This window comes from Amphiura filiformis, chromosome 8 (genome assembly GCF_039555335.1).
Source record: "Amphiura filiformis chromosome 8, Afil_fr2py, whole genome shotgun sequence".
Taxonomy (NCBI): Eukaryota; Metazoa; Echinodermata; class Ophiuroidea; order Amphilepidida; family Amphiuridae; genus Amphiura; species Amphiura filiformis.
In genome coordinates this window covers 35,853,295-35,925,383 of record NC_092635.1, presented here as the reverse complement: position 1 = coordinate 35,925,383, position 72,089 = coordinate 35,853,295, and the positions used below count along the sequence as shown (strand labels likewise).

Sequence of the window (72,089 nt, the reverse complement as noted above, 5' to 3'; positions counted from 1 at the left end):
AAACTGTTGAGATTCCGTAAAGATTCACCTAATAGCTCACATGGGTATATTTAATTGTTGGAATTTTATTGGGAGAGTTCCTTTAATTTGTGTTTAAAATTACAGTTATATCCAGGGATTCGTCATTCATATGGAAAGGTTTGGCTACAAAACGAAACCATCTATGCACATCAAGTAGCCTAATGAATTCTCTCTATACAACCTTTGATTACACTACACGGTTGAGTGCATATTATCATAAGAGCTGTGTGAGCTTCTAGCTGGTGACTAGTGGAAAATATGCATCTGTGATTGGTTATTTTTAAACCTTCATCCAATCAGATTAAAAAAAATATCGAACGAAAGCTAACACTTCCCCCTAAAAACACTTTATTTCAGATAACGCAATTCAATTGGCGAATGTGGTAAATCTGTTGAACATTTTTGACCAAAATATAGGTTTTAAAAGTAAAAACCACAAGTGATCCTTACATACGGTTGTAAATTCAATGAACTATGACTTGGCTAAAGATTGAATCTTGATGGTATTGGAATGATTTAAATGTGCAAGGAATAAAGCTAGCTGGAGGTGCAATAGTATGGAAAATATATGAAAATATTGTATTATTGTCACATTTAAATTGCATTTCACTCCTCGGCAGTCCTAAACTCTTCCCTTAGTAAATCTACTGACTCCAATGCTTACATCACTGCCTGTCTATGCTATTAGATTGAGATGCCAACGTGTCTCCGCGTATATAGGGGAAGTACCGTAGACAAGTTACTTATGTCTTTTATTAAATCTGGTCGCGTCTTTTTCTCTGACTTTGCTTTGATAAATTAATATAGCGGCAATAATAAGGTTTCAATAACATTAAAACGCCTACAATGTTTCTTCCGTACTGTAAAAGATGGTCCATTATCATGACTATACTTCGTTATAATACCTTATAAAAAAAGGGAAAGGAGATGATCCTGTTTAAACAGTGATCGGAGTGCCCATCTCTCTTTCATTGGCAATTGGGCCAGACTCCTCCATATAATGTTGCTATAAGGGGATCGCTACACCTCCTCCACAGCGAGTCTGTTACCTTCCCAGCATTTAAGAATGCCGGTACCCATTTATACACCTAGGTGGAGAGGAGTAATCGAGATAAAGTGCCTTACTCAAGGGCACAACACGATGGCGTCGCCGGGGCTCGAATCCGCAACCTTCCGATTATGAGTCGGAGCTCGTTCCGCTCGGCAACGTGCTCCCTGCTATACTATACCTTATAACTGTCATTCACTTATTTGTAACGATAAGTGATTAATAATCGTGTTTTGACCGATTCATCATAATATGGCTTGATAGATAGATACCAAGAAATGTAAATGTAGACACACATTTTAACAAGTACACCGGCCAGTATTAGGTCTCACGTTTAATTTAGTCCTATAACGCTACTGGTGCCCGATGGGTATTTCTGTCTCTTTCTATCGTACCCTGAATATTTGTTTTGCATAATTATCGTTATCGATTTATATTTAAATAAAAAACGATAGCCCTCGTTTTATATTTAAATAAAAAACCATATCACATGCATATGCGAAAGTAGCTCCATACAATATCCCCATGGTACGATAGAAAGAGTCATCGTAGTACAGATTGCATTATCAGGAATCGTGTTCACTCTGGTACTGGTGTTTCTTGTTCACTCTGGTACCTTGTTCACTCTGGTACTGGTATCCTTCAGGCTGACTCTTCTAAACCGAAGGATATTGTGGCGAGATATTCCCACTATAAACACTGCTTCTGGATTAGAAGCAGAGGGAAAGACACCATGAACAAGGACGAGTGGGCTTACAGACTGGACAAAATTTATGACCATGTCATAAATTCTCGGCAACAAGAAAGTTTGGTGACGTCATCAAAACCAGACAGAAGTGTTGCCGGTTCTAAAAACATCTAGAAACACCAGTACCAGAGTGAACAAGATTCCTGATAGGAATTGAAATATTTCTGAGTAAGTAGTATCATTTTTATTGGATCTGAAAAAGAACCTTTATCAATCTTTTAAAAAGGTAGTTTGAAGTGATGATACATGTATGAATAGTTGCGAAATGAGCTTTCACTATATTATTGAATATTACTATACTTTATCCAAACATGATATTACCAACTTTGACAACTTCTCCATAACACCATAAACACTATAATGAACAACCCACACAACATAAGATACGTGGTCTATTTTTTCTTCATTAAAAGGTGGGTTTTTTCAACCATTATATTTATGGCTCAATGGTAGACGTAGATGATAATATATCTGTCATTGACAAGAGCTAGCTTCTCACAATATCAATCAATTTGCCACCGCTATTATGGTGTGTCAGGGGAGGCATTGAATTGTTTATAATAAAGCAATACATGCTATTTGGCGCTGCATGGAATTGTAAAATCCATAACGAAATAAAATAAAGAATGTAATGAATTGGATACCTGCCACAATAGATTTTAAACTGTTTTAGTCAGTTCACATTACTTTATACATTTATATACTTTATAATACTTTATGCATTATAACATTTAACATTACAATACAACCATTTCTAGGGAAATCTTTCGTTATAGTTGTATTTAGATGTCTGCATTCAAATTCAATATCAAATGTTCTGAATCCTTATGACCAAATGATATATCGGATCTGGTTTCAACATAGTGTGAGTAAAACGTAGGTAATAGTGAATCCAACGGACGAGGACATAAAAAACATCAAATATCAATAAATGATAGAAGAGAATACCGTTAATATGCAAACAACTGAAAAGAGAGCAAAGTACACCAACTTGATGTACGAAACAAGTAAAACTAGAGCTACTGTGGCTCAAGAGCCACGAATATCAGGCGTTGACTTCTGACCTCATTTGACCTTTAACATCATCTTGACGTTTTCATGTACCACCTTGGTCTGGGGCGGACATTTTAAAAATGAATTTAGAAGAGCAGCAACGACATCACTTGCATTACATTCCAGATGATAAATCTACATCATATGCAAAATTTGAGGAAATTCGCACGAGTCCGTTTTATTTTAGGGCCATTTGTCTATAACGGGTCTTTACATGTAGCCCTATGGAGGAGTGACCGTTGAGGGCGCTATAACCCCCATTTTAGGAACAAAAATGTGATTAAAAAAAAACGGACTTGTGCGAATTTTCTAAAATTTTCAGAGTATGTAGTATGAACATGTAGAAATATAATCAAGTAATTGCCCTACCTGCTCTTCTCCGAAAAAATAAAAAGTCCTATACCTCAATGATAATGAAACCTAGGTCCCTGACGTCAAGGATGATTTTCACAAATTTTAAGCACAATTGGGCGCATTTCAACATCTGACCTCATTTGACCTTTGACCTCGGGTGACTTCAGGTTGACTTTTCATGTTCTCCTCATATCAAGGATGATTTGTACCAAGTTAAAGCCCATTTTAACATTTGACCTTTGACCTCGGGTGACCTGAGGTTGACCTTTTCATGTTCCTCATATCAAAAATGTTTTGCACCAAATTTAAGCCCAATCCACGGGTAACCTCATGTTGACTCTTTCATTCTTGATGATATGAGATCAAGGATGATTTAAGCCCAATCGGGCCCATTTTAACAGTTTAAAATGTCATCGACCTCAGGTTGACCCTCAAGTTGTGGTACAACTTATATTAATCTTGGGCCAGTGGTTCTTCTGACTAAGCTTGATGGTCATAGCATGTAATTTAATTCGACTCCTATCCGTGAACAACAGATAGGAGTCTGTTATATCTTTTATATCAAGCTAGGGTCCGCGGTTCTTGGTCACGTTTGGTCGAAATTTGGTCAAGTGCCTGGCTCTAGTATCATTGTAAAGATTTCAACATTAATGACCCCTACAGGGCCTTTAACCCATATAACTGTGTACAACTTAGAAGGAACTTGAGTCAGTGCTTCTTGTGGCCAAGTTTGGTCGAGATCGGCGCAAGTGTCTGGCACTAGTAGCATTTTAAGAGAGTGTTTGATGAAAGAAATGGAAGAGGCAGAAGAATCAGAATCAGAAGATGCGCCTGCTTAACAATATATCAGTGTGGCATTTCATGCCACCTGATATAATATACATCGGTGTGCGGAAAGGACAACAAACAACAAACGTAGGCATAGGAGTAGGTAATGTTCGATACAAATTATGTAAAATATTGCAATAGAACAAGTGATGAGAATCATTACGGTATGTACATAAGTAAATCAGTTAATTTGACGACGTACAAGTAGATTTCTTTTGCATCCCTTGGCATGCTAATCCATCCCTCATTTGTAGAAGCAGCCTTAAATATTCCAATGTAATAGATTGGTCTTACAATAGTACTTGTTTGTATATGCTTGTATCGGTAATTTACTTGCTAAAACTCCATAATGTTCTAATTTTGTCGATTAATGGAGCCTGGATTAGCTTTCATCAAAAGCACTCTATATGCTTGTAGACGAGGTTTTGCGGTAATCTATTTGTTCGTATTCTGTTTTATTTTTGTTTTATTTTAATAAACGTGACTACAATTTCCTACAAAAACAAAATACCCATGATTTTATCACTTTATTCTTGCAGCGTGACTTCCATATCAGATAAGTGCAAAAGTTGAAAAATAAAATCCAAGATGAAATAATAAAGATAAGAAACAAACTAATGTACAATGACATATCGAATGGAAAAACATTTTGAAATTTATTCATTTTGCATTCCGAAGCAATTAACGCATTTCAAATACAATTGCAATAATTCAAAGTTGAATTTTGAAACACCGAAGCTTTCAAGATATTAGTTGAATTTGAAAGTTATACATTCCAGGAAATAAACCACAAACAACCTCAAGTTACGTGTTCACATATTGTTATCTTTATTGGATGTTGCTCTCTTTCCCTAAGCACATAGGCGATTATTCACCACACCGACATTAAAATTGCAATTATATACAATTTACAGTGCCTAGGGTCCCTTAATTATTTTGTAATCAGTACTGTGGCATCTGAATCAACGGATACAAAAATTATACAAATTACTCAATTTTTTGAAAGTAGAAATTCTTCATCTTGCACTGCACGTTACTATTTTACAAACTTATTATTCAATTAAGAGCAGAAAACACATTTTCCTTATAATAGTAGGTATTTTAATCATCCCATGATGATAAAAGCAATCTGAAAAAATATATACTTGTATTACATTACGTGAACCACGGGGAATGTTCACGAAGTACTGGAAGAAATCTTTCATTTTCCAAGAATATAAACCAAATCTAATTACAAATCTCTATAGAAACCATTTTTCTGACTTACCAAGCAGAGGCAGAGTAATATCATGACTGTTGAGGTCTCAGAACCTTTGTATGACCTTTCTTGTAAAATTGTATATTACTTACACCAACAAAGTTTTTTTCACGCATTTCACAGGGAAGATTAAACGTTAGAGAAAGAGTGTGACGAACATTTATATTATTACAATCACAAATATCCAATTTGTTACAATCGCAAATTTCCAATTTGTTACAATCGCAAATTTCCAATTTGTTACAATCGCAAATTTCAATTTGTTACAATCGCAAATTTCCAATTTGTTATAATCGCAAATTTCCAATTTTTTACAATCGCAAATTTCCAATTTATTACAATCGCAAATTTCCAATTTGTTACTGTTTTTCGTCAGTTCTTCTTTCTTTCTTCTGTCAACATTCCAAAGAGCAGATCTTGTCTGCAATCATAACACAGAAAGCTGATAGCGATTAGCCAATGAAGTAGTGGCGCAACAACAAGCGCTCTACCACATTCGCTAATCGCTATCGCTCAGTGATGAAGTATAAATTCATTACTAATGACTAGAAATACGATATTATTACAAGCAACTTTCAGACGCTTAATCTTTTTCATTTTATTCAGGTTGGCCACGTAACTACCTCTTACATAAACACGACCCCTTTTAACTGTCCGCCTATTCAGAGACAGCGTTGCAGGGATGTGATTGTCGACAGAGGATACATGACTAACTGGAATCGGCATCAAGAATTGTAAGCTGAATATAGCATTTTGGAGAGCTATTACGAGAGTCCGACTATAAGACTCAACCTAAGCAAGTAAGCAAGCAATCAATATATCTAAATAAATTTTCTCGAGAGAAAGCTTACAACGGGTTCAAATATCATATGTTTTGCGTTTTTTATACTATTATTTACATACATCGTTTCCGAAAGAAAATGGAAATTATTGAGCCAAGAAAAGAATATTGAGCAACTTCAGCAGCCTTAAACCCCCATCAAATCTAGTCTGCAGTCTGCGGTTGCAAGTGAAAGCTACGATTTCACGTGGCAGCTTTCAAATTCATGCAACAATTTATTTCTAAGGAAATATGATCTTCTTACATATTCCTCAAGGTAGGTCCAAGATAGACAGCAAAAAACAAGTTAACATTGAAAACACTTTTAAAATCAAGTAATATTGAATTTTTATACTTTCACAGCTGGGAATTTAAAATATTGCAAGTTAATGTAAAATTGTATTGAATATTATATTACCCAATTTTGAGTATCACGTTTTAGTCCCGTAAGAGATGCGATACAGTTGGTGATCACAGTTCATTCCCGAGCAAACAAGTGGTTAGAAATTATGCATTGACTTTAAGTTAATCTATATGAATACAAGACATGGGTCGGTGTCTGGAGAATACAATGTTATTTTCGGCTTTCTTAAATAACAGAAGTAACCTTGTGTAAGGTGTTTCTTATTTTTTATCAAACAGATGCTATATAATCTGCTCTCATAACAATATTATGTTGCCTATAAATCGCAGAAAAATAACAGTTATAACTTCGTGAAATTGATTAAACAGGGGAAAATGTTTGCTGACCAAACACACTTTGTTTTGTTTGCGCAGTGGTAGAAATATTGCTGTTATGAAAGAAGATTCCTAACGTGGAAACGTACATTAACTTCGTTCTTTAACAACCATTTGATTGTTTTGAATTAATCCCAATTAATTTAACGTGTGAGTACAAAGCGCTATCTGGAGCATGGAGCATTTCGTCGTATAAGTGCAAGAATGCCGAATCTACTCTTTCGTCATTAATTGTTTATTGTGTGTGTGGGGGTGTGTGGGTGTGTGTGTGTGTGTGGGGGAGGTGTGTTTGGGGTGGGGTAGGGTGTGTGTATGGGTGGTTATTGAGGTGCACACAATGAGTTTCATATAGAAACAATCACAATAGGATATGCGATTTACATGGTTTTGAAAATATTGATCTTGACTAACCTTTAAATCACTCTATGTTGACGAAACTTTTGTCCAAAACGCCACTTTAATTATATAAAGCTTACAGTATTACAAGTCTATTATTATGCCAATCTGTCTCAGCGTATATGGATAGCACCGTAGACAAGTTGATCATATCTTTTATATTCAACCTGGCCGACATATGACATCAACTCACTTACAATGTTTCTTCTCTACTTGAAGGTGCTGATCCGTTATACTCTCTTAGACCGGTAGAAGGGCGTAGAAAAGCATAGATGTCAATTTCCTTCACTATATTGTAAAATAATAACTACACTGTGTTAGTAGGTGATATGCAGCACTCATTATATTGATGAAATGATGTATAGATTCAGAAATTTAGATAAAAGGTATTTTGACAAGTATCCCATGAAGAGGCAGTTAAGATACCGTCAACTTCAAACGAGCACTTTTGAACTGATAATGTTGCACTGTACAATCCAATGCTGCGAAATTCAGTCGGTTTACTTCCGTGTTTCCGATTGTATGGAAAGTGCCATACGGCTGATCAGTTTTGCCGTCTCTCTCTCTATCATGCCACTCGCCGCCTGCAATTCTTTACTTCTAAATAAATTCCTATGGTATACTGGCAATTACTGTGCTGAAACAGTAATCTTTTATATTATATAAATATAGGAAGTCTGAAGGACCAAACGGTTGCATTTTATGTGTTTGGGGAGTATGAACCCGCAAAGGTATTCCGAGGTCAAAGGTTAGGTTAAATTCAAAGTTTAGCTGCCAATCGGAGAAAGTGATCTCTGACACTTGTGGAGTATGAAACCGCAAAGGTCCTACACTTTAAAGTCGGTGAACGACCGAACTTAGGAGGATACATAAGTGTCTAAAATACGTATAAGTCGGCGTATAAGTCATTCTCACTTACGCAATAATATTTGACTCATAACTAATCCTATAGTAAAAATAAAATGATGTATCATAACAGCCGTTCAACTGAGAGATGTCATGTGAGTGCTTTAAACCAAAGGCAGGATCTGGGTCACTATGTCAGGATCTGTCTCCAGTTCAGGTAAAACCTATGCTTCAGTAGATTCAGATGCGATGGATTACCTGTCCTCGCGTAGATATTAAATAAAAATAAAAACCTTTCAAATTTCTTGATAGTGTACGACGAGTGTGGGATTTCGAGGTATATTGTGGGATCGACTTTAATATCTTACATTAATAATATCTTACATAACCATCCAATATATTTGGCAGCTTAAAAATTTAGGGCAAGTTTATAATATTTCTGCCTTGCGTATTGTACATTGGAAACCACGTATAAACGATGAAGATTAATGTACAGTTTCAAATATTCTAAACACAAATTCCATTATGAAGTTTGTGTGTCACGTATAATCTATGATTAGAATAAAAGTGAAATGCTACGAAATCAAAATGTTACCTCCAGTAATGACTTAGCCGAGTCACGTACATAGTTGAAAAAGTTTATAAACTGAAATCTAGTTGATTAATTCAAACTGTATTTAAATTCGACAGTGTTCGACTACAATTTCTTAAACATTACAATAAATTCAATTTAAATAATCTGGTCGCCTTGATTAAAGACTGTGCACTTATAAGCTGACATTATATTTTGTTAGTCATCTCAAATGACATTTATTAATGAGAGAAAGTAATATGATTAAAGACACAATTTGTATTTATATCATATTATATAATATGTAACTTATTGTGTTAAGGGAAATATGACCCTGAAATACTGAGACATATAAAATTATAAACATATAAAAGGATTGTAACTCTTTCCCAAGGTTTGATATGAGGGTATTCACCCCATGTGTATGTTTTTTGCGGCAGGGGGAAACGCCCAAAATCTATTTTTTGATATATTATTGGCCTTAACTCAAGAACCACAAGACCTATAGAAATATAAGTTAAAATAATATCCTTTAAGATCAATGAATTAATATGAAGAAGTACACTGCAGTGTCATAGTTTTTACGAATCTAAAAATTTTAGCAATCACTTAGTTTTATAGCTTTTTTTATACACAACCAGGGCAGATGACCTTACGTCAAAACTTTATATGCATGTGTGCATGATATCGAAGTATGTTGTCCAGATAGTCTTAGATTGTCCGAACACAAACGACGCAAAAATACACACAAAAAAGTGTTATATCAGAAGGACTACTTGCATTAAAACTCATCTCAACAGGAAGAGAAACGACTTCTATTAACTCACTATCTAAGCACTAAAGCCATATCGCCCTATGCAATCTTTACATCAGCTACGAGTATCGAATAACATTATTCTGTGTTCATGTACTCCACTCGGAAGAAAAACTGTATAAAAGGATATTAGTAAGTTCAAGCAAGGAAACAATACAAAACTCAATATTTTGTTTCTTTAAGGAGTTTCCACTTTAATGGGCCTTTCTTTTCCAGGTTTGTCTTAAAGAGGTTTCTTGGGTACACTGTAAAGAAAATATGTAGTGTCATTTTACTGCGCGATATATCCGGCAGCAAAGTTGCTGAAAATGTTCCGCATAGTACATACGCTGGCCTGAAGCATTTTGCCCTTACAAATTAATAACGTAATAACTTTGCATCGATTATTATCTATCATTTTGCCTTTGGAACCGTTCTGAGGTCCGAAGCATAATGGTTAGATTTTATATAATGCCCGACAAAATACCGATGCAAAGATATTAACCTCATCCATAACCGTTACTTTCATTTCTTCACTTTACAAAAAATATCATAATAATCGCAACTTCATAACAGAATGCATGAGCAGAATATTTTAAACTGAGCTGTGTTAATGGTTGCCAATGTCATTACTCGTGGCAGAAAATGACACGTGCATATATTCTTACGGCCTTAAATAACAAAACAAGCTCTATCATAATGTAAATAAAAACGGGATGGTTTAATTTATTAGAAACAAGTTATGTAAAATGTTAAAGCTGATGATTAGAAACTGTATCTTGGAAGCCCACACCCTTCCAGCATCATAATGACATTTTGAAAAGTTTTTATTTTTATTCATTTACCGTATTTTATACCTACGGAAGAAATTGCAAGGACAAGTTAATCCTTTAAATCTGATCAATTGAAGACTAAGACTTTTACCTGAATTAGAGACAGATCCTGACGTAACTACACAGAACCGTTTAAGCGCTAATATAATTATCATATCGTCACATCGCACTATTTTTAATTTTTACCGATAATTGGTTATGAGCCAAATATTACTGTTCAAGAGAATGCCTTACGCCGCGACACATTTAGAGTAGATCCAAACACATAAAATGCACACGCCAGAGTTTGGTCACAGACTTCATATATAACATATAATGGATTACTGCTTTGCCACAGTATTTTCCAGTATACCGTAGAAATTTATTTAAAAGCAGATCTGCCTCCTAAGAGACGAAAGGTAAAGCGCCCTCACACAAAGATTCATCAGGTTTGTAAATCAAATCAAGTAGTAATTTGTGCTTGGCAAAACCAGTAAGTTTTTACTTACTAATATTTCGTCCATCTCGTCGGAGGACTTCATCAGATGTGAGCATCTGATCCACTTTCCCAGGAAACTGGCTTCCGGTTTTGAGTAGTCTTACTTCCAGTCTTCAAAAGTGGGTCAAATACGTGACTTAGGAAATAAGTGCCTTCCTCTCTATTCATGGTCTTGGTCCCCCTCTTTCTGATCTCCATCGCTTCCATAGACTTTCTGACATGCTCCTTGCCCAGTATCTTGGAGTCCTCCCAATTGACTACATGATTTGCCCTTGCGACATGATCCTATATGGCTGACTTTGTTTGTTTTTGCTCGGATGCCCTACGTTCTGACCGAGTAAACTTTTATAAACGAAAAGGATTTCACCGAACAAAATATGAAGCCCATTGACAGTTAACCACTAGTGCGAATTGTGTTGAATGATCTTTTTTTCAAACTTGGAATGAAGTGAATTGACGCGTGTGTTATGTAATCGCTCATTTCCTCGCAGTCAGTCAACCGAATCCAGTACAATTAGCATATAAGATGCAAAATAAGATGGGCTACACACTGATTTTAAAATTTGTGGATTCTGATGTCTAATTCTCGACTTACGTCCAAATGTATTTGCCCGGTAATTTTTTCTGGGACACCCTGTATAAGGTTGCATCCGACATTCTCATATTACAGAGGTTGTAAGGTATTTCCAAAAATCTGCTCTCATAGCAATAGTTTGCCTATTTATCGCAGACCAATTATCATTTGAGGTAGGATGACAAAAAAACTTTGATTTCGGTAATGTAGCAAAATGTCAACTCAATCACCAAATAGCGCCATGTACAAAATAGGGCTGGTGACCAAACACACTTGTGGGTGGTTTTTTTCGGAATGAGGAAAGTGGTATTCATAAATGGTCTGAACGTTAAAAGAGTTTATCAGTGTCGTTTTTCTGCAGACATTTGATTTGTTTTGAGTAAATTTTAAAACTGTTGAGATATTCAATTAGAATTATTTACATGTGCGTATTTCGTCAGAATAATATTCACAAAATTAAGACGGCGGCAAATTATCCTGTTAAATATCAACATTTATACAAAATAAAAACCCAGCATAGAGGACTAATGGTATCAAATTGATTGTAAAAGTAACAAAGAAACCCTTTAAAAATTCACAATAGGTATCGTTTAGCTAATATGCACAGCTTTGGAAATATTATTATATATCATCGTTAATTCTTCTTCAACTCCCAAGTAGTCAAACACGTTTATCTTGTAAATCCATTGCCTACAATCTTACATCACTACCAGTCTATGTTATTAGATTGAGATGACAACCCGTCTCCGCGTATATGTGAAGTACCTTTAGGTAGACAATAATTATGTCTTTTATTAAACCTGGTCGCGTCATTTTCTCTGGCTTTGCTTTGATAAGTTAATATAGCAGTAATAATAAGGTTTAAATAACATTAAAACGCCTACTATGTTTCTTCAGAACTCAAGTTTGCCCTTTCCATACGCTTTCTTTATAATGGTGTTTTTGATAGTATTAATTATAGTAGATTTTGACCACAATATACCAAGAATCGTTAATGTAGACAATTTTTTCCCCAAAAATACCATTAAGACACAGATGTGAAGACATCAACTTCAAAAAGATACTTTAGAGTAATACTACATTAGGAAATGAATTTGGAGAAAACCTTCTGTTAATAAAATACTATGCTGAGCCACCAGCCTGGGTGGCTCACGCTCCAGTAATTTCAGATGATGGAGCTCAGTAATACATCAAAGAATGTCTTCCAATTCATGAAAACAAATAGATAATCAGCTTATCGGATTAAAAGCTCAGAGGGAAGGTCTTGCTGCTCAGCGAGTGTTTGTAATTACCAGAAGGTTTTCTCTAAATTCATTCTCTAATGATGAATGTTTATACAATGATCAACGGTTTAAATTAAAGATCCGCGATTTTAATTATTTTCTTTTCCATTAAAATGTATGTATGGCGCAGTGAGACATCATGATCATATTTCTGTCATTGACTCGAGCTGACAAAATAGCTTCTCACAATATCAATCAACTTGCCACCGCTATGGTGTATACTGTATATGATGTATCAGACAAGGCATTGAGTTGTTTACGACAAAGCAATACATAGATAAAATGCTAAGGGGTACTGAGTTGTAAGATCTATCTCGAAATATATAAAGGATTATGATGCATTGAATTGGATGCTTACAACTATAGATACAAATTTTAAACGGTTTCAGTTGACATTTTTCTTACTTTGTGCATATAATATATCTCATCGCAATGCAGCAATTTCTAACGAAATGCATTTAAAACAATGTCTGACACAATGGTATTTGAGAAGCATTTGTAATGAATTTCAATGAATTTATAAAGAATTATCGTAATATCGCATCATTTCATACTTTTTTGAAAACATTTTACCCCATAAGTTCCATCGTTCTTCAGGCCCTGAAAGTTTAAACTTGTTGGGTATTCATATAGCATTCTTTATAGCCCGGTGAGGCAAACTAGCTAAATATCCCAATTTTGCAGTTAGTGGTTCTTGTTTTAACACCCCGTAGCCACCCCAACCAGCCCCAAACCTAATACTGCTATTTTACTAATCGAAATACTAGTTTCTATATTTGTTGTCAAATATTAATGTTTAATAGCTGAACACCATAGTTCAGCTATGGTGCAGGAACCGCTCTAGTACAAGAGAGGGCGCTATTTATGCTGTATATTCAATGCGATATAGACTGAATATCGAATGTGATTCAGTGCAATACAGACTGAATATCAGAAAGACCAGGCTGGTTCAAACACAGGAACCTTATTCATCGCGCAGACTGTATTTATTTGCTTGTTTGTTTCATTTGAGTATTGATATGCTTTCTTTACGTTTATGCGGTATATATATCACAATTGACCTCAATACTTGATATCATGATATGCCAAACACAAACACCTTTACTATATCAGTAAACAGTGGCCTCAGGTGTAGACATTACGTCATCGATTTTTGAAATTAAATCACTTGCTTTAGTAGTTTACAAAATAATATTGTCTAAGATATTGCGAAGAATTGGGTTGCCCATTGTACAACACCTTGATACATCATGCTCTAGATATGGCACTGTACAAGGCCACAAATCTAAGCTAAGGCTGCGGACTGTTTGCGTTATTATTCTACAATTAATTTTTCATTTAATATTACGTACTTTTCATTCTGATCATCTGGAATAACATCAAACAATTAGTGTCTTTCTATAATTGTATATGAAGACCTGAGTGCAAGAAGACCGTAAGTCCACTTGGCCCGTCAACATACACTAAAGTTACGTATGGTTTTATAATGTTTAATACGTGTTCCAGGGTGAAAACATCATGAAAGGTTGTGAAAGATTTGTTTTTGCCCCTGAACATGTATAAAACATTACCAAACTATACGAAATTATACGCAACTTTAGTGTATACATATTGAGGGGCCAAGTGGACTTACGGTCTTCTTGTGCTCAAGTCTTCATATATTTAATCAATATAGAATCAACCCGTTCTACAAAATAAAAAATTCAAGCAACGGTTTCTGGGTAGTTTTATAATAAAGAACATGTTTGATACATTTATTTCTGGAGACAACACTAACCTATTTTACATACACTTAACAATTGCTGGTTATTGGTAAGTAAGTCGTCAAAAACTATGTCATGATTTGATAAACCTTCAGACGATTTTGATCGATTGCAGCAGCTTGGCCAAATAAAGTAGAATAAATTAAGTATAAAATTCCCCCTTTCAGCCAATGTTAACAGAGCATGATGACTTGACTTAAGTTTACTATTTTTAGAATCTAATAAAACAAAAAATTCTAATCCTGTTGTACTGGCTGCTTTCTTTTCTTTTTTTCTACTGATTACGCATTTTGGCATAAATTCAGGTTCATAAATTGAAAAAAAAAAAAATTTCACCCAAAATATTGCATAAAGATATGAAGATGAAATATTTATGTTAACGAATATTGAATATACATGTGATTGTATTCTCCACAGCAAATATGAAGTTCATACTTTATTTACTTCAAAGTTATACCTGTTTTAATAATTTACATTTTTGGTAAAAAAGGCAAAAAAAAATCACAAAAACTGCATTTTCAACTCAAATATCCCAGCTCACGTCAATTTTCAGAAATGCCAGCTGCATTAAACAGAAAAATGAGACTCTAATGGTTAATTTCCTTTTTTCTTCAATATATTAGTTGAAATTAAAACATTCCACGTACATGACACCAAAAACTAACACAAGCACCTTCAAATATATTGTTCGCTTATGCTATCATTGTTCCTGTAAAAGACCTGGATATTGCTCTCTTTCCCTAAGCACATTGGTAATGTTTTACCACATCTACATTAAAATCGCAATTATAATTAATTTACAGTGCCTAGAGTCCCTTAATTATTCCGTGGCATCTGAATCAACTGATACAAGTATTATACAAATTACTCAAAATCTTCATATCTTGCACCTACACGATTTATTACAATCTTATTATTAAATTAAGAGCAGCAAACACATTTTTCTTGTATAAAAGTATTATTTTGCTTATTTATTTTGCTTATCTTATGATGATAAAAGCAATATGACAAAAATGTATAATACATCACATTTCCTGCGCACGGGGAATGTTTTACATGAAGCGGTCACAAAACAGTGTACGTGGTGAAAGAAACCTTTCACGTTTTCCCGGAAAATTGTAACTAAATCTAATTACAAATCACTGTGGTAATCACTCTTTTGACTTACTAAGCAGAGGTAAAGTAATGTCGTGACTGTCGTAGATCATCTCTGCAGTCTTTCTGGCAAAATTACATATAACATACACCAACACGTTCCAGTATTTCACAGGGGAGAGAGGGAAGATGTGACAAACTCGATGACAACGAGAATGAGCATTCATTTTTGACTATTCCGTTTTATTAAGGGATCGGATAGCAACGTTTGCATAGTATTTTTGTGGGACACGAGAACACATCAAACACATCAAATTGCAATAAAGTTTGTATTATATCGCGAATTTCAAAAAATCAAAATTACTGATGTCAGATTCTTCGAATTCAGAATGCAATTTGATGTGTCTGATGTGCTCTCATGTCTCTTAAGCTAAAGCATTTAAAGAAATAATTTATATATAAAAAATTGATCATTGCTGAGTAGAATGACATGCGCGAACAAAATGTTGAATCACCGTGTAGCCAATTTGTGTCAAAGATAAAACACATTTTCCACTTTTCACTTTTACTTTAGTAATAAGTAAATAAGATAACTTCTTTAGTCACACAATGAAGGTCACTGTTCAGGGCTTTTGAGGGGGGAAACTAAACAAATTCACTTTCATTATGACATATAAAATCAAACAAGCCGGAATTATAAAAATCTAAAAGTGGTAAACATTGCGATTGTATTTAAGCAAATACGACTACCATACGTGTGCCCACTTCCCGCCCAACCTTATTCAACAGTTACATTAATTACGATTTTCCATAAATTTGCATCCGCCATAATTTGGTCCTTCACAGACTTCTCTCTCTCTCTCCCTCTCCTTCTCTCTCTCCCTCTTTCTCTTACCCCTCTCGATGCAACAACAGTAGCTGTATGTCCAGTCATGAATACCTCCACCAAATAGTTACTTGGTCTATGTAGAAATTATTCTAAGCACTTGGGAAAACTCATTTAATTGTCTACAATTACGAAGGTATTACTAATGTCCAGAATGCCAATGAACAGCAAAGGCTAGTTACAAAATACAGTTCAAAATACTCCACACAGCGATTGCCGAGTTTATCAAAACAAAACGTCATGAATGATGAGAAAGATGATATTATTTCAAGCAACTCTCGGCGCTTAATGTCTTCCCATCATTGCAATTTACTCAAAATATCCAGGCTGGACACTTATATAAACACGACCCCCTTTAAATTGTCCGCTTACTTCGGAGCCCTTTCAACCTCCTTTTAGAGACGATGCTGTTGAGATTTCAATAACTACCTTAGTGCTTGTCCGATTACCAGATTGATTTTCTTGGGAGAACGCTTATGAAAGGTTTCATTGTAAACTATCATCACCAAGCTGGGTTACCCAGCTAGGACCTGATTCGATATCCGATCTTTCTTCTTCTTTCTTTCTGGCAGCAAAATGTTTCTGCCACAAACAACATAGCAGGGTGACGCCATTTGCACATATGCATTTTTATTACCATGTGCCTTTAGGGTGCTCACAGATTTGCGGTCAAATGTCATTAAAGGCTCACAATCTTAGAACTGCATTATCTGGACATCTGTAAGGGGCACGGGGCTCAAACTCAGTGACAACAAACCTCATGACCTGGGAAATATTTTGAAACATTTTGCAGGGGTCAGGTCAAAGGTCATCTGGGTCAAATCTTAGAATTGAATTTTCAGGACATCTGTAAGGGGTATGGGGCTCAAACTTGATGACAACAAACTTCATGACCAGAAGAACATTTTGCAGGGGTCACGTCAAAGGTCATCTGGGGTCAAATCTTACAATTGCATGATCTGGACATCTGTAAGGGGTACATAGCTCAAACTGCATGGTTATTTATCAGTTTTGGGTCAGGTCAAACGTCATAGTTCCAAAACACCAACACCCCCAGCTAGGTTTGTTGTCTATGACCACATCTTGCATCTAGTTAGTCCTGTGTTCTTATAATGCACATTTACAAATTGTGTATCCGTGCTCTGAAAGAAAATGGAAAGTTGTTGAGCCACAAAAGCGACAGAATATTGAACGATTACCCAGCCTTAAACCAAATACATTTTGGGTCAGGCGGAATTTTTTTTTCACGAAGATTTTTTTTCTTCAATCCTAATGTATACCTTTATTTGGAGTTTTGTGGGGAATATTTTTATTTTTACTCATCAGTGAGGCAAATATGTTTTTTCGTCTCATTAGTTGACGAATTTTTTTTCGTTTCACAAAAGGGTGAAGTTGTTTTTTCCCCAAAAACTCCCATGCCATCCCCTGGAAATCTAATGGTTCTCCCTAACGCCCCTTATAAGAGGAGAGTAGGATTTCATTTTCATGTTGCAGCTTAAGTCAAACAAACAAACAAACACACTAAGCTTGATATTCCTCAAGACGTGCAGGATATTAGCCATATTTAAAATGAAGGTTCGTTTTTAAACTAAAATAATTTTTAACCTTATTCTCACTCTTCAGATATTATAGTATTCGAGTATAACATTGGATTGAATATTGCATTACTTATGTTGGCCTTCCATTCTAGTCCCGTAAGAAATGTATGATGCGATCATGGATTCATGATACTATGTAGTTGGTGGATCACGGTTTACTCTCAAGTAAACAAGTCGTTTTAAATCATGCAAGTGACTTAAGGTTAGTCGGTATGAATACAACACATGGGCGGTGTCTGGAGTATACAAGGTTAAATCCGACATTCTCATATTGCAGAGGTTGTAAGGTGTTTTTTATTTTGCATCAAATAGGTACCCAAAAATCTGCTATCATAGCAATAGTTTGCCTGCTTATCACAGAATAATAACATTTATGAGGTAGAGTTGATTAATCAGGGTTGCTGCAGCTGCTGCCCAAACAACTTGTTTTGTTTCCGGAATGAGGTAAATAGATTTTATGAATAGCGATCCTGAACGCTAAAACATGTATATTTGATTTATTTTTAGTAAATTGCAAAACTGTTGAGATTGCGTAAAGATTCGCCTAATAGCTCAAATGGGTAAATTTCATGCATGAGAGCTTACTCCTCTGTAAATCCAACCAGCAATTAAGGGTCCGTGCCCTTATTTGCTTGTGGGAATTTTACGGGGAGAGTACCTTTAATTTGTGCTTAAAATTCCAGTTATATCCAGGGAGCAATAGTTTTGTCAAAACCTCAAGTGTTCCCTTCATCCAATCAGATTTTTTTTTAAACACATTTTTCATTACGTCAACATATAACACAATTCAATGTAGCAAGGCGAATGTGGTAAATCTGATGAAAACGACCTATCCAGGCACAATTTTTGACCAAAATGTAGGTTTTAATATTTTTCAGATTTTATGTCATTAAATGAACGAGCACACTTATATTGTCCATATACTAGCTTCATTTCAATGAGCATGAAAAAGGTTACTAATTTCGCCTGTTTTTTCATACGGATGTAAATTCAATGAAAATTGACTTTGCTAAAGATTGCTTACAAATTGATATGAGGCGAATCTTAAATGTGCAAGGAATAAAGCTAGCTGGACCGGCAGTAGAAGTATGGAAAATATATGAAAATATTGTATTATCGTCACCTTTAAATTGCATTTCACTCCTCTGTAGTCCTAAACTCTTCCTTTAGTAAATCTACTGACTCCAATGCTTACATCACTGCCTGTCTATGCTATTAGATTGAGATGCCAACATGTCTCCGCGTATATAGGGGAAGTACCGTAGACAAGTTAATTATGTCTTTTATTAAACGTATGGTCGCGTCTTTTTCTCTGACTTTGCTTTGATAAATTAATATAGCGGCAATAATAAGGTTTCAATAACATTAAAACGCCTACAATGTTTCTTCCGTACTGTATAAGATGGTCCATTATCATGACTATACTTCGTTATATACCTTATAAAAAAGGGTAAAGGAGACGATCATGTTTAAACAGTGATCGGAGTGCCCATCTCTCTTTCATTGGCGATTGGGCCAGACTCCTCCATGTAATGTTGCTATACTTCACCTCCTCCACAGTGAGTATGTTACCTTCTCAGCATTTAAGAATGCAGGTACCCATTTATTCACCTAGGTGGAGAGGAGTACTCGAGATAAAGTGCCTTACTCAAGGGCACAACACGATGGCGTCACCGGGGCTCGAACCCGCAACCTTCCGATTATGAGTCGGAGCTCATTCCGCTCGGCAACGTGCTCCCTGCTATACTATACCTTATAACTATCCTTCACTTATTTGTAACGATAAGTGATTAATAATCGTGTTTTGACCGATTCATCATAATATGGCTTAATAGATAGATACCAAGAAATGTAAATGTAGACACAAATTTTAACAAGTACACCGGCCAGTATTAGGCCTCACGTTTAATTTAGTCCTATAGCGCTACTGGTGCCCGATGGGTATTTCTGGCTCTTTCTATGGTATCCTGAACATTCGTTTTGCATAATTGTTGTTATCGATTTATATTTAAATAAAAAACGATAGCCCTCGTTTTATATTTAAATAAAAAAACGATATCGCATGCATATGCGAAAGTAGCTCCATACAATATCTCCATGGTGCGATAGAAAGAGTAATCAAGGTACATATAGCACTAGCAGACAAAACTAGACGTAGTGCCTAAGCAGTTGTGATTGATGACACAAATTTCAAAAAGGTAGTTTGAAGTGATGATACATGTATGAACAGTTGCGAAATGAGCTTTCACTATATCATTGAATATTACTTTATCCAAACATGATCTTACCAACTTTGACAACTTCTTCATAACCCCATAAACACTATAATGAACAACTCACACGACATAAGATCCGTGGTCTATATTTTCTTCAATGAAAGGTGGGGTTTTTCAACCATTATATTTATGGCTCAGTGGTAGACGTAGATGATAACATCTCTGTCATTGACAAGAGCTAGCTTCTCACAATATCAATCAATTTGCCACCGCTATTATGATGTATCAGGGGAGGCATTGAATTGTTTATAATAAAGCAATACATGCTATTTGGCGCTGCATGTAGTTGTAAAATCCATATCGAAATAAAACAAAGGATGTAATGAATTGGATACCTGCCACAATAGATTTTAAACTGTTTTAGTCAGTTCACATTACTTTATACATTTATATACTTTATGCATTATAACATTTAACATTGCAATACAACCATTTCTAGGGAAATCTTTCGTTATAGTTGTATTGAGATGTCTGCATTCAAATTCAATATCAAATGTTCTGAATCCTTATGACCAAATGATATATCGGATCTGGTTTCAACATAGTTTGAGTAAAACGTAGGTAATGGTGAATCCAACTGACGAGGACATAAAAAACATCAAATATCAATAAATGTGATGCGATCAAGCAAAATCAGTCGGAACTCGGAAATATTGATTTTGAGATATAGCCAAATAAAGAAAATATTTCCTTTTGTTTCTTCTTGTTTTGGAAACTCTTTAATTGCTCATATCTTTGGAACTGGTTGTTCAATTTCAATGGGGTTTTCTGCAAAATCCAGCTTTGTAAATGTTTTTTACTATCCTGTAAGAAACTAAAAATTTATTATTGCCGAGTTCCGACTGATTTTGCTTGATCGCATCACAAATGATAGAAGAGAATACCTTTAATATGCGAACAACTGAAAAGAGAGCGAAGTACACCAACTTGATGTACGCGACAAGTAAAACTAGAGCTACTGTGGCTCAAGAGCCACGGATATCAGGCGTTGACTTCTGACCTCATTTGACCTTTAACATCATCTTGACGTTTTCATGTTCCCTGACATCAAGGATGATTTTCACCAATTTTAAGCACAATCGGGCGCATTTCAACATCTGACCTCATTTGACCTTTTACCTCGGGTGACTTCAGGTTGACTTTTCATGTTCCCCTCATATCAAGGATGATTTGCACCAAGTTAAAGCCCATTTTAACATTTGACCTTTGACCTCGGTGACCTGAGGTTGACCTTTTCATGTTCTTCGTATCAAAAATGTTTTGCACCAAATTTAAGCCCAATCCACGGGTAACCTCATGTTGACTCTTTCATTCTTGATGATATGAGATCAAGGATGATTTAAGCCCAATCGGGCCCATTTTAACAGTTTAAAATGTCATCGACCTCGGGTTGACCCTCAAGTTGTGGTACAACTTATATTAATCTTGGGCCAGTGGTTCTTCTGACTAAGCTTGGTGGTCATAGCATGTAATTTGACTCCTATCTGTGAACAACTTATATCAAGCTAGGATCCGCTGTTCTTGGCCACGTTTGGTCGAAATTTGGTCAAGTGCCTGGCACTAGTATCATTTTAAAGACTTCAACATAATGACCTTTAATAACCCCTACAGGGCCTTTAACCCATATAACTGTGTACAACTTAGAAGGAGATTGAGTCAATATGCTTCTTGTAGCCAAGTTGGTCGAGATCGGCTCAAGTGTCTGGCACTAGTAGCATTTTAAAAGAGGGTTTGACGAAAGAAATGTTAGAAGCAGAAGAAGCAGAAGGAGTAGAATCAGAAGATGCGCCTGCTTAACAATATATCAGGTGGCATAATATACATCTGTATCTGTGTGCGGAGAGGATAACAAACAACAAACGTAGGCATAGAAGTAGGTAATGTTCGATACAAATCATGTAAAGAAATTACAATGGAACAAGTGATGAGAATAACGGAATGTACATAAGCAAAATCTTTTAATTTCACGACGTACAAGTAAATTTCTTTTGCATCCCTTTACCTGCTAACCCATCCCTCATTTGTAATCATAAGCAAACATAATCTGTTTGTTCGTATTCTGTTTTATTTTAATAAACGTGACTACAATTTCCTACAAAAACAAAATACACATAATTTCATCATTTTGTTCTTGCGGCGTGACTTCCATATCAGATACTTGCAAAAGTTGAAAAATAAATCCAATAAAGATAAGAAACGAACTAATGTACAATGACATATCGAATGGAAAAACATATTGAAATTTATTCATTTTGCATTCCGAAGTGAATAAAGCATTTCAAATACAATTGCAATAATTCCGTGGAGTTGAATTTTGAAACACCGAAGCTTTCAAGATATTAGTTGAATTTGAAATTTATATATTTTAGGAAACCAACATAAAAAACCAACATAAGCAACTTAAAGTTACGTGTTCACATAATTATCTTTATTCCTGGATATTGCTCTCTTTCCCTAAGCACATAGGTGATTATTCACCACACCAACATTAAAATTGCAATTATATATAATTTACAGTGCCTAGGGTCCCTTAATTATTTTGTAATCAGTACCGTGTCATCTAAATCAACGGATACAAAATTATACAAATTACTCAATAATGAAATTCTTCATTTTGCACTTGCACATTACTATTTTACAAACTTATTATTCAATTAAGAACAGAAAACACATTTTCCTTTATAAAGGCAGGTATTTTACATATCCCATGATGATAAAAGCAATCTGAAAAAATACATACTTGTATTATATTACGTGAACCAAGGGGGGATGTTTTACATCGTACGGTCACGAAGTACTGGAAGAAACCGTTCATTTCCAAGAATATAAACCAAATCTAATTACAAATCTCTATGGAAACCATTCTTCTGGCTTACCAGGCAGAGGCAGAGTAATATCATGACTGTTGAGGTCTCAGAACCTTTGTATGACCTTTCTTGTAAAATTGTATATTACTTACACCAACACGTTTTTTTCACGCATTTCACAGGCAAGATTAAACGTTAGAGACATAGTGTGACGAACATTAATATTATTACAATCGCAAATTTCCAATTTGTTATAATCGCGCAAATTTCCAATTTGTTACAATCGCAAATTTCCAATTTGTTACAATCGCAAATTTCCAAATTGCGATTGTACTGTTTTTCGTCAGGTCTTCTGTCAACATTTCAACGAGCAGATCTTGTCTGCAATCATAACACAGAAAGCTGATAGCGATTAGCCAATGAAGTAGTGGCGCAACAACAAGCGCTCTACCACATTCGCTAATCGCTATCGCTCAGTGATGAAGTATAAATTCATTACTAATGACTAGAAATACGATATTATTACAAGCAACTTTCAGACGCTTAATCTTTTTCATTTTATTCAGGTTGGCCACGTAACTGCCTCTTACATAAACACGACCCCTTTTAACTGTCCGCCTATTCAGAGACAGCGTTGCAGGGATGTGATTGTCGACAGAGGATACATGACTAACTGGAATCGGCATCAAGAATTGTAAGCTGAATATAGCATTTTGGAGAGCTATTACGAGAGTCCGACTATAAGACTCAACCTATAAAGCAAGTAAGCAAGCAAACAATAATATAATATATCTAAATAAATTTTCTCGAGAGAAAGCTTACAACGGGTTCAAATATCATATGTTTTGCGTTTTTGTACTATTTTTTACAGATATCGTTTCCGTGCTCTGAAAGAAAATGGAAATTATTGACCCAAGAAAAGAATATTGAGCAAATACAGCAGCCTTACCCCAATATAATCTAGTCTGTAGTCTGCGGTTGCAAATGAAGGCTACGATTTCACGTGGCAGCTTTCAAAGTCATGCAACAATTTATTAACACAATCAATATACAATATAATTGGTCTTTCTAAGGAAATATGATCTTCTTACATATTCCTCAAGGTAGGTCCAAGATAGTCAGCAAAAAACAAGTTAACGTTGAAAACACGTTTAAAATCAAGTAATATTGAATTTTTATACTTTCGCAGCTGGGAATTTAAAACATTGAAAGTTAATGTAAAATTGTATTGAATATTATATTACCCAATTTTGAGTATCACGTTTTAGTCCCGTAAGAGATGCGATGCAGTTCGTGATCACAGTTCATTCCCGAGCAAACAAGTGGTTAGAAATTATGCATTGACTTTAAGTTAATCTATATGAATACAAGACATGGGTCGGTGTCTGGAGAATGCAATGTTATTCTCGGCTTTCTTAGTAACCCTGTGTAAGGTGTTTCTTATTTTTTATCAAACAGATACTATATAATCTGCTATCATAACAATATGTTGCCTATAAATTGCAGAAAAATAACAGTTATAACTTCGTGAAATTGATTAAACAGGGGAAAATGTTTGCTGACCAAACAAGTTTTGTTTTGTTTGCGCAAATGGGGTAAATATTACTGTTATGAGAGGAGATCCTAAACGTGGAGACGTACATTTACTTCGTTCTTTAACAAATATTTTATTTGTTTTGTATTAATCCCAATTAAAATGATTTAACGTGTGAGTATAAAGCGCTATCTGGAGCATGGAGCAAAAGTAGCATTTCATCGTGTAAGTGCAAAAATGCCAAATCTACATTTTCGTCATTAATTGTTTATTGGGTGGGGTGTATGTATGGGTTGTCATGTTGTGTTTATACATAATCTTTGTCAATTATTATTATTATTATTATTATTATTATTATTATTATTATTATTATTATTATTATTATTATTATTATTATTATTATTATTATTATTATTAAACGACACTTATATAGCGCTATATTAAAATTGTCAAAGCGCTTTACAATAAAAAACATTAAAATGCAAATACAAGAATATACATCACACTATATCTTTAAAAGTGCATAATTATTAAGAAAAATACATAGAAACAATCACAATAGGCGATATACAATTTCCGATTTACATGGCTTTGAAAACATCGATCATTACTGACCTTTAAATCACTCTGTGTTTGCTAAACTTTTTGAAAACGCTACTCTAATTATATAAAGCTTACAGTATTACAAGTCTATGGTTATGCCAACCTGTCTCAGCGTATATGGATATAGCACCGTATACAAGTTGATCATATCTTTTATTCAACTTGCCTGCGTCAATGTATATGGTATTACAAGTTAATATACCGGCAATAATTACCTTTTCTTAAAAGCATCAACTCTCTTAGACCGGTTGAAGGGCGTAGCAATCGTGTTTCTATGGTAACGCAAATATAAACCCCTCCCCAAAAAATACCTAACAAACAAACACTGACTTAGGAGGAAATTAAATTCTATAACGTTGGACCGTAGGAATTTTTTGCATCGGGTTGTACCAGCTTGGCCAGATTGCCTATTTTGTGAGGGCGCTCTACATTAATTTACAATTCTTCACCTCAAGAGGCAGATCTACTTGTAAATGAATTTCTACGGTATACTGGCAATTACTCTCCTAAAGCAGTAATCTTTTAGATTATATAAATATAGGAAGTTTGTGAAGGACCAAACGGAGGTCAAAGGTTATGTCAAATGTAATGTTGTTCCGATTGGGCTTTGGATATATTGTTTGCTTGCTTACTTGCTTTAGGTCGACCCTTGTAGTCGAACACTCCTTATGGCTACTTTATTATGGATAGCAATAGTGGTTGCTCTCAAGTTGTGGTTGCTCTCAAGTTGTGGTAGACATGAAATATTTGACAAAATTCGAAAATATTCAAGCAAACAAAATGGTTTTGTGTGTGGGGGTGGGGGAGCGGAGGGGTGCGTTCAATCATTCATTGCAATTGCAAATTCTGATTCTTTAATTTGGCTTAGCCCTGTGACACTTTCTCCTCCGCTAATTTCAAAACTATGGTTATCAATGCGTTCCAACAAAGAAAACAAATAATTTCATTAAAGACGTGTGTGTTGATGTGTTTAAAATTCCTTTTTGCTACTCAAGAGAAAAGTATTTGTGAACATTCGGGGTGCTTGCAAAGTTAATAAACAGAACTACACGATTACGCGTACACGCGCAGCAACATATTTAAAATAGATGTGAAAAATATCGTCAAAGACATGAGCGCCACACCAGAGAAAGAATAAATCAACACCCAAGATATATTTCTTTGCTATACCACCATGAATCGTGGCGTCAGTGTGCTTCTTCCTCTCAGAGGATCACCTCGGATAACTAGTTTCCTCTTGACATAAGCCAGATATTTCGTCGACAACAAATAGTTGTAAAAATAGTTTGTTTTATTATCACAGACAGTGTTTTAGTTACACTTTTCTATACACCTACACATTAAAGGCAGTGAACGACCGAACTTAGGAGGATGCATAAGTGTCTGAAATGCGTATAAGTCGGCATATAAGTCATTCTCACTTACGCAATAATATTTGACTCATAACTAATCCTATAGTAACAATAGAATGATGTATCATAACAGCCGTTCAACTGAGAGATGTCATGTGAGTGCTTTAAACCATAGGCCGGATTTGGGTCACTATGTCAGGAACTGTCTCCAGTTTAGGTAAAACCTATGCTCCAGTTGATTCAGATGCGATGGATTACCTGTCCTCGCGTAGATATTAAATAAAAATAAAACCTTTCAAATTTCTTGATAGTGTACGACGAGTGTTGGCTTTCGAGGTATATTGTGGGATCGACTTTAATATCTTACATTAATAATATCTTACATAACCATCCAATATATTTGGCAGCTTAAAAATTTAGGGCAAGTTTGTCATATTTCTGTGTAATGAACATAAATTATTGGAAACCACGTACAAACGATGAAGATAAAAGTACAGTTTCAAATATTCTAATCACACATTCCATTATGAAGTTTGTGTGTCACGTATAATCTATGATCAGAATAAAAGTGAAATGCTACGAAATCAAAATGTTACCTCCAGTAATGATTTACCCGAGTCACGTACATAGTTGAAAAAGTTTATAAACTGAAATCTAGTTGATTAATTCAAACTGTATTTATATTCGACAGCGTTCAACTACAATTTCTTAAACATTACAAAAAATTCAATTTAAATAATCTGGTCGCCTTGATTAAAGACTGTGCACTTATAAGCTGAAATCATATTTTGTTAGTCATCTCAAATGACAGTTATTGATGAGAGAAAGTAATATGATTAAAAACACACTTTGTATTTATATCATATTACATAGTATGTAACTTATTGTGTTAAGGGAAATATGACCCTGAAATACCGAGACAAATAAAATTAACATATAAAAGGAATGTATGGACTATTTAAGGGCGATCCGAAGGTTTGATATGTGGGGTTTCCACCCCATGTGTATGTTTTATGATATATTATTGGCCTTAACTCAAGAACCGTAAGACTATAAATTAAAATAATATTTCCTTAAAATCAATGAATTAATATGAAGAAGTACACTGCAGTGTCATAGAATTTACGAATTGGACTAAAATCATCTAACAAATTTAGCAATCACTTAGTTTTATCGCTTTTTTACACACAACCAGGCAGATGATCTTACGTCAAAATTTATATGCAAGTGTACATGATATCGAAGTATGTTGTCCAGCTGGTACTAGATTGTCCGAAAAAAAAGTGTTATTAGAAAGGCTACTTGCGTTAAAACTAATCTCAACAGGAAGAGAATCGACTTCTATTAACTCACTATCTAAGCACTTAAGCCATATCGCCATATGTAATCTTTACATCAGCTACGAGTATCGAATAACTTTCTGTGTTCATGTATTCCACTCGGAAGCAACAATTTATAAAATTATATTAGTATGTTCAAGCAAGGAAATACTGCTAAACTCAATGGCATATGAGCACTGTAATACATACAATTCGCAAATTCATAGTCACAATCAACTGTAATTTTGAAAATATCGTGGGTATCTATTGAGCCATACCCGATAAAGACGATGCTTAAATCACGAAATGACCCTTTAAGGGTGGTCTTAACCCTGGAATTGTGGAAACTTTCGGGCTTCATAACTGCTAAATTATTAGTCTAAAGAATATAAAAGTATACATTTTAGACTGGAAATGACTTGCTGAATTCATCTGTGAGGTCCAATTTGGGCCAAAATGCTCATTTTTGGAGAAAATCCAAAAAACGGGTTTTTGGCCCAAATTTTTTCGTGCATCGTAACAAAAAAATTGTTTGGCCAAAAAAAATTTTTTATTAATTTTTAAAAACTAGATAAAAATATCTAGGGACCGTTTTTTATTTTTTGAATTTTGACCAACTTTGAGAAATTTGCACCAAAAATGGTCAAAAATGCAAAATTTTCAAAAAACCATAAAAAGCCTGATTTTCGCCCAAATTTCAAATATTTTTGGTGAAGTTGGTCAAAATTCAAAAAAATAAAAAAACGGTCCCTAGATATTTTTATCTAGTTTTTAAAAATTAATAAAAAATTTTTTTTTGTTAAATAATTTTTTTGTTACGTTTTTTGGGATTTTCTCCAAAATGAGCATTTTGGCCCAAATTGACCTCACAGATGTATTCATCAAGTCATTTCCATTCTAAAAATGTATACTTTTATATTCGTTAGACTAATAATTTAGCAGTTATGAGGCCCGAAAGTTTTCATAATTCCAGGGTTCAGACCAACCTTAAATCAAATATAATTCAGTCTTGATCCAATATTATAATTATAAGAGAAGTATTGGTTTTCCTTTGACAGCTAAAGTAAAGCAAACTTTAATCGACATGACAAAATGTATAGCATGAAATTAGATCTTAATATTCCCGAAGGCGTGCAAGATAGTTACTTAAGAAAGTAATTATTTAACATGCACGTTTTCAGTCTTTATTATATTCATATTCTTGAGATGTTCAAGCATTGGAATTTAATACAACATTGTGTTGAATATTGTAAATACCTAATTTTGCTCTCAAATTATCATCTCAAATTATCTCAAAATATCTCAAAGATATACACGGTGTGATCATTATGCAATGCTGTTGGTGGATCACTCTTTATTCTCAAGTAAACAGGTCTATTTAAATCTTGCAAGCTACTTAAAGTTAGTCGGTATGAATACAATACACGGGCTGTGTCTACAGAAAATAAGGTGGCATCCGGTATTCTCATATTACAGAGGTTGTAAGGCGTTTCTTATTTGGTATGAAATAGGTACTCAAAAAGTCTGCTATAATAGCAATAGTTTGCCTATTTATCGCAGAACAAAATCATTTGAGGTGGGATGACCTCATTTGGGAGCAGCGTGGCACACTGGTCTTTTTCTTTGGTGCGAGAGGTCCCGGGTTCAATTACCCACAGGACAAAAAAAAAACATCTTCGCTCTCCCCGTGCTTCATCTGGTAATGACGGGGCAGATGATCCATGATAAAGACCTCGTTTACAGGCGGTTCCGATCAGGGTAACGCCCAATTGTCGGCTATACTTGCCTGTCCTGTAAAAATGCCCCGACCAGCCATCTACGGCGACCCACTTCGTTCACCAGGTCACTTGTGCCTGACCGAAGTTCCGTCAGCGTTATCTCCTAGATTCCAGCTAGATATGCATAGATATGCTCGACATAAAAAAAATGGTTTCAGTAATGTAGCAAGACAAAATGTCAACTCAAATATCACCATATAGCGTCATACTAAAGTAGGGCTGTTGACCAAGCACACTTGTGGGGTTTTTTTTTCGGAATGAGAAAAGTGGTTTTTATAAATGGCCTAAACGCTAAAAAAAAAGTTTATTAGTGTCTTTTTTCTACAGACATTGTTTTGAGTAAATTTTAAAACCATTGAGATATTTAATAAGAATTATTTACATGTGCGAGAAACAATATCTTTAATCTTTATTGAGCTCTGTCTGTACAACTGTATTTCGCCAGAATAATATTCACAAAGTTTAGACGGCGGCAAATTATCCTGTAAAATATCAACGGTATCAAATTGATTGTAAAAGTAACAAAGAAACCCTTTAAATAATCACAATAGGTAACATTTAGCAAATATGCACAGCTTTGGAAATATTATTATATATCATCGTTAATTCTTCTTCAACTCTCAAGTAATCAAACACGTTTATCTTGTAAATCCATTGCCTACAAAGCTTACATCACTACCAGTCTATGTTATTAGATTGAGATGCCAACCCGTCTCCGCGTATATGTGAAGTACCTTTAGGTAGACAATAATTATGTCTTTTATTAAACCTGGTCGCGTTATTTTCTCTGGCTTTGCTTTGATAAGTTAATTTAGCAGTAATAATTAGGTTTAAATAACATTAAAACGCCTACTATGTTTCTTCAGAACTCAAGTTTGCCCTTTCCATACGCTTTCTTAGTAATGGTGTTTTTGACAGTATTAATTATATTAGATTTTGACCAACATATACCAAGAATCGTTAATGAAGACAATTTTTTTCAAAAATACCATTAAGACACAGATGTGAATAAAGATATCAACTTCAAAAAGATACTATAGAGTGATAATAGGAATGTTTATATAATGATCAACGCTTTAAATTAAAGATATGCGATTTTAATTATTTTCTTTTCCATTAAAATTTATGTATGGCGCAGTAAGACATCATGATCATATTTCTGTCATTGACTAGAACTGACAAAATAGCTTCTCACAATATCAATCAACTTGCCACCGCTATGGTGTATAATGTATATGATGTATCAGACAAGGCATTGAGTTGTTTATGACAAAGCAATACATAGACAAAATGCTAAGGGGTACTGAGTTGTAAGATCCATCTCGAAATATATAAAGGATTATGATGCATTGAATTGGATGCTTGCAACTATAGAGACAAATTTAAACTGTTTCAGTTGACATTTTCTTACTTTGTGCATATAATATTTGCATCGAAATGCAACAATTTCTAACAAAGTGCATTTAAAACAATGTCTCGCACAATGGTATTTGAGAAGCATTTGTAATAAATTTTAATGAATTTATAAAGAATTATCGTAAGATTATTAATTTGTTCAAAATTCTCTTCCGTTTCTAGCTTAGATTTTATTGGAAAAGATTGACTATCCAATGCAAAGAAAATAGCTGTGATATAGTTTTCTGATAATATCGCATTCTTGACCACAAAAAGTGCTTCCTCTTGCTACTTATTAATTTATTACCAAGTACTGCATCAACAATATGGAGGAATCTCAAGATTGTTTTTTCTCCTCTATATTAGCGGAACATATACGTTACTTAACCATTTTACCTTAGATTTACTTTATCCCTTGTCCTACAAAGTGGGGGAGTTACCCACCTTTGCAAAGTATTTTTCATGGCTCCTGTCATCCTGCGAGCACATCAGACTAACAATACAAGGAATGTCCTTTTGATATCAAATGATTTAAATAAAAAAAAATTTTGTTTTGATATTTAACGGTCCTCGAAGTAAACTGTATAAATCTAATGAAATGTACTTAAGTCTTATGTAGCTGGGAGAGGAAAAGTCGTCCATCATACGAATATTTTGATCTTTCCTATTAAAGATAGGCATAAAGTTTCCCAATATTGTCGGTCTTTTCGACACGATCATTTCCGTTTACCTTTAACAACGAATCTTGGAATATTTTGCCCAAAATCGATTTTGCATATACTTTGAAAATAACCAGAATCATAAGGAAAATACGTGCGGAATGTTTAATTGAATTCCATCGGTACCAAATAAATCGGTACCAAATAAAACAGTACTATGATGACGAATAAAAACAGATGGCTCTCAACAGGTTATATTCAAATTTGTTTAAGACAATATCGGCGCGGGAATTTTGAATATCGCGTGTTGAGAGCCGGCTATTTTGTTCGTTTTTATGGTCAATATTAGTTTGTTTAAAATAAAACCATATGTGATTCGTACTTGATAATTATTTTTCTAACATTATGAGACATAATGTTGTGATTGCCGTACACTTCCTTTAATAGCTGAACACCATAGTTCAGCTGTGGTGCAGGAACCGGTCTAGTGCAACAGAGGGCGCTATTTATGATGTATATTCAGTGCAATATAGACTGAATATCGATGCGATTCAGTGCGAAATAGCCTGAATATCAGAGAGACCATGCTGGTTCAAACACAGGAACCTTATTCATCGCGCAGACTGTATTTATTTGCTTGTTTGTTTCATTTGAGTATTGATATGCTTTCTTTACGTTTATGCGGTATATATATCACAATTGACCTCAATACTTGATATCATGATATGCCAAACACAAACACATTTACTATATCAGTAAACAGTGGCCTCAGGTGTAGACATTACGTCATCGATTTTTGAAATTAAATCACTTGCTTTAGTAGTTTACAAAATAATATTGTCTAAGATATTGCGAAGAATTGGGTTGCCTATTGTACATTACCTTGATACATCATGCTCTAGATATGACACGGTAGAAGGCCGCAAATCTAAGCTAAGGCCGCGGACTTTTTGCATTACTATTCTATAATTAATTTTTCATTTGAAATTACCTGCTTTTCATTCTGATCATCTGGAATAACTTCAAACAATTAGTGTCTTTCTATAATTGCATATATTTAACCAATAAAGAATCAACCCGTTCTACAATAATAATAAATTCAAGCACCGGTTAACGGTTTCTGATTATCTGGGTAGTTTTTTTTTTTATAAATAAAGAACATGTTTGATACATTAAAAGGGCATTTCGTGATCCACAGCCTCATCCACCCTCTTTTCTCAAAAAAAAGTTGAGATTTTGTTACCACTGAATACCTCTGGCTACATAATGTTTATGTACCAAAAATTTCTTGCAGATTATTTCGTTTAGCAAAAATATCGCCAAATTTGAATTTCGTTCTGGTATACCTATGGAGCAGTGTAATACACATAATCATGCATAACTCGCAAACACAAAATCGGAATCAACTGAAATTTTGGGAATAAGATTTTTTCATGGATATCTACTGAAAAATGTCATAAAAAGAGGATGCTAGGATCACGAAATCCTCCTTTAAGTAGTTTATTTCTGGATACAAAGCTAACCTATTTTACTGCACTTAACAATTACTGCTTATTGGTACGTAAATCGTCAAAAAACTATGTCATGATTTGATAAACCTTCAGACGATTTCGATCGATTGCACCAGCTTGGCCAAATAAAGTAGAATAAATTAAGTATAAAATTCCACCTTTCAGCCAATGTTAACAGAGCATGATGACTTGACTTAAGTTTACTATTTTCAGAATCTAATAAAACAAATAATTCCTATTTCTGTTGTACTGGCTGCTTTCTTTGCTTTCTTTCTACTAATTACGCATTTTGGCATAAATTCAGGGTCATAATTTTTTAAAAAAATATCAAAATAATTCATTTCACCCAAAATATTGCATAAAGATATGAAGATGAAATATTTTTGTTAACGAATACTGAATATACATGTGATTGTATTCTCCACAGCAAATATGAAGTTCATACTTTATTTACTTCAAAGTTATACCTGTTTTAATAATTTACATTTTTGGTAAAAAAGGCAAAACAAAAATCACAAAAACTGCATTTTTCAACTCAAATATCCCAGCTCACGTCAATTTTCAGAAATGCCAGCTGAATTAAACAGAAAAATGAGACTCTAATGGTTAATTTCCTTTTTTCTTCAATATATTAGTTGAATTAAAAAATTAAAACATTCCAGGTACATGACACCAAAAACTAACTAACACAAGCACCTTCAAATATATTGTTCGCTTATGCTATCATTGTTCCTGTAAAAGACCTGGATATTGCTCTCTTTCCCTAAGCACATTGGTAATGTTTTACCACATCTACATTAAAATCGCAATTATAATTAATTTACAGTGCCTAGAGTCCCTTAATTATTATACAAATTACTCAAAATCTTCATATCTTGCACCTACACGATTTATTACAATCTTATTATTAAATTAAGAGCAGAAAACACATTTTTCTTGTATAAAAGTATTATTTTGCTTATTTATTTTGCTTATCTTATGATGATAAAAGCAATATGACAAAAATGTATAATACATCACATTTCCTGCGCACTGGGAATATTTCACATGAAGCGGTCACAAAACAGTGTACGTGGTGAAAGAAACCTTTCACGTTTTCCCGGAAAATTGTAACCAAATCACACTGGTAATAACTCTTTTGACTTACTAAGCAGAGGTAAAGTAATGTCGTGACTGTCTCAGATCATATCTGCAGTCTTTCTGGCAAAATTATATAAACACAACACAAGAACTAAGTCCCCCTCTCAACATTTTGTCATAACATTGTCAGGTTTTGTTTTGTACCTTTGTAACTTTGAAATAATTATATGACTGTTTACTAAGTTTTGTGTGAAAATGAGATATTTCCATGAATGAGCCTAAATTGAAGGCAAAAACTGCCCTTTTCAAAAGTCACAAAGTAGGCCTATGCTTATCACAAACGTTGATTCATGGCTTGTTACTAACGAAATACTCACCAAGTGAACATTTACTGTAATGTGTATCGATTCTTGATCATTCAGCCATGCAAATCCCCTTGGTGCAGAGTTCAGCATAGTGAGTTGTAAGATGGCCAGTTCCATTCCTTATCCAAATACGCCTTGCAGTTAACAAGCATAGGCTTACTTTGTGACTTTTGGAAAGGGCAGTTTTTGTCTTCAATTTGTTTTCATTCAGCCATGAAGTCATGGACATCTTTTATTTTCACGCAACACTTAGTAAACAATCATATAATTATTTCTAAGTAAGTTTTATTGGTACAAAGTTTTACTTTACGATGTTATGACGAAATTTTCAGAGGGGGACTTATTTCTTGTGATGTGTTTATAACATACACCAACACGTTCCAGTATTTCACAGGGGAGACGGCGAGATTAAGAGTGTAGGAGAGAGGGGGGAGAGAGATGCGACAAACTCGATGACAACGAGAATGAGCATTCATTTTTTACTAATCCGTTTTATTGAGGGATCGGATAGCAACATTTGCATAGCATTTTTTGGGGACATGAGAGCACATCAGACACATCAAATTGCTATAAAATTTTTATTATATTGCGAATTAAAAACAAAACAAAATTACTGATATCAGAAGGACATTCTTCGATTTCAGAATGCAATTTGATGTGTCTGATGTGCTCTCATGTTCCTTAAGCTAAAGCATTTAAAGATATATAGATCAAAATTGATCATTGCTAAGTAGAATGACATGCGCGAACAAAGTGTTCACCGTGTAGCCTATTTGTGTTAAAGATAAAACACATTTTCCACTTTTTACTTTTATAAGAAAACCTCTTTAGCCACACAATGAAGGTCACTGTGTAGGGCTTTTGAGAGGAGAAACTAAACAAATTAATTTTCATTATGTATAAAATCGACCCAGCCGCAATTATAAATATCTGCAAGTGGTAAACATTGAATGGAAAGGTAGACAGTGCGATTGTATTTAAGCAAACACGACTATAATTAAAGACAGAGATAAAAAGAATTTATCGCGTCTGATGTCACTGTCAATTACGATCCTTGATTGGTTTACACAGGTTAATCAGCGCGTAAAAGGAAGACCGATCTATCTGGTGTTGATCGGAGAAAAGGAATAGCAGCACTTAAAGGCGAAAAATTACGTATTTTTACAAGGCAAAAAGCAGCTTTTCTAGGCATTGTGGACATGGTGCCGTCGGTTATGAAAGTTTCCTACTATAAAGACCTAACTTTTGAGATGGTTTGCATGTCGAAAGGTGCAAAATTAACAATAAGGCGCCCGGTTATAAATCCGCGTTCAGCAAGTCATCATCACGACACTTGTAAACTCTCTCTCTCTCTCTCTCTCTCTCTCTCTCTCTCTCTCTCTCTCTCTCTCTCTCTCTCTCTCTCTTTCTCTTATCCCTCTCCATGCAACAACAGTAGCTGTATGTCCAGTCATGAATACCTCCACCAAATAGTTACTTGGTTTATGTAGAAATTATTCTAAAGCACTTGGGAAAACTCATTTATTTGTCTACAATTACGAAGGTATTACTAATGTCCAGAATGCCAATGAACAGCAAAGGCTAGTTACAAAATACAGTTCAAAATACTCCACACAGCGATTGCCGAGTTTATCAAAACAAAACATCATGAATGATGAGAAAGATGATATTATTTCAAGCAACTCTCGGCACTTAATGTCTTCCCATCATTGCAATTTACTCCAAATATCCAGGCTGGACACTTATATAAACATGACCCCCTTTAAATTGTCCGCTTCTTCGGAGCCCTTTCAACCTCCTTTTAGAGACGGTGCTGTTGAGATTTCAATAACTACCTTAATGCTTGTCCGATTACCAGATTGATTTTCTTGGCAGAACGCTTATGAAAGGTTTCATTGTAAACTATCATCACAAGGCTGAGTTACCCAGCTAGGACCTGATTTGATATCCGATCTTTCTTCCTCTTTCTTTTTTTGCTGCCACAAACAACATAGCAGGGTGACGCCATTTGCACATATGCATTTTTATTACCATGTGCCTTTAGGGTGCTCACAGATTTGGGGTCAAATGTCATTAAGGGGTCACAATCTTAGAAATGCATTTTCTGGATATCTGTAAGGGGTATGGGGCTCAATCTCGGTGACAACAAACTTCATGAGCAAGGAAACATTTGGGAATATCTTTCAGGGTCAGGTCAGAAGGTCAAATTTTAGAATTACATTATCTATAAGTGGTACGGGGATCAAATTCGGTGACAACAAACCTCATGACCAGGGGAATATTTTAGAACATTTTGCAAATCTTAGAATTGAATTTTCAAGGCATCTGTAAGAAGTATGGGGCTCAAACTTGACGACAAAAAACCTCATGACCAGAAGAACATTTTCAAACATTTTGCAAGGGTTAGGTCAAAGGTCATCTGGGGTCAAATCTTACAATTGCATGGTCTGGACTGCATGGTTATTTACCAGTGTTGGGGTCAGGTCAAAGGTCATAGCTCTAAAACATCAACACGCCCCAGCTAGGTTTGTGTTCTATGACCACATCTTGCATCTAGTTACTCTTGTGTTCGTGTAATGCACATTTACAAATTGTGTATCTGTGCTCTGAAAGAAAATGGAAAGTTGTTGAGCCACAAAAGCGACAGAATATTGAGCTATTACCCAGGCACCAAATACATTTTTGGTCAGGAGGATTTTTTTTTCACCGCCTTCGGCGACGAGTTTTCCCTTCAATTTTAATATATACCTTTTTTTACAGAGTTGAGTGGGGGAATTTTATTTTTTTACTCATCATTGAGGCAAAAAAAATTTTCGTCTCACTAGTGGACGACATTTTTTCGTCTCACTAAAGGGCGAAGTGTTTTCCCCAAAAACTCTCATGCTATCCCCTACGCCCCTAACGCCCCTTATAAGAGGAAAGTAGGATTTCATGTTACAGCTTAAGTCAAACAAACAAACAAACACGCGGAGTTTAATATTCCTCAAGATGTGCAAGGTATTAGACAAAAGTATTTGAAAGTGAAGGTTCGCTTTTAAACTAAAATAGTTTTTAACCTTATTACAATATTCTCACTCTGAGATATTCTGTATTCGAGTATAACATTGGATAGAATATCGCATTACTTATGTTGCCCCCCTTCTAGTCCCGTTAGAAATGTATGATGCGATCATGGATTCTTGATGCTATGTAGTTGGTGGATCATGGTTCACTCTCAAGTAAACATGTCGTTTTAAATCATGCAAGTGACTTCATGTTAGTCGGTATGAATACAACACATGGGCGACGTCTGGAGTATACAAGGTTAAATCCGACATTCTCATATTACAGAGGTTGTAAGGTGTTTTTTATTTTGTATCAAATAGGTACCCACAAATCTGTTATCATAGCAATAGTTTGCCTGCTTATCACAGAATAATAACATTTATGAGGTAGAGTTGATTAATCAGAGTTGCTGCAGCTGCTGCCCAAACAAACTTGTTTTGTTTCCGGAATGAGGTAAATAGATTTTATGAATAGCGATCCTGAACGCTAAAATATGTATATTAGATTTATTTTTAGTAAATTGCAAAACTGTTGAGATTCCGTAAAGATTCGCCTAATAGATCACATAAATTAACTTCGTGCATGAGAGCTCACTTCTCTGAAAATCCAACCAGCAATTAAGGGTCCGTGCCCTTATTTGCTTGTGGGAATTTTACAGGGAGAGTACCTTTAATTTGTGCTCAAAATTCCAGTTTTAAGCACAAATTGTGCTTAAAATTCCAGTTATATTCAGGGAGCCCATATGTTTCCACATTGATACAAGTGAGCACATAATTTCGTCCAAGAGCTTCCAAGCAAGCAGTGAATTGTCTCCACACAGTCTTTGATTACACTACACGCCGAGTGCATATCATCATAAGAGCTGTGTGAGCATCTAGCTGGTGACTAGTGGGAAATAGGCATCTGATTGGTTTTTGTCGAAAACCTTAAGTGTCCCCTTCATCCAATCAGATTTTTTTACGAAAGCTAACACTTCCCCCTAAAAACACCTTTTTCATTACATCAACAGATAACGCAATTCAATGTTTATAGCAAGGCGAATGTGGTAAATCTGATGAAAGCGACCTACCAAAGCACAATTTTTGACCAAAATGTAGGTTTTAATATTTTTCAGATTTTATGTCATTAAATGAAAGAGCACACTTATATTGTCCATATACTAGCTTCATTTCAATGCAAATCTTGTGCAAAAAGTTACTATTTTCGCCCGTTTTTTCATACGGCTGTAAATTCAATGATCATTGACTTTGCTAAAGAGCTTACAAATTGATATGAGGCGAATCTTGATGGTATTTGAATGATTTGAATGCGCAAGGAATAAAGCTAGCTGGAGGTGCAATAATATGGAAAATATATGAAGATATTGTATTATCTTCACCTTTAAATTGCGTTTCACTCCTCTGCAGTTCTAAACTCTTCCTTTAGTAAATCTACTGACTCCAATGCTTACATCACTGCCTGTCTATGCTATTAGATTGAGATGCCAACATGTCTCCGCGTATATAGGGGAAGTACCGTAGACAAGTTAATTATGTCTTTTATTAAACCTGGTCGCGTCTTTTTCTCTGACTTTGCTTTGATAAATTAATATAGCGGCAATAATAAGGTTTCAATAACATTAAAACGCCTACAATGTTTCTTCCGTACTGTATAAGATCGTCCATTATCATGACTATACTTCGTTATATACCTTATAAAAAAAGGTAAAGGAGACGATCCTGTTTAAACAGTGATCGGAGTGCCCATCTCTCTTTCATTGGCGATTGGGCCAGACTCCTCCATGTAATGTTGCTATAGGGGGATCGCTACACCTCCTTCACAGCGAGTCTGTTACCTTCCCAGCATTTAAGAATGCCGGTACCCATTTATACACCTGGGTGGAGAGGGTAAAGGGCACAACACGATGGCGTCGCCGGGGGTCGAACCCGCAACCTTCCGATTATGAGTCGGAGCTCGTTCCGCTCGGCCACCATGCTCCCTGCTATACTATACCTTATAACTATCCTTCACTTATTTGTAACGATAAGTGATTAATAATCTTGTTTTTACCGATTCATCATACTATATCTTGATAAATAGATACCAAGAAATGTAAATATAGACAAAAATATTTTGACAAGTACTCCGTCCAGTATAAGGCATTACGTTTAATTTAGTCCTATAGCGCTACTGGTGCCCCGATGAGTATTTCTGGCTCTTTCTATTTTACATAATTATTGTTATCGATTTATAATTAAATAAAAAACGATAGCCCTCGTTTTATATTTAAATAAAAAACGATATCACATGCATATGCGAAAGTAGCTCCATACAATATCTCCATGGTACGATATAAAGAGTAATCGGAGTACAGATAGCACTATCAGAAAAAACTAGACGTAGTGCCTAACCAGTTGTGGTTGATGACACAAATTTCAAAAGGGTAGTTTGAAGTGACGATACATGTATGAATATTGCGAAATAATCTTACACTATATCATTGAATATTACTTCAAAGTTATAAAGGCATTTGTACACAAACCATATCCAAACATGATCTTACCAACTTTGACAACTCCTCCATAACCCCATAAACACTATAATGAACAACTTACACAACATAAATTAAAGATCCGTGGTCTAGTTTTTTTCTTCATTAAGAAGGTGGGTTTTTCAACCATTATATTTATGGCTCAGTGGTAGACGTAGATGATAATATCTCTGTCATTGAAAAGAGCTAGCTTCTCACAATATCAATCAATTATGATGTATCAGGGGAGGCATTGAATTGTTTATAATAAAGCAATACATGCTATTTGGCGCTGCATAGAATGGTAAATCCATATCGAAATAAAATAAAGAATGTAATGAATTGGCCACAATAGATTTTAAACTGTTTTAGTCAGTTCACATTACTTTATACATTATATACTTTATAGTACTTTATGCATTATAACTTTTAACATTGCAATACAACCATTTCTAGGGAAACATTTCGTTATAGTTGTATTGAAATGTCTGATGTATACATCGGTGTACGGAGAGGACAACGAACGTTAAAAGGCATGCAAGTAATATTCGACAGGTAATATTCGATACAAATCAGGTAAAAATTGCAATGGAACAAGTAATGAGAATCACTACAGTATGTATATACATAAGAAAATCTTTTAATTTCACGACGTACAAGTAGATTTCTTTTGCATCCCTTGGCCTGCTAACCCATCCCTCATTTGTAATCATAAGCAAACATAATCTATTTGTTCGAATTCTGTTTTATTTTAATAAACGTGACTACTTCACTTCAATTACTTCACCTAAAGCTTTCCTCCCATGACACAGGTAGGTCCTGGAGATAGCTGCCTAGCCACTTTGCTTCGCCACTCAGCTCTGTTGTTTGCCATCCGACCGGCTTCTACTACGGATTGGATTCCCACTGCACTGCAGTTTGCTTTGATGTTGTCCATCCAGCGCATTGGGGGTCTTCCTTTAGGTCGTTTCCCTGGGATTCTTCCTTCTAATACGATTTTTGGATATCTGGATGGAGGCATTCTTTTCACATGGCCATAGTAGGACAGCTGTTTTGCACGGATCTTGTTCATTACAGTGCACTGGTAATCAAGGGTGTCTCTGATTGAGGTGTTCCTAATCCTGTCCCTTCTAGTAACACCCAGGATTTTTCTGAGACAAGCCATTTCAAATACCAGAAGTCGCTGCTCATCACGTTTTTTGATTGTCCAGGCTTCAGAGGCATAGGTTGCTATAGAAAGCACCAGTACTTTGTACAATTCCAATTTTGTTATGGTGGATATTTCTTTGGATTTCCAAATGGGGTTGAGTTTTTGCATGATGCCCATGGCCAAGCCAATTCTCCTTTTGATGTCTTTCTCGCTGCTTGCCTTTTCAGTGATCACTCCACCTAGATAGATGCATCCTATACAGACAATAGTACACATTGACCAATAGGTACTACATACAAATAGTAACCATTGGCCAATCTGCAAAATTATATGTTCCATATACTGCCGTGTATGCAGTACCCATTTCCCAATGTTACTAAAATTTTAAATAGCGAATGTAGTGAATGATTATTTGAGATAATGTGCGACACTGTGGAATATAAAGAGGAGGATATGGGTATGTTAAAAATCGAAATGAGGTATGGGGCTGGCTGGGGGTGGCTACGGGGCGTTATCTCAAGGACAATATTATTCAAGGTTGCGCCGCAGGCTTACAAAGAAACAATAGCAATCAAGCTTAAACTTTAAATTAACACCCGATAGAGGGCAGGGCCTGAAGAATGAGGGAAATTATGGGGTAAATATAGCCCTATAAAAACAAACTCACTTACGGCGGTTCGTTGAAGATGGGAGCTACCGGCCTCGGTCCTTCGGACCTGCGGCCTTGTGGGGAGCGGTCTCCGGCCTTCGGCCTTGTTTCAAAAGTCGCCCAATTGGGCTACCAAATCGCGGGTTTGGCAACCCTGCTTGTTTTGATCTTATTTGAACTTATCAAATTACTAGTTTTTATATTCTATGGTGTCAAATATTTATTCACAACGTTGTAAATACGTATTAAATACGATTAATAACAACAGAGGGCGCTATCACTTTTTCTCATAAACTGCCGCATATGTTAGTAAAATTGGGTAATGGGTACTGCATACACGGCAGTATATGGAACATATAATTTTGCACATTGGCCAATGGTTACTATTTGTATGTAGTATCTATTGGTCAATGTGTACTGTTGTCTGTATCGGGTGCTAGATGAATGATTCCACCTGCTCAAGGGTGGAATTTCCAATGGATATGGTGGCTTTTGCTGTTTCTCTACCAATCACCTGGACTTCGGTTTTAGCGATGTTTATTGTCAGACCAAACCTCATGCTTTCATTGTGTACTTTGTCGACTAGAGTTTGGAGGTTAATTTCAGAGTCGGCCAGTAAAACAATATCATCGGCAAATCTCAGGTTGTTGATGAGCTGTCCTTGAATTGTAATTCCAATGCCGACATCTTCAATAGCTAGGCGTAGGACCAGTTCCAGCAAGATGTTAAACAGCTGGGGGGAGAGAATGCATCCCTGTCTGACTCCTGTTTGAGTGGTGAACCAGTTTGTCAGCTCTTCATTCACTCTTACTGCACTTTTAGAGGTGTTATATAAGGCTTGGAGAAGTCTAACCATTTTTCTAGAGTAGCCTAGGTGGTCCATAGCCTTCCAAAGACCTTCTTGCCAAACAGTATCAAAAGCTTTTTGATAGTCGATGTAGCAGCAGTATAGTGGTTTCCCTATCTCCGTGCATTTTTCAGCCAGTTGTCGTAGCGAAAACAATTGGTCCACTGTACTCCTGCCTGCTCTAAATCCTGCCTGAGATTCTGAGAGGATCTCTTCAGTTTTCTTCTGGATTCTAGATTGGATGATCGAGCAAAATACTTTCCCTGCCAAGCTCAGGAGGCTGATACCTCTGTAATTTCCACAGTCCATTGTATCCTTTTTCTTAAAAATGGGGACAATGATTGCCTTCCCCCAGTCCTCAGGAATTACTTCAGACTCCCATATCTTGTTACAGAGTTTTAGAAGAGCATTACATCCAGCTTCTCCTGCTGCCTTGATTTCTTCCGCTGATATACCATCTTCTCCTGCTGCTTTATTTCCTTGAGGCGTTTGATGGCCAGTTCCACTTCAGATTTGAGAATGCGGGGCTCTATGTCTTCAGTTGAAGTACTTGGTAGAGACTGTAAGATACTTGTATCGGATGGGATGGGTTGATTATACAGCTCTTCATAGTTTTCGTTCCATCTGTCCTTTATTTTCTTGTCATCGGTGAGCACCTCGCCACCTTTGTCCTTTACACCTCTCATACGAGTAGATTTTGATCCAGTGATGGTCTTGATGGTAGTGTAAACCTCTTTGGTTTTCTTTGCATCATTTGCATGCTCCACATCTTTGCACAGATTTTGAAGCCATACTTCTTTGCACTCTTTACACTTCCGTTTTATTTCTCTGTTGAGAAAGTTGTACCTTGGCTTTTTTGAGTTGTCTTTGAGTCTTTCCTGCTTCACCTTACTTCTTTCTTCCGTCAGCTTAAGAACTTCGGCAGTTAACCAAGGTTTTTGTCTCTGAGGTTTCTTTGCTCCTAGGACCTTGTCAGCTGTTTCATTAAAGCCTGACTTAATATTCTGCCATAGCTCTTCCGTCTCTATGTCTGTGTCGGGTAGTTCAATTAGTGGGTTAAATATTCCACCAATTGTTACTTGGTAGTCACTGTAAGTCTGCTGTAGGTACAGTTTGCTTACATCAAATTTCTTGATCTTGTATTGTTTCCCTCTGGATCTAAGTTTCAGTTTAATGTTGGCTAAAACAAGTTGGTGGTCAGATCCGATGTCTGCGCTGGGAAAGCTGCGCGAGGAAGTCACGCTCGTTTTCCATTTTTGTCGTATTAGGATAAAATCGATCTTGTTCCTTGTGGAACCATCTGGGGATTTCAGGTCCACTGGCGACTTGGTTTGGATTCTTTGAAGAGAGTGTTTGTGATACACAGGCTATTCGATGAACAAAAGCTGAGCAGCTTTTCACCTCTGTCGTTTGCTTCTCCAATACCAAACTTCCCAATAACGCCATTCCATGGTTCCCAGTCGATACCAACTTTCGCGTTGAAATCACCCATGATGATAAGGATGTCTTGGGAAGGTATTTTATTTATTTCCAATTGCAGTTGGTCATAAAAGTCTTCAATATCTTCGTCTGGGTATGACGTTGTAGGTGCATACACCTGCATAATGGTAGCTGTTCCTATTTGAGTGCGAAGCCTTGCTGTAATTAGCCTTTCTGAAATAGGATTGTAGCCGAGGAGTGATCTCTGGGCATTCTTGTTGAGAATTAAGGCAACCCCTGCTCTGTGAGTAGATCCACTACCGGCGCTCAATATTTGGTAACCATCTTGTGTGAAATCTCCTGATTCTATCCAATGGGTTTCTGATATACCCATTATCTCCCACTTGTAGTTCTCCAATTGGTGAATAAGTAATTCTAAGTTACCAGGCTGGTGAAGGGTCCTGACATTCCATGTCCCGATACCAATCTTTTTCTTGGCATGTAAAAGTGCCCTTCTATCATCAGGGTTATTAGCAGCATCCCGTCTAATTGGGTTTCGGAGTGGTGTTCGCCCTGCTGTAGGAGGACCATCACTCTTTCCGATTGGCTTTAGGGGTGGTGCATCATCATGCACTGGATGGTGATCCAGGCCCTGAGTTAGTCGGTGCGAATGTAAATCCGGGGCTTTAACCCGGGTGCTGTTTGTTGAACTCATCATAGTGGTTAAGTTTCAGTGGTCTAAACCAAGGTAGGACGAAGGACCAGTTCTCTCCCTACAGGTCACTAACTGGTGACTTTGTTAGATTTATTTCTCCTCCTAACTGTAGACAAACCTGGAGATAAGGCTCGATGATCTTGAAGATGATGTCATACAGTAAGCAAAATCTGCAACCCTCCAGACTGCTCCAACAGCCTTTCAGATCACAGACTACAATTTCCTACAAAAACAAAATACACATGATTTCATCACTTTGTTCTTGCGGCGTGAATTCCATATCAAATACGTGCAAAAGTTGAAAAATATATTCAAGATGAAATAATAAAGATAAGAAACGAACTAATGTTCAATGACATATCGAATGGAAAAACATATTGAAATTTATTCATTTTGCATTCCGAAGTGAATAAAGCATTTCAACTACAATTGCAATAATTCCATGGAGTTGAATTTTGAAACACCGAAGCTTTCAAGATATTAGACAAACAACTTCAAGTTACGTATTCACATATTGTTATCTTTATTGGATGTTGCTCTCTTTCCCTAAGCACATAGGCGATTATTCACCACACTAACATTAAAATTTCAATTATATACAATTTACAGTGCCTAGGGTCCCTTAATTATTTTGTAATCAGTACCGTGGCATCTGAATCAACGGATACAAAAATTATACAAATTACTCAATTTTTTAAAAGTAGAAATTCTTCATCTTGCACTTGCACATTACTATATTACAAACTTATTATTCAATTAAGAGCAGAAAACACATTTTCCTTATAAAGATTGTACTCATCCCATGATGATAAAAGCAATCTGAAAAAATGTATACTTGTATTACATTACGTGTACCACGGGGAATGTTTTACATCGTACGGTCACGAAGTACTGGTAGAAACCGTTCATTTTCCAAGAATATGAACCAAATCTAATTACAAATCTCTATGGAAACCATTTTTCTGACTTACCAAGCAGAGGCAGAGTAATATCATGATTGTTGAGGTCTCAGAACCTTTGTATGACCTTTCTTGTAAAATTGTATATTATTTACACCAACACTTTTTTTCACGCATTTCACAGGCAAGATTAAACGTTAGAGAAAGAGTGTGACGAACATTTATATTATTACAATCGCAAATTTCCAATTTGTTACAATCGCAAATTTCCAATTTGTTACAATCGCAAATTTCCAATTTGTTACAATCGCAAATTTCCAATTTGTTACAATCGCAAATTTCCAATTTGTTACAATCGCAAATTGCCAATTTGTTACAATCGCAAATTTCCAATTTGTTACAATCGCAAATTTCCAATTTGTTACAATCGCAAATTTCCAATTTGTTACAATCGCAAATTTCCAATTTGTTACAATCGCAAATTTCCAATTTGTTACAATCGCAAATTTCCAATTTGTTACAATCGCAAATGTCCAATTTGTTATAATCGCAAATTTTTTTTACAATCGCAAATTTCCAATTTTTTACAATCGCAAATTTCCATTTTTTTACAATCGCAAATTTCCAATTTGCGATTGTACTGTTTTTCGTCAGTTCTTCTTTCTTTCTTCTGTCAACATTCCAAAGAGCAGATCTTGTCTGCAATCATAACACAGAAAGCTGATAGCGATTAGCCAATGAAGTAGTGGCGCTACAACAAGCGCTCTACCACATTCGCTAATCGCTATCGCTCAGTGATGAAGTATAAATTCATTACTAATGACTAGAAATACGATATTATTACAAGCAACTTTCAGACGCTTAATCTTTTTCATTTTATTCAGGTTGGCCACGTAACTGCCTCTTACATAAACACGACCCCTTTTAACTGTCCGCCTATTCAGAGACAGCGTTGCAGGGATGTGATTGTCGACAGAGGATACATGACTAACTGGAATCGGCATCAAGAATTGTAAGCTGAATATAGCATTTTGGAGAGCTATTACGAGAGTCCAACTATAAGACTCAACCTAAGCAAGTAAGCAAGCAAACAATATATCTAAATAAATTTTCTCGAGAGAATGCTTACAACGGGTTCAAATAGCACATGTTTTGCGTTTTTTATACTATTATTTACAAACATCGTTTCCGAAAAAAAATGAAAATTATTGAGCCAAGAAAAGAATATTGAGCAACTACAGCAGCCTTACCCCAATAAAATCTAGTCTGCAGTCTGCGGTTGCAAATGAAGGCTACGGTTTCAAAGTCATGCAACAATTTATTAACACAATCAATATACAATATAATTGGTCTTTCTAAGGAAATATGATCTTCTTACATATTCCTCAAGGTAGGCCCAAGATAGTCAGCAAAAAACAAGTTAACATTGAAAATACGTTTAAAATCAAGCAATATTGAATTTTTATGCTTTCACAGCTGGGAATTAAAAATATTGAAAGTTAATGTAAAATTGTATTGAATATTATATTACCCAATTTTGAGTATCACGTTTTAGTCCCGTAAGAGATGCGATGCAGTTGGTGATCACAGTTCATTCCAGAGCAAACAAGTGGTTAGAAATTATACATTGACTTTAAAAGTTAATCTATATGAATACAAGACATGGGTCGGTATCTGGAGAATACAATGTTATTCTCGGCTTTCTTAAATAACAGAAGTAACCTTGTGTAAGGTGTTTCTTATTTTTTATCAAACAGATACTATATAATCTGCCATCATAACAATATGTTGCCTATAAATCGCAGAAAAATAACAGTTATAATTTCGTGAAATTGATTAAAAAGAGGAAATGTTTGCTGACCAAACAAACTTTGTTTTGTTTGCGCAGTGGTGGAAATATTACTGTTATGAAAGGAGATTCTAAACCTGGAAACGTACATTAACATCGTACTTTAACAAACATTTGATTTGTTTTGAATCATTCCCGATTAAAATGATATAACGTGTGAGTACAAAGCGCTCTCTGGGGCATGGAGTAAAAGTAGCATTTCGTGTAAGTGCAAGAATGCCGAATCTACATTTTCGTCATTAATTGTTTGGTGTGTGTGGGGGTGTGTGAGGGGTGTGTGTATGTATATGGGTGGTTATTAAAGTGCACACAATGAGTTTCATATAGAAACAATCACAATAGGCGATGCGATTTAGATGGCTGTAAAACTCGGGAAAAACAATCCCCGGCACTTGGGGAGTATGAAACCGCAAAAGTCATTTGAGGTCAAAGGTCAAATTGAAAGTTGCTCCGATTGGGATGTTACTTGCAGGAAATGATCCCTGATACTTAGGGAGTATGAAACCGCAAAGGTCGTCCGAGGTCAAAGGCCAGGTCAAATTAAAAGTTGCTTCAATCAGGCTGTAACGGAAAATGACACTTAGGGAGTATAAAACCGTAAATGTCATCCGAGGTCAAAGACCAAAAAAGGTCAAATGAGGTCAAATGTAAAATTGACCCGATTGGGCCTAAATGTGATGCAAATTATCCTTGATTTGAGGGAGCATGAGTAGTCAACCCGACTTTACCTGACTTCAAAGGTCAATCAGAAGCCACCGCCTGATATTCGAGGCTCGTAAGCCACATTAGCTCTAGTTAATATTGAGTTTAAATAAGGTTCGGTTAAATTCAACGTTGAGCTGCAACTCGGAGAAAATGATCTCTGACACTTGTGGAGTATGAAACCGTAAAGGTCATCCGAGGTCAAAGGCCAGGTCAAATGTAAAGTTGCTTCGATCAGGCTATAACTTGCGGAAAATGATCTTTGACACTTGGGGAGTATAAAACTGTAAATGTCATCCGAGGTCAAAGACCAAGAAAGGTCAAATAAGGTCAAATGTAAAATTAGCCCGACTGGGTCTAAATGTGATGCAAATTATCCTTGCGGTCAAAGGTCAATCAGAAGCCACCGCCTGATATTTGAGGCTCGTAAACCACATTAGCTCTATATAGTAAATGTTGAGTTTATATGTTGTTTCCTTGCTTTAACATAAATAGCCTTTTATTCATTGTTGCCTTCGAGTGGAGTACATGAACATAGAATGGTGTTATTTGGTACTCGTAGCTGATGTAAAGATATGGCGATATGGCTTAAGTGCTTAGATAGTGAGTTATTACAAGTCGATTCTCTTACTGTTAAGATGAGTTTTAATGCAAGTAGCCTTTCTAATATAAATAAAACCTCTTTGGGTGTATTGAGCGTCGCCCGTGTTCGGTCAATCTAATGCTAGCTGGAAAACATACTTCGATATTATATGTATGCACATCTGGATATACCCAGGTTTTGACGTACGGTCATTTGTCCTGTCCTGTTATTAGATGATTTTTATCCAATTCGTAAAAATTATGAAACTGCGGTGTACTTCTTAATATTAATCCATTGATCTTTTAACTATTATATTAATTTATATTTCTATAATAGGTCTTGCGGTTCTTGAGTTCAGGCCAATAATATATTAAAAATGCATTTTTAGCGGTTACCTCTCCCAGAAAAATCATACATATGAGGTAGAAATAACATCCTTCATTTCAAATCATGGGATTACCCTTTATAGAGTCCATACCATTCTTTTTATATGTTATTTTTTATCATTTTGTCTCAGTATTCCCCTAACACAATAGGTTACATATTATGTAATATAATATAAATACAAAGTGTATTTTAATCTTATTACTTTCTCTCATAAATAAATGTCATTTTAGATGACTAACAAAATATAATTTCAGCTTATAAGTGCACAATCTTTAATCGAGGCGATCAGGTTATTTAATTGAATTTATTGTAATGTTTAATAAATTGTAGTCAAACGCTGTCGAATGTAAATGAATTTAGTGTACAGACATGTCCAACTACGTACGTGACTCGGGTAAGTCATAACTGCAGGTAACATTTTGATTTCGTAGCATTTCAATATTTTTCTGATCATAAGATTATACGTGATACACAAACTTCATAATGGAATGTGTGATTGGAATATTTGAAACTGTACATTAATCTTTTTCGCTTATTTGTGGTTTCCAATGTTCATTTCGCAAGGCAGAAATATGATAAACCTGCCCTAAATTCTAAAGCTGCCAAATAACAAAAGTATACAGTCAGTGACAGTAATAACTAGTGGCAAATGGTGGTCATAGACCACAAACCTAGCTGGGGCGTGTTAGTGTTGTGGAGGTATCGGACCCCTGCAAAATGTTCCAAAAATGTTCCCCTGGTCATGAGGTTTGTTGTCACCGAGTTTGAGTCCCGTACTCCTTACAGATGTCCAGAAAATGCAATTTTAAGATTTGACCATAGATGACCTTTGACCTGACCCTGCAAAATGTTCCAAAAATATTCTCCTGGTCATCGAGTTTGTTGTCACCGAGTTTGAGCCCCGTACCCCTTACAGATATCCAGAAAATACATTTCAAAAATTTGACCTCTGCATGACCTTTGACCTGACCCCGGCAAAATGTTCCCCTGGTCATGAGATTTGTTGTCACCGAGTTTGAGCCCCATACACCTTACAGATGTCCAGATAATGCAATTATAAGATTTTACCTCTTAATGACCTTTGACCCCAATTCTGTATGCAAGTTATAGGCGTGTGGTATAGCCGATGCATATATGCAAATGCAATCATTGTACTATATAATATGTGGCAGAAGAAGCATTTTGAAGGTATTTGGTTAAATACCGGAAATGCCCCCTTAATGACCTTTGACCCCAATTCCGTTTAGACCCTGTGGGCACTGGATATAGCCGATACATATGTGCAAGTGACGTAATTGTAGGGTGTAACATGTAGGAGGAGAAGCAATTTGAAGTAATTGCCAGAAAGAAAGAAGAACTAGTGGCAAATGGTGGTCATAGACCACAAACCTAGCTGGGGCATGTTGGTGTTTTGGAGGTATCTGACCCCTGCAAAATGTTCCAAAAATGTTCCCCTGGTCATGAGGTTTGTTGTCACCGAGTTTGAGTCCCATACGACTTACAGATACCCAGAAAATTAAATTCTACGATTTGACCCAGATGACCTTTGACCTGACCCCTGTACAGCATTCCAAAGTGTTCCCTGGTCAGTTTGTTTGTCGTCACGAAGTTTGAGCACTGTAATCCTTACTGATGTCTAGAAAATGCATTTCTAAAATTTGACCTCTGCATGACCTTTGACCTGACCCCTCTAAAATGTTCCCCTGGTCATGAGATTTGTTGTCACTGAGTGTGAGCCCCACGCCCCTTACAGATATCGAGATAAGGCAAAATAGATTTTACCCCTTAATGACCTTTGACCCCAATTCTGTGTGCAAGGTATGGGCACTGGGTAAAGCCGATGCACATGTGTAAGTGACGTCATTGTGCTATGTAATATGTGACAGAAGAAGCATTTTGAAGGTATTTGATTATATACCGGTAATGCCCCCTTAATGACCTTTGACCCCAATTCTGTTTGCACCCTATGGGCATTGGATATAGGCGATACATATGTGCAAGTTACCTAATTGTAGGGTGTGACATGTAGGAGGAGAAGCAATTTGAAGTTATTGCCAGAAAGAAGAAGAAGAAGAAGCAGAAAGATCCGATAGCAAAACAGTACCTAGCTCGGGGGGTTGAAAACCCCCCAGCTAGGTAATACCGATCCCACAATATACCCACACTCTTCGTACACCATTAAAAACTTTGACAAGTTTTCATTACCTAGGTGGGTTTACACCCACCTAGGTGTTAGAATCAGTCGTGTTGTTCTTCCGCTGGAAACAGAGACTCATCTATCAGGGCCCAGTTCTTGAACCCCAATATATTTGTATATTCATTGAATAACCTTTGACAAATTTGGGTACAAACAAACTCATACTCTGTAACAAATTCAAAATGCTATGTCACTTGCACATATAATCATGGAAGTATACTGGCAATAAAACCACCCCTTGCTGCAACCCAGTCACAACTCTAATTTCACTGACCTCCAAGCAGGTGATGTCAGCCACTTACTCCGATTTCACCATTCAGAAGTTCACTGGCGGTTGTCATGGTTGTTGTGGATATTATAATAATGTGCAGATGATGAGCATTGATCATGTTGATTACCTAGCTGGGGGGTTTACAACCCTCCGAGCTAGGTACTGTTTTGCTATCCAATCTTTCTTCTTCCTCTTTCTGACAATAACTTCAAATTGCTTCTCCTCCTACATGTTACACCCTACAATTATGTCACTTGCACCGCACACCCTAGAAAGTTCTATGGTCTGTGCTTGCACATATGTATCGGCTATATCCAGTGGCCATAGGGTCTAAACAGAATTGAGGTCAAAGGTCATTAAGAGGGCATTTCCGGTATTTAACCAAATACCTTCAAACTGCTTCTTCTGTCACATATTATATATAGTACAATGATGTCATTTGCATATATGCATCGGCTATACCACACGCCTATAACTTGCATACAGAATTGGGGTCAAAGGTCATTAAGGGGTAAAATCTTACAATTGTATTATCTGGATATCTGTAAGGGGTATGGGGCTCAAAGTCGGTGACGACAAATCTCATGACCAGGGAAACGTTTTGCAGGGGTCAGGTCAAAGGTCATGCAGATGTGAAATTTTAGAAATGCATTTCCTGTACATCTGTAAGGAGTACGGGGCTCAAACTTGGTGACAACAAACTTAATGATCAGGGGAACATTTTGGGTCAAAGGTTATCTGGGGTTAAATCTTAGAATTCACTTTCTGGATACCTGCAAGGGGTATGGGGCTCAAATTCAGTGACAACAAATCTCATGATCAGGGGAACATTTTGCAGGGGTCAGGTCAAAGGTCATATAGAGGTCAAATCTTAAAATATCTTTTCTGGACATCTGTAAGGGGTACGGGACTCAAACTCAGTGACAACAAACTTGATGACCACGGAAACAATTTTGAACATTTTGCAGGGGTCAGGTCACAGGTCATCTGGGGTCCAATTTTAAAATTGCATTTTCTGGACATCCGTAAGGAGAAAGGGACTCAAACTCGGTGACAACAAAATTCATGACCAGGGGAAAATTTTTGTAAAATTTTGCAGGGGTCAGATATCTCCACAACACCAACACGCCCCACCTAGGTTTGTGGTCTATGACCATCATTTGCCACTAGTTTTTATTTAATATCTACGCGAGGACAGGTAATCCATCGCATCTGAATCAACTGAAGCATATGTTTTACCTGAACTGGAGACAGTTCCTGACATAGTGACCCAGATCCGGCCTTTGGTTTAAAGCACTCACATGACATCTCTCAGTTGAACGGCTGTTATGATACATCATTCTATTGTTACTATAGGATTAGTTATGAGTCAAATATTATTGCGTAAGTGAGAATGACTTAAACGCCGACTTATACGTATATTTTTTTATGCATCCGCCTGAGTTCGGTCGTTCATTTTCTACATGTATATTTAAACCTTCGTTTTGGCACGGCATTTCTTCTTAAATGTTACACGCATTTTCCGTAAATTCTATAAGAACATTACTGCAGATTTGGCACTCTAAATAAGGTATCAATATACATTTGCAACCATGTGTAGGTGACATTCCAATATATACTGCTCCAAGAAAGTATCATTACACTTGGAAAAATAATCACAATTTCAAAACTGTAAATTTGTTTTTTTAATAGATGCACTATCTAATCTGGCACATGTTGACACCCCATTGAATCCAATGTGACTTCAAGAAGCAAAGTTACAAGCATTTGATTAGACGAAGTTGTAAAGGTGACACACTGGCCTATTCAAAACTTCACGGACTAGACATTTGGTTTGAGAGTGGTAAATGGCTAATTTGTGTGTGCCTTTAATTTAAAACAAAAGGAACAAAAGGAAACTGAAACAAAAGAGCTGACAAATAAAATGCAAGTTATGAAAAGTACAGAGAAGTACAAACTGAAATAAAAATTGCTTTAAATAAAGTTTCATTGAAGAAACTGTATAGTCTCTTTGTTGCGCTTGTTGGAATCTTTTTGCGCATTGTATAGGCCAATTTACTTCTGGAGGTCACATTGGATTCAATGTGGTGTCATAATGTGCAGGATTAGATAGTACATCTATCACAAAAACAAATTTTTCCAAAATGGTTCAGTTTTGAAATTGTGATTATTTTTCTAAGTGTAAGGATACTTTCTTGGCGCAGTATACGAGCGTAATTATGCTAAGTTTAAAGAAGCTACCATTACAGAACCAAAGTTATAAGACAGGAGGTGGAACTGTTTGAATGACCATGGTGTATTACTGTGGGTGTGTGTATGTCTATAGGTCTCTAGATTTTATACAAAGGTATATATATATACCGTAAATATTCGCCTAATGGTGAACTTGGGCTCCTTTGCCTTGGGGTAAATTTCATGGTGAAATAGAGAGCTCACTTCTTTGAAATCGCAACAAGAATTAAGGCTCCGTGCCCTTATTTGCTGGTGGGAATTTTAAGGGAGGGTACTGTTGAGTTTTGCTTAAACTTCAATTTATGTCAAGTGAGCCCATAGCGCCATATATATAAACAGCAAAAAGCAAGACAGAAAATATGATTCGAAATACTCAACATAGTGATTATCAGCTTTTAAAAAGAAAGCATTACTAATGCCGAGAAATTACAATATTATTTCAAACAACTCTAATGCGCTTAATGTCTTTCCATCATTTAAATTTACTCTAAGTATCCGGGTTGGCCATGTAACTACCTCGTATATAAACACGACCATTTAAAATTGTCCGCTTATTCAGATCCCTTTCAACATCCTTTTTAAAGACAGCGTCGTAGGGAGTTTAAAACTACATGTACAGGGTGTCCCAGAATGATCTATACCGGGAAAGATGGAATTTTTTAGGTATGAAGGGCATGTTAAATGGTCATATTGTTTTACATTTTAAGTTGTACATATATTTAGCTTTCTCAGATTTTTTAGATTTTAAAAATTGGACGTTTCTAGTAGAAGTTATAGAAGATTGCGTAAAAATGGTGAATTCTAAGTTTTGACAACGCAACCTATTTTGAAAACCTGTAACATTACTAACCGTTCAGCACCAAGTTATTTGGAAAAAGTTATGCAGGTATTTTAGTTGTGCCCTGTTCATATTTCCACTAAATATAGTGGATATCTATCTATTATTTATGACGTTACGAAGCAATCATTATATGGAATTAAGGATTTGCGGCCTAATCCCATTCTCTCTTTGGCGGTAGTTTTAGTTATTGTGGTGTGAGGTCCATGTCATTTGAAATGCTTGCAGAGGTCGAATTGGTTGTGGTACAGAAAAGATGGCTCCTCAATTTATTGTACAGCAGCGTGGATTTCTTTCAAAAACTTACTGGCAAACGGGCAGCTATGTTGAGACGCAAAGAAGATTCATTAGACGATTTCCGCGAGCACGCATTCCAGTCAAAGGAGCGATAGTGTATAACGTAAAGAAGCTTGACGAGCACAGAACTGTCAGGAATCGAAGCTTCAGAGTGAAGCTTCAGTTGCTCGTAAGACTGTAAGAACTAGAGCGAACATTGCAGCTGTCCGGCAAGCTTTAAGGCGCAACCCCAACAGTAGTTGTCGTCGAAATGCTGTGCTAAACACCCCACGTTCTTTATTTAATCGTATCGTGTCATTTTCAAGGGTATGTGAGTCGTTTGCGCTAAAAATGAAAAGCAAGTTTTTCATCTATTTTACATTATTGCATGCCACGCCAAAACAAACAAAGGTAGCGTGCTGAAATTAACAGAATAATTAGGAGACATGTCCAGCATTATAATGCAGGTATCAAAAATAGATACACTGGCCGTCTTCTATTTTTAGTTATTTTTGCAAACACGGTACAAATCATTCTGGGACACCCTGTACCTTGATGTTAATGTCGGCAGAGGGTATAGGACTAACAGGATCCGACATCAGGAATTGTATGCTGAATAGAGCATTATGGGAGCCATTTACGGGAACCCGACGACAAGATTCGACCAAAACAAGTAAGCAAGCAAACAATGTTTGTCCTCTTTTCAAATTTATTTTCTCGAGAGAAAGCTTACAATGTCAAATGTCATGTTTTGTGTTTTTATATTGTACCTTTGGACAGTATTTATTGTGGGACATTAGAGCACATCAGACATATCGAATTGCATTCTGAATACGAAGAATGTCCTTCTGATATCAAATAATTTTGATTTCTTGAAATTCGCAATGTAATTTTATGGCAAATGATTAAAAATTGATATTTTTGATATTTAACAGTACTCGAAGTAAACTTTATAAATCTGATAATTTATGCTTAAAGCGTATGTAGGTGGGGTAAAAAGCCGACGATCAATTGAACATTTTGACCTTTCATATTGAAGATATGGATTTTTTTTCCCAAAAGACCAAAAAAATGTAGGTCTTTTTGGGGAAAAAATCCATATCTTCAATAAAGGTCAAAATTTTCAATTGATCGTCGGCTTTTTCCTCCCAGCTACATACACTTTAAGAATATATCATTAGATTTATAAAATTTACTTCGAGGACTGTTATATATCGAAAATGTGAAAAATATCAAATTTTAATAATTTGTCATAAAAGTTGTATTATATCGTGAATTTCAAAAATGAAAATTATTTGATATCAGAAAGACATTCTTCGTATTCAGAATGCAATTCGATATGTCTGATGTGCTCTCATGTCCCTAAAAATACTGTCGAAACGCTCAAAACGCTCATTCCAGATCCCTTAAGCCAAGAAAGCAACAAATATCGAGCAATTACATCAACCAACAAACAATCTAGTCTGCATCTTCTTTGCAAGTGAAGGCTACGATTTCATGTGGCAGCTTTGAAAGTCATGCCAAATTTATCAATTCAATCAATATACAATATAATTGGTCTTTCTAAGGAAATATGATCTTCTTACATATTCCTAAATATAAGTCCAAGATAGTTAGCAAAAAAATAGTTGAATATTGAATATTTATACTTTAAAATATTGAAACTCAATGTAAAATTGTATTGGATATTGTATTACTCGATCATATTTTAGTCTCGAAAGGGATGCGATGCAGTTTGTGATCACAGTTCATTCCCGAGTAAACAAGTGGATACAAATTATGCATTGACATTAAGTTAGTAATGAATACAAGACATGGGTCGGTGTCTGGAGAGAACCCAATGTTATTTCCGACTTTCTTAGATAACAGAAGTAACCTTATGTAAGGTGTTTCGTATTTTACCTCAATAATCTGCTATCATAACAATAGGTTGCCTATATATCGCAGAAAAATAACAGATATAACTTCGTGAAATTGATAGGGGAACATGTTTGCTGACCAAACAAACTTTGTTTTGTTTGCGCAGTGGGGAAAATGTTACTGTTATGCATGTTAAACGTGAAAACGTACATTAGCTTCGTTCTTTAACAAACATTTGATTTGTTTTGCATTAATCCAAAATATTAATGTACCCAATTAAAATGATTTAACGTGAGAGGACCAAAGTGATATCTGAAACTCGAGTATCATTCCCATTCCGTCGGCTGAATGCAAGAATACGGTATCTGATTTTTTGTCATTTATTTGTCACGTATTTATTGTTTTGATTTAATTCCAGTTTAAGTTCAAACAAATTATTAATCACACACAATGATATACATAAAATGTAATTGTATGCACACAGAGGAACTCCTTTACAACGCTATGCATGTACAGAACCTCACATTACGAGTTTCTGCCCTTACACAAAACCTCTCCGTAGGGCCTAGATCTTATTCTCTACATAGTGAATTGAAAATACCCCATCTTTTATCAAATAAACTAATGTTATTATTACATACGTAAATATATTCTATAAATGTATAGATTATTTGATTTAAATCTTTTATTAACTCTTATTGGGGATTAGGCAAAGTTAAAATCAAAAAGGTAAGCTTAGATAAAATAAGTGATTTAACTATTGTTACACGGTCCAGAACTGTAAGATTACGTCTTGACCATTGGCACGGTTGTTTGATGGGGTCATTTATTAGTTTTTCAAACAAAACATCATGTACAACCAAATTTTAGACTTAAACAGCTAAAGGCGATATCATGCTAATGTATATAGATGCTTTTGAGTCATTATTAACTTTAATTTCCCTTCTTTTACAAAATTATTTACTTTTAATGACAAAATTGGTGGCGCTATTTAGTTAATGGAAATTACTCTTTCAAGCTTAATAAATAATTACTTTTACTGTTTGATAAAATGTGTTTATACAATCTCCTTGTTGCTTGTGTCACCTATTCCAGCTGTTTTAGTGGCAGTATTAGTCGCCTACCCCTTGCAAATAAAGAAATATGATTTAGGACAAATAGCGCCATCTATAGTTTGCATTTAGTTAATATGAAGCCATTTCTATATACATCAAACAACCGTGTTGGTGAATTAATTCATGAATTGACTCCATTGTTTATCTGCACCATTCTTTCAAGTGGCACAGTGAAGACAATACCAAGTGCTCTAATACAGTTGTTATTATGAATCCATCTAACGTTTAAATGATCACAAATATTTATTGTTTTTTAATTGAAATTTAACTTAAAATTTAGCTTAAAATGTGTGCATTTACATGTATGTTATAATCCATTAATAACTCAATTCGTCCAAAATATCACTTACGACCTAGACGATGATTGAATGGCTTCAAACTTATTCTCACAAATATGATGTATTCTTCAATACAAGTACATACAAAAGCATCTAGATCAAAGTTTCTACTTCAGTAATTGCTGTAAAGCATCTAAAAGCAGATGGCAAATAGTTCTGTTGAAACAGCTATACAAGGATACAAAATTTATAATTAAATAATTAACACATAAATGTTAAAAAAATTTAAACGTATTTGCATTTCAATAGGGGTATGTAGGTTCTGGTGGGGGTGTATTAGTGGTCATGTTGTGTTTCTACATAATTAAGGTGTACATAAGGAGATTCATACCATTGTTTATGGTTCAGTAGAAAGAATCACAATAGGCGATATAAAATGTGCGATATTTGAAAACATCGATCATCACTAACCTTTAAATCACTCTATGTTGGTAAAACTTTGTTGCAAATGCCACTCTAATTATATAAAGCTTACAGTATTACAAGTCTATTATTATGCCAATCTGTCTCAGCGTATATGGATAGCACCGTAGACAAGTTGATCATATCTTTTATATTAAACCTAGCCGCGTCAATTTATATGGTATAGCAAGTTAATATGCCAACAATAATTAGCTTTTCTTATGCCATTAACTCACTTACAATGTTTCTCCTCTACTGAATGTGATCCATTATACTCTCTTAGACCGATTGAAGGGCGTAGATGTAAATTCCCTGCACTATTTAAAAAAAATAATAACAACATTGTGTTAGTAGTTGACATGCAGCACTCATTACATTAATAAAAATATAGAGATTAAGAAATGTAGATAAAAAGTATTTTGATAAGTCTCTCATGAGAAGGCAGTTCTGAATAAAGACACCGTCAACTTCACCCGGGTACTTTTGAATGGGTACTGTTGTACTGTACTTAGTACATTCAAATACACTTCAAAGTTATATAAAGCATTCCGAATCTAAGTTTCAAATCAAATAGATCTTGCCAACTTTAAAAATTGTGCTATACCCCCAGAAATACTATACATGACAATTCTTCAATTAATATTGAAGATCCGCGGTCTAATGTTTCTTTCAACATGTTCAGAAGCTTCTCACAATCACAATCTGCCACCGTTATGGTGTATGTTTGATGTATCAAGCGAGACATTAAATTGTTGATAATAAAGATATATTGAATGCTACGGCGACTGCGTGGAGTTGTTAAATCCATGCGAAGTATAACGGATTATGATACATTGAATTGGATGCCTAAAATCTAAACTGTTTCAGTTGACGTTTCTCTTGCCTGATCTTTTTTCTTACAATATTTTGCATCGCAATACACATATTTCTAACAGAAATGCATATAACAATCTGACATAATGGTAATTGAGAAGCATAATTTTGTTGTCACTTTTATTTAACAAATTTAGGGCAAATTTGTAATTAATTTATGATGACTTCGGGTACAATTGAAATGTTTTTAAAATACGGGAATTGGACTGCTTCACTTGATGACACAATTGTATGATTTATACCCATGACACTGCACAATGGCGACCAAGTGATGATTCTCTAAAGGGTGTGAGCCGTAAGATCCAGGTTCTTCCACTGAATGAACTCATAATTCCACTGATTAATGTATGTCGTATTACACTTAGCCTAACATGGAAGAAAAACTCGTACCTCATCCTATACTAATTATGAGACCTTCATCTAGAAGACCTCCTGGAACACACAAATGTTAATGGATTTATGTTGAAAACAATTTCATCCGAGATGTCATGTTTTGTTGTTTGGTTCTTTATTCATTATCAATGCCTTTGTACCAGTACACATGTCATTAGTGGTGTGTGTATCTGTGAAATCTAGAATGCTAGGTATGCTTACTCTGTAGAATATCCTGCGCATATTCAGTGATTTTATTTTTGCACTCAGTATTCTTGTAAAGGAAGAGACTTTGTAATAATTTCAATTGTATTATCATTGTGGTAGGCAGAAAACCTTGTTCTACGAACCTCTTGACCATCCTTTGTATGGTGCTAGACAGCGGAAGGTGTATTATACAAAATTTGTAACAATTTGCTTGTTGACGCGCAATCACAGGAAACCAAATCTTGAGTACCATGGAAACCCCCGCCCCTGGCTATTTTGTTTACTGATATTAGTAAACAGACAGCATGTATATAGGTATATTTCATCGATTTGTGACATACAATCACTCACTTTGATGATTTACAAAGACGATATTCACGACATAAGAAAATTGCGAATGAGTTGTCTGGTACACAAACATTCCATGATGTATTATGTATTCATGTTCTATATTTTAGAAAGTATTTGACAAATGTCGGATAGCGACGTTTGCACAGTATTTTTTGTGGAACCTGAGAGCACATCAGACACACCAAATTGCATTTTGAAATCTGAAATTATTAAAAATTGATATTTTTGGCATTTTAATTTGAAAATTTTTACTCAAAATAAAAAAAAATATGCCTTTTGAGAAATAAAGGTATATATTATCTTCAATAAAAGGTTAAAATTTTAAAATGATGGTTGACCTTTCCTCCCAGGAGTATTATAAGTACGCATGGGCGTCAAAAATGTGTACCACGTTCAGTATTTGCATGTCCCCAACATATTTGGGATGGCAAATACTTCCTTGGTCTAAGAAGACCTTGATTTTTAGCTGAAATAGTATAAAAATTGTAAATATTTTCGCGCTCCGCGCGCACACTATCCTTTATACAGTCAAATTCACATTGACTGGAGGCTAAAATAGTATAACACGTTTTGTGTGAACAATACATGCATGCAGTTGTCCCTGGAAGTAGAAGGATTGTAAGAAAGTGAACAAGCGCGACGAGAGGCCTGCTTCGCGGTCATATTTAACAAAACTCGTACCTCCTACGATCCACTTCGGATTGACACCCTTGCAAGTACGTATCATTAGCGATTAGCTATGTTAGACCAAGATATACGGAAAATCTGTTGTGGATTGGTACGCCCCCTTTGGTGGGACGAAGGTTGAACAAAATAATTATATCCTAATGAAAATATTTCAAAATGAACTGCACAATGTAGATGTATTTAGACTATTGTACTATAATTGAAAACAGCTCATTTTCCTTCGAGATTTTCCTGCTTCATCTTTCCACGCATCTGGAACAGGTGATATCTAACTGCTATGTTAGATCAATTATAACAAGGTTTGTAAAGTTGATAACATGAAAAAGGCACAGATAAACACTATATTGAGATCATGATTCTATTATAGTGGTAAACTCGTTTATACTATTATTCTAAATGCTGCATTATGTAGTTTATTTCTGAACATGGCAATTATCTGCTTTACTCCTTACTATTTAGCACATTTTGGTGAAACATGTTACATTTACTGTTATTCATTTGTAGCATGCTTACCGATGAGTAAATTGTCAAGAAATAGTGTAACGATTTGTTAAACGATCTCGTGAACTACATGAGCAATTGAGACCAAACAAATTATATTTCGTTTTTAATTTGATCTGATCATTCATTCATTCATCCCTCCCCAAAAGGACAAACAAACCAACACTGATGGGGGGGTAACTTTCATAATCTTGGACCTCATCAGATTATGTAAACAATAAATTGAATTAAATGGCGATTTGTGGAATAATAAACCCCATGTAATGAACATTTACAATTACGAGACATTTTGGTCGATTTGTACCACCTTGGCCAGATAAGGTACAATGACCGTGAATTTCTAGGAATTTATTTGACAATAACACGAGATAATGCTATTAACGGGCTATTATTGTACAATTAACTAACAGGTGTTTCCAACATTCAATTTACACGTACAACAAATAAATCGTGGTGTTTTAAAGGTTCATTGGCAGTATCGCAATGCCCTATGGCGAAAATGTTCGTGCTACAATTACACATTGAGAGAGGTCACTCTATGTCATGCAGACTAATATATTGTACATTGAGCTGTGAACTTTGTTCATAATAATTTACACGCTTCACAAGAAAAAGAGACAAAATCACTTTTTGAAAGAAAAAAAGTTATATAAATTTGTATTCGTTTAAGATAATTGTGTTTTTTTTAAAGGGGGCGACCCTATCAGTTTAGGATATGGATTGTCTTCAAACTTGCATACAATTTCAATGTTTTCTATGCATCTATGTGAGAAAACGAGAACATTTTCAGCGTAAAAGTGAATAATTAGCACAATTAGCAAGCCAATACGTTGGTACGCATGAATTGCATTGTGGTCCGGCATCCAGAAACAACACTCCCGTCGAGAGCTTCGCCATACCACTACGCTCATCATTATTGTGACAAAATATCTCATTCTTTTTTTTTTAATTTGACCCTGACACATTTCCTTTTAATTGTGTATATTATCATCACGTACATTTTACACTTATCTTTTATTTTAGGATTTGTTTTAATGAAAAAAATGGTTTTTTTAAAATAATATTATAATTAATTAATTTTATAGTGGGGGACATTTTTTCTCATATTTTTTTCATATTCCTCGTATCATACCTTAGATAAGGTCTTGTTTTGTATTTATTTCATCCCTTATGTATTTCTTTATTTTTCTTTTAAGCGTTTATTATTATAGCGCCCTCATTATTTCGGACCTATTTCCATTCGTGCGAATTAGCATGGGAGTAAAACGGCTCTTATTCACGGAATCATTTTGTCCTACCCAAAATGTCGAAGGTTTCTTGATTTCTCCGAAAATACATCAAATTGGATCGTCAAATTTCAGGATGGTAATGAGAAAAATATAATCTATTAAATGATACCAAAAACTCATCAACAATAAGAAAAATCGGGGGGATGATGCTGTCGATCGGGTCACGGACCTTTAAAAGGGGTACGACCAGATCAATAGCCTCAAATAGTCAGAAATATGTATCGTTTTGATGTTATGAACGAAAAAGTGATAATCTTATCCCCCAGTATAGTGAATAGTGGTTACCACCAATGATGTTTCATTGTTTTTTCTAAAACACAATCTGTCTTCGAATATCAAATACCACTAGTGCAATTAACTAAAAACGTAGCCATCAGAATATTTTGGTGTGGCCTCAATATGAAAATTTCTGGCCATCCTTCTTTAATTTTATTTTGTAAATTAACCAGGTTGAATTAAAAAGCATGGCTTGAAAACTGCCTCATGTTGTTTCAATTCTTTATGGACAACGTCATTGAAAAGGAGAAAGACCAGACAAAGATATTTGTCAATACTGACGTATAAATATGAAATTGCAAGTCAATGGTACAGGGTTCAAAAGAAATTCCCCCACCTACTTAAAATTACAAAACATTTAATTTCCTAACTTGACATACATTTTTTGATTTGGAAAATTCAAAAGGCTGTGAATAGAAGAATCGCTTTGCTACCTTCTCAAAGTTGTCAGTTTCTTATACAAGGATAGTAAAAGGCATTTACAAAGCTACATTTTGCAGAAAATTCCATTGGAATTAAACAACCAGTTCCAAAGATATGAACAATAAAAGAGTTTCCAAAACAACTGGAAACAAAAAGAAATATTACCTTTGTTTGGCTATATCTCAAAATCAATATTTCCGAGATCGGACTGATTGTGCTTGTCGTATCACAATTTTGTTGGTCAAAAATATTCACATTTAGTGAACAAAACGTTCTGGATATCAATGTTATGACTGATGGTTTCTTTTCCGCACCTTTCCTTTCTTTCTGTACAGGCGTAACAATCATAATGTGGCCATAAGAGTTAAGCGGTTGGGATGCTTACATCCGATCTCTAAATCGGCTGAATAAAACTTTAAAGAAAATCCATTCATCCATGTCAATAAATCATTGTTTTATACCGAAAGATGATTGCATGGGTGACTGAGGTAACGGACACATAAAGTTAAAGTAAACAAACAAACAAATAAACAAACAAACAAACAATTAAATCAATCATGACATCAATCATTTTGTACATTACATGTATTTATATGTTGAAAAGTGCAACTTTTTCTGAAAGCATCATTTTCGAAAAATTTGATTAATTTTGACCAAAAAAAAATGTTTTTGAGAAGGAAGAACTTTGGGAGGGTAGAAAAATGTTTCTTCTATTCACAGATTTTTACATTTTTCAAATCAACAAAATGTATGTCAAGTTATGCTAAGAAATATTTTGTAATTTTATGGGGAAGTTCTTTTTTTTCAACCCTTTAGTTTACTTACCTATTATTACAGAGTTATAGTACCCTGTCTGGTCACATCCATCCGGCTGATGTTACCGATATTTTCGATCATTTTATGACACAATTTTCCTGGAGATATGCCGTTGTTGTAACATATCATTCTCTTTTAAGTTCAGGACATACAGATAGATTTCTTTAACATCCCGACTATACCATTGGGCTGCTAATCCATCATTCATTTACAAGAGACCGGCAACAAGCAAACATAATCTATTGTTCTTATTCTGTTTTTGAAATCAGATTATGCCCTCAAAATGCACTTGTGCATAATAAACCTGATAAAATATCACACAACTTTATTATTATATCTTTTGAAAAATCGTTATTTCGTCATTTCTTGCGGTGTAACTTTCATATCAAATACGCGCAAACATTGAGAACTAAACCCAAGATGAAATGGTAAAGATAAAAAACCAACTATACTCTGCAACGATATATCGAATAGCCTCGAATACAGAAATATCATTAACATTCCTCCCTTTGCATTCTGGAGTAAATAAAACATTTCAATTACACGAATGTAAGTTCATACGTGCTGGTGATACACAAGTTCTAAATGTTTAAGGGTAGACAAGGTACTTTTGGTCGAAGCAGCCAAAAAATATCGATTTTCATTATGTAAATCAATATATTATTGAAAAATAACACTTTGATGTTTTGAAGTTCATTCTACAAACCATATACTTTCAAACCTTGCTTGATTTATCGTTGTTTATGAGTTATGTACGTTTATGTAAGTGTTGCAGGTGTTTCAGCCCTCCTGCAACATAACTCAAGAACCACAGGACCTACAAAAGTATATCTGTAATATTTGAATTCTTCGACACACTCGCTATGAAATGAGCAATGCGATTTTTGCCAAAGCTGACTACCATTCGCAAGATGCTGTGAGCTACCAAATCGCAACACTTTAAAATAGTGTCAAACCTTAAACTGACTTTCAGCACAAAAATTCAACTAACCTTGAATTTTCGATGTGTGACACACATCTTCATCATGAGAAGTACTGTGATGTTGTGATGCACTTGCCTTTTTGTTGATCATTGGCAACTTCTGGTCGAATGAGGGCGTTGCATAGGGTCGGCAATTCCTGATCATGAAGTCGCCAGAACTAAATCGCGATCATAACTGGAATTGCCGACCGTATACAACGCAATACAAGGTCAATATATTAGTTGAATTTGAAAGTTACACATTCCACGTAAATGATATAAAGAAAACTAGCACATTCTACTTAAAATACAGGGTGTCCAAAACAAGAGGCCCCTCATTGCGCCCTCTTTTTCTCCTATTTCTGAAAAGTTGATTAAATTTATTTTGGTATGTAAAGAAACCTTTAATCGTTAGCTTTATTAAACCAAAACAATTATTTCAATCGGCTCACAACCTTTGAAGATATGCCTTTTTGACTAAAAGTACCCGTTTTTCACTCTGTCCACGGATAGCAAACAGAGTGGTTGGGATGGCTCATGCTGTGGAGTGGCCTGCACGATCACACCAGACCTCACACCACTTGATCTGTTTCCTTTGTGGCAAAATCCCAGATCTTTGCAAACGTATTACTGAATGAAACCTGTATTCGTCAAGGAAGCAAGCAGGTAGAGGGCAGAGCAGCACAGTAAACTCACTTCAGAAGAACCAAAGACAAACCAAACAGCCTTTTAGGGCTACCCTTTATCCTAAAAAGAGAAATGACTTATGTTGTAAATAAAAAAAAAGAAAGCAATTAGAAACAACAAAGTAAGATACATAATAAATAAAAATAATAATAAAACAAAAAGGCATAAATAACCAAGAAAAAATAAGTAATTGCAAGTAAAGCAAAAGAAGTCCCATTCGGCACCCATTTTACCCACAAATTAATGACACTATTAAAAAAAGCCATTGCCCATAAACCCACCGGTAAAGCCCATTCCATAAATAAAGTTATTTTATAAAGTTATCATTGAGGAATGTTTAATATTTAATAATAATAATAACACAGACTTATATAAGCGCATTAAGCAAAGGCATCTATGCGCTTTACAGCAGGCAAGATAAAAGCCAAAAACAGGCATACGATAAAAACACTGATACAGGGTGTCCCAAAAAAAAGAGGCCCCTCATTGCGCCCTCTTTTTCTCCTATTTCTGAAAAGTTGATTAAATATATTTTGGTATGTAAAGAAACCTTTAATCGTTAGCTTTATTAAACCAAAACAATTATTTCAATCGGCTCACAACCTTTGAAGATATGCCTTTTTGACTAAAAGTACCCGTTTTTCACTCTGTCCACGGATAGCAAACAGAGTGGTTGGGATGGCTCATGCTGTGGAGTGGCCTGCACGATCACACCAGACCTCACACCACTTGATCTGTTTCCTTTGTGGCAAAATCCCAGATCTTCGCAAACGTATTACTGAATGAAACCTGTATTCGTCAAGGAAGCAAGCAGGTAGAGGGCAGAGCAGCACAGTAAACTCACTTCAGAAGAACCAAAGACAAACCAAACAGCCTTTTAGGGCTACCCTTTATCCTAAAAAGAGAAATGACTTATGTTGTAAATAAAAAAAGAAGAAGCAAGAAACAACAAAGTAAGAAAGTAAGATACATAATAAATAAAAATAATAATAAAACAAAAAGGCATAAATAACCAAGAAAAAATAAGTAATTGCAAGTAAAGCAAAAGAAGTCCCATTCGGCACCCATTTTACCCACAAATTAATGACACTATTAACAAAAGCCATTGCCCATAAACCCACCGGTAAAGCCCATTCCATAAATAAAGTTATTTTATAAAGTTATCATTGAGGAATGTTTAATATTTAATAATAATAATAACACAGACTTATATAAGCGCATTAAGCAAAGGCATCTATGCGCTTTACAGCAGGCAAGATAAAAGCCAAAAACAGGCATACGATAAAAACACTGATAATAATTACAAGAGAAAAACTAGCTCAAAAAGTACATATTAAAGCAATTACAAGCTACAGTAAACACAAGAGAGATTATTAAAAACAACCACCGATAATATAATACAAGGCGGCGAAATTGGCAACGGGTTGCACAAGAAACATTGTAAAAACATGATTACGGAGAATTATACACAGTTTTAAAAATATGAGTCTTTAAGCGTATTTATGCATGGTATGTGTACTCCTTTCCAATCTTTGAAGTAGCCAAACCTTCTTGAAAAACAGGTACATTTCGTTAAAAGAGCATATCTTGAAAAGTTGTGAGCCGATTGATATAATTGTTTTGGGATATTAAAACTAACGACTCAAGGTTTCTTTACATACCAAAATATATTTAATGAACTTTTCAGAAATAGGAGAAAAAGAGGGCGCAATGAGGGGCCTCTTTTTTTTGGGACACCCTGTATATAAACCAAGATACTATGATTGTTTGACTCCATACCAATTGTTAATCTTCCTGAAGCTGGCTATGAAACAATAAAGCAATAATCAAAGTAATTATTTTTAGATAATTTTGATCCAATTAATTAAGTGTGTGGAAGAGTGTGGGATCAAAGACGTGGGTGAAACTGCCAAGTCTACTATACTTCATACAAATACGAGACAATACAATATGCATGTGTATTTGTGAAATTGATATAACAAAGAAGACCACGTGAATAATAAGAACAACATCAAAAGGTAAATACTTTTCTGTTGAAGTAAGCTAATGAAATCAGTCGCGCCGTTAATTAGGTTATTAGAATGGGTCTCTAAACTCACGTATGCATTAACGGAAGTCGGGTTTTTAATCCTGATAATAAAGTTAACGGAAAATTTAACTCTACATGTAAAATTATTAATCGAAATGGATTGGGGCATAACCGTGAAACGGGTTTGAACATTTTCCATTACATTACATTGATTTAATACAGAAAAAATACAGAAAAAAAGGTTTGAAGATACTTATAAAAAAAACACGTTATATTTATCTGGAACATTATTTAATTACTAATAATTATTGTTGAGAAGCATAGAAAGCAAGAAAGCAAGCAAAAACGTAATCTTTATCTGTAAAATTAATAGTTTTGCAGGAAACTGGAAAAAAATCCGGTTACTCCTTCATGTAATTATACACGAAATTAGGGTTAGGGTTAGTTTAGGGTTAGGATTAGGGTTAGGGTTAGAGTTAGGGTTAGAGTTAGGGTTAGGATTAGGGTTAGGATTAGGGTTAGGATTAGCTTACACGAAATAATTACATGAAGGATCGACCAGAAATCCTCTTTCACTGAGTTGTGATCGCTAGAGTTAGTAATTCTTGTAAGCTTTGCAAACAGGCAAAAAAGTTTACGAATGCCTCGAATCACAAATGAGAATCAACAATAATTCTAAACATAATAAACACAAAGGTATTCTGATATTCGCGCTTGAAAACAATGAAGAAAGAAGCTGAGAAATTACGATCATAATATTAAAGCTGAAACACAAAATATATTTTCACCGTGGAATCAACTAATATGCAATCCATATGCAGGCCCGTTAAGGTCAAAAAGCAAAAAGGAAAGAAGCCTAAGGACAATAGCGGTAAATCCAGATGTTTTGTGACATTACCGCATGTTGAAGGGATGGTGTCAGGTGTCCGAGCGAGTTACCAGAGTCATGCTTCTATGAAACCGCACAGCACATTACGCTACTTTCTAGTCCGTCTGAAGGACAAACGCGAGCCCCACAATTCTATGGAATGCTATTCTATAATTTATCAATTGTTCCATCCCTTGTTAAAATTGCGACCTCACACACATAGGTGAAACTGGCAGAAAGTTCGGTAAGCCAACATAGAACTGGGGCGTGCTAGAATAGCCGTGCTAGAGCTATCCATAAGTCTGCGGACCATGTTGTGGATAATAATCATGTCATTAATTAGGCAAAGATTGTCGGCAAAGAGAGTAATAAGTACACAAGATGGATAAAGGAGACCATCGCCATCAAAAAGCAAGGCATCACAATGAACCGAGACGAGGGCCAATATTTAATTCTGAGTCATATTTTTGACGACGCAATTTACTTGGTGAATCATGTTTTATTTGCAAATAAGTGGTTATAAATCATGCTATAAGTTGGTTTACATGGATACATCACATGGGTGGTGCCTGGGGAAATACAATGTTATTTCTTCGCCTTTCTCACACATATAACAGAAGTAATGGTGTAAAGAGTGTCTTATTCAAGTTTGTATCAAATAGGTACCCAAACAATCTGCTATCATAGCAATAGCTTCCATACTTAATACTATTGTGTTGCGATGAGTACTACTCATCCCAACACAATAACATTTATGATTTAGCGAAGCTGATTAAATACGGTAAATTGCTTACCGACCAAACAGAATTGTTTTGTTTACGCCATTACGGAATATTGTTTTTATGAAAGGAAATCCTACACGTGGAATCGTATAATACTTTAGCACTGCTCCTCCAACAAACATTTGATTTGTTTGCGGTTAATCCGAACTCGTTGAAGTACCATATTAGAACATTCTAACGTGTGAGGACGTTATCTGCAGTACTCAATGGACTTATTTAGCTTTCGCAAACATATATTCTACACTTGTGGACATATATTCTACACTTATGGACAATAACATATGGATAAAAAAAGTTATCGCTACAATACTACAGTAATGCCTAAGAATAACAAATTTATGATTGAAATAAGTAGTAATGGTAAACTTGAAACTAATTTGCAGGGGCATTCGTTGTCTCGGTCCCAGCCGACTTGTGTTCCTCCGTCACTAAACTAACCTTTAGTGACGAATGAGCACACATCGGCTGGGACCGAGACTAAAGGCATTCGTTATAGTACGAGTTGGGCGGGGTGTATGAGTGTGCAGTGCATACGCCGTGTGACTACGTATTATGCACAATGAGCTTCGTACCTTTATGTGTCATTCAATAGAAACAGTCAAAACAGTCAAAACAGATTATGTTTAATTATACATGCAGCTTTGAAATATTGCTACGGGTCTCTATGGAGTCAAGGAGCCTAGGGTGGTGGTTGTAGCACTCATCCAGCATAGTGAGGCGTACTACATAACACTACGAACCTGGGCCTTATAAACCGTATCTCTCTCTCCCTTTCACATCAAGCTTGTTTGTTACCCTCCTTTAGGGTCCAATCTTTTGTCCAGCTCTGATAACAGTGTTGGAAATGTGCTAGACCAGGTGAGTTTCTTATCAATAATGACACCCAGGATTTCCAGCTCATCCTTTTCTGCCAGTTTGGTGTTACCAAAATAGAGGACTGACCTAGTTGGATTCGTTTTTCTTGAGATAGTCAGGGCTTTAGTAGTTGATTTTTTGCCAGTTCTAACACATTTACTGTATATTCCCGTATAAAATCTCCCCCAACCATCAAATACACAGTAAAATCACAAAAACCTGTCTTTTCCCGTGTAAATCGACTCAACCACCAAATACTAACACATTTACTGTCATTTCCCGTATAAAATCTCCCCCAACCATCAAATACACAGTAAAATCACAAAAAACCTGTGTAACTGTCGTGTAAATCGACTCAACCACCAAATACACAGTAAAATCACAAAAACCTGTCTTTTCCCGTGTAAATCGATCTCAGCTGGTTGCTGTTTTCCGGAATCTGTTTGGGATCTCTGATCTCGCCCTCCTTGATGTCTTCGAGATCGTCGGTCAAACCGTCGAGCCTCTGCACGAGATCTAACAGGTTTCCGAGACTAGTACCATTCCACATATAAAAATCTCCTTTGGACGAGTCTTCCAGTTTTTGGAATATTTTATCATCAGCGAGCTCAAAATAAATCGAATCTGCCATTTTTTTATTAAAATAAAGATGATCGTAGCATTTTGGATTCTCACGAGCGCTCTTTTGGATTCTCCCGAGAGAAGAATTAGGATGGAAGTCAAGCGTATGACAGAAATTTTGAAAGCCTACAACGATGCTAAAAAGACGGAATGAGTAGGTCGTGCAGAAATAAAAAAAACCTCTTGTGATTAATAATCACAAGAGGTTTTTGTTGTAGTTACCACACCCAGTTTAAAATGGTTGTAATCAAGTAGGTTACTACAAATGCGGCGTATCCAGTAACTAAAGGATCCCGTCCAGCACAAAATTCCCACGGTTCTCTAGGTGCGCCGTCTTTGTATCTACCTTCAGCTTTTACTAATCCGTTTTTGTACCAACACGTCATGTACGTGGGATAATTATCATCAAACACCATCTCAGCCTTCATTTTTGTTTTTTTCTCGTCATAGTACCATCTCCAAACACCGCATGGTTTTCCTTCATCATCCCACATTTCTTTCCGATACTCTCCGTACGCTTTCAGGTTCTCAACCCAGTTGTCATC

At 35.5% G+C, this 72,089-nt stretch overlaps 1 protein-coding gene across 1 annotated transcript; it reads right to left on the bottom strand.

Annotated features, from left to right (window-relative positions):
• Positions 1-43,261: 43,261 nt before the first annotated feature.
• Positions 43,262-45,000, bottom strand: LOC140159507 (uncharacterized). The gene is made up of 2 exons (XM_072182996.1): positions 44,265-45,000; positions 43,262-44,043 (listed from the first exon to the last, which is right to left on the bottom strand). Exons 1-2 carry the CDS (start codon positions 44,998-45,000, stop codon positions 43,262-43,264), a joined length of 1,518 nt encoding a protein of 505 aa, XP_072039097.1.
• Between the last annotated feature and the right edge of the window lie 27,089 nt (positions 45,001-72,089).

Excerpts from the sequence above, each read along its gene's own strand:
- LOC140159507 (XM_072182996.1), bottom strand. The coding sequence starts at position 45,000 with ATGATGAGTTCAACAAACAGCACCCGGGTTAAAGCCCCGGATTTACAT. Across the intron at positions 44,044-44,264 it reads TGGAGAAGCAAACGACAGAG|CCAACATTAAACTGAAACTT; the intron begins GTGAAAAGCTGC and ends AACTTGTTTTAG.